General features: G+C 50.9%; 2 protein-coding genes across 2 annotated transcripts; both read left to right on the top strand.

Annotated features, from left to right (window-relative positions):
- Window positions 1-20,919: 20,919 nt before the first annotated feature.
- On the top strand, window positions 20,920-52,851 carry GDI1 (GDP dissociation inhibitor 1). The gene is made up of 11 exons (XM_072124937.1): window positions 20,920-21,077; window positions 42,823-42,930; window positions 43,065-43,164; window positions 46,625-46,759; window positions 46,904-47,102; window positions 47,301-47,432; window positions 48,494-48,593; window positions 48,707-48,878; window positions 49,063-49,207; window positions 49,400-49,454; window positions 50,204-52,851. The coding sequence occupies exons 1-11, from the start codon at window positions 21,033-21,035 to the stop codon at window positions 50,354-50,356; spliced, it is 1,344 nt and encodes a 447-aa protein (XP_071981038.1). The 5' UTR covers window positions 20,920-21,032; the 3' UTR covers window positions 50,357-52,851.
- Window positions 52,852-55,000: 2,149 nt separating this feature from the next.
- On the top strand, window positions 55,001-61,804 carry FAM50A (family with sequence similarity 50 member A). Its single transcript, XM_072124936.1, has 13 exons — window positions 55,001-55,228; window positions 55,651-55,735; window positions 56,947-57,046; window positions 57,256-57,428; window positions 57,651-57,727; window positions 58,187-58,253; window positions 58,327-58,388; window positions 59,178-59,254; window positions 60,046-60,100; window positions 60,278-60,326; window positions 60,555-60,625; window positions 61,225-61,335; window positions 61,621-61,804. The coding sequence occupies exons 1-13, from the start codon at window positions 55,118-55,120 to the stop codon at window positions 61,627-61,629; spliced, it is 1,047 nt and encodes a 348-aa protein (XP_071981037.1). The 5' UTR covers window positions 55,001-55,117; the 3' UTR covers window positions 61,630-61,804.
- The last annotated feature ends 6,551 nt before the right edge of the window (window positions 61,805-68,355 follow it).

Below are 68,355 nucleotides of genomic sequence, written 5' to 3'. Positions count from 1 at the left end.
AATATATATATAGGATGTATGTTTATGTTTATATGCTGTGTATATGGTATGTATGTATATCCTCCGTATACTGAATGTGTGTGTATTTGCTGTATGTGTGTATATTGGGGGCGAGGCAGCTGTATGTAGGTGTGTTACTGGAGAGGCATGTGTATGTAGCTGTGTTACTGGGGATGAGGCGGCTGTATGTAGCTGTGTTACTGGGGATGAGGCGGCTGTATGTAGCTGTGTTACTGGGGATGAGGCGGCTGTATGTAGCTGTGTTACTGGGGATGAGGCGGCTGTGTGTAGCTGTGTTACTGGGGGTGAGGCGGCTGTATGTAGCTGTGTTACTGGGGATGAGGCGGCTGTATGTAGCTGTGTTACTGGGGGTGAGGCGGCTGTATGTAGCTGTGTTACTGGGGATGAGGCGGCTGTATGTAGCTGTGTTACTGGGGGTGAGGCGGCTGTATGTAGCTGTGTTACTGGGGATGAGGCGGCTGTATGTAGCTGTGTTACTGGGGGTGATGCGGCTGTATGTAGCTGTGTTACTGGGGGTGAGGCGGCTGTATGTAGCTGTGTTACTGGGGATGAGGCGGCTGTATGTAGCTGTGTTACTGGAGAGGCATGTGTATGTAGCTGTGTTACTGGGGGTGATGCCGCTGTATGTAGCTGTGTTACTGGGGGTGATGCGGCTGTATGTAGCTGTGTTACTGGGGGCGAGGCGGCTGTATGTAGCTGTGTTACTGGGGGTGAGGCGGCTGTATGTAGCTGTGTTACTGGGGGTGATGCGGCTGTATGTAGCTGTGTTACTGGGGGTGATGCGGCTGTATGTAGCTGTGTTACTGGGGATGAGGCGGCTGTATGTAGCTGTGTTACTGGGGATGAGGCGGCTGTATGTAGCTGTGTTACTGGGGGTGATGCGGCTGTATGTAGCTGTGTTACTGGGGGTGATGCGGCTGTATGTAGCTGTGTTACTGGGGGTGATGCGGCTGTATGTAGCTGTGTTACTGGGGGCGTTGCGTCTGTATTTAGCTGTGTTACTGGGGGTGAGGCGGCTGTATGTAGCTGTGTTACTGGGGATGAGGCGGCTGTATGTAGCTGTGTTACTACGGATGAGGCGGCTGTATGTAGCTGTGTTACTACGGATGAGGCGGCTGTATGTAGCTGTGTTACTGGAGAGGCATGTGTATGTAGCTGTGTTACTGGGGGTGATGCCGCTGTATGTAGCTGTGTTACTGGGGGTGATGCGGCTGTATGTAGCTGTGTTACTGGGGGTGATGCGGCTGTATGTAGCTGTGTTACTGGGGATGAGGCGGCTGTATGTAGCTGTGTTACTGGGGATGAGGCGGCTGTATGTAGCTGTGTTACTGGGGGTGATGCGGCTGTATGTAGCTGTGTTACTGGGGATGAGGCGGCTGTATGTAGCTGTGTTACTGGGGGTGATGCGGCTGTATGTAGCTGTGTTACTGGGGGTGATGCGGCTGTATGTAGCTGTTACTGGGGGTGATGCGGCTGTATGTAGCTGTGTTACTGGGGGTGAGGCGGCTGTATGTAGCTGTGTTACTGGGGGCGTTGCGTCTGTATTTAGCTGTGTTACTGGGGGTGAGGCGGCTGTATGTAGCTGTGTTACTGGGGGTGAGGCGGCTGTATGTAGATGTGTTACTACGGATGAAGCGGCTGTATGTAGCTGTGTTACTGGGGATGAGGCGGCTGTATGTAGCTGTGTTACTACGGATGAGGCGGCTGTATGTAGCTGTGTTAATATGGATGAGACGGCTGTATGTAGCTGTGTTACTGGGGGTGAGGCAGCTGTATGTAGCTGTGTTACTACGGATGAGGCGGCTGTATGTAGCTGTGTTACTGGCGAGGCGGCTGTATGTAGCTGTGTTACTGGGGGTGAGGCGGCTGTATGTAGCTGAGTGACTGGGGGTGAGGCGGCTGTATGTAGCTGTGTTACTGGGGACGAGGCGGCTGTATGTAGCTGTGTTACTGGGGGCGAGGCGGCTGTATGTAGCTGTGTTACTGGGGGTGAGGCGGCTGTATGTAGCTGAGTGACTGGGGGTGAGGCGGCTGTATGTAGCTGTGTTACTGGGGGCGAGGCGGCTGTATGTAGCTGTGTTACTGGGGATGAGGCCGCTGTATGTAGCTGTGTTACTGGGGGTGAGGCGGCTGTATGTAGCGGAGTTACTGGGGGTGAGGCGGCTGTATGTAGCGGAGTTACTGGGGGTGAGGCGGCTGTATGTAGGTGTGTTACTGGAGAGGCATGTGTATATAGCTGTGTTACTGGGGGCGAGGCGGCTGTATGTAGCGGAGTTACTGGGGGTGAGGCGGCTGTATGTAGCTGTGTTACTGGGGATGAGGCCGCTGTATGTAGCTGTGTTACTGGGGGTGAGGCGGCTGTATGTAGCTGTGTTACTGGGGGTGAGGCGGCTGTATGTAGCTGTGTTACTGGGGGTGATGCGGCTGTATGTAGCTGTGTTACTGGGGGTGAGGCGGCTGTATGTAGCTGTGTTACTGGGGGATGAGGCGGCTGTATGTAGCTGTGTTACTGGGGATGAGGCGGCTGTATGTAGCTGTGTTACTGGGGACGAGGCGGCTGTATATAGATGTATTACTGGGGATCAGGCGGCTGTATGTAACTGTAATACTGGGGATCAGGTGGCTGTATGTAGCTGTAATACTGGGGATCAGGCGGCTGTATGTAGCGGTGTTACTGCGTGGATAGTGTGCAGGAAGACGTGTATGCACGCTGCACACAGTGGGGGCCTCCACCAGATTTTGCGCCCAGGGGCCCCCACCAACCTTAATCCGGCCCTGGGCGGAGGGTCCGGAGGTGGGAGCGCTGATGATTCTCCATGTGTTGGGGGCTCTAGATATTACTATGGCGGAGGGTCCGGTGGTGGGAGCGCTGATGATTCTCCATGTGTTGCGGGCTCTAGATGTCACTGGCGGAGGGTCCGGTGGTGGGAGCGCTGATGATTCTCCATGTATTGGGGGCTCTAGATGTGACTATTGCGGAGGGTCCGGAGGTGGGAGTGCTGATGATTCTCCATGTATTGGGGGCTCTAGATGTGACTATGGTGGAGGGTCCGGAGGTGGGAGCGCTGATGATTCTCCATGTGTTGGGGGCTCTAGATGTAACTGGCGGAGGGTCCGGAGGTTGGAGCGCTGATGATTCTCCATGTATTGGGGGCTCTAGATGTGACTATGGTGGAGGGTCCGGAGGTGGGAGTGCTGATGATTCTCCATGTATTGGGGGCTCTAGATGTTACTATGGTGGAGGGTCCGGAGGTGGGAGCGCTGATGATTCTCCATGTATTGGGGGCTCTAGATGTGACTATTGCGGAGGGTCCGGAGGTGGGAGTGCTGATGATTCTCCATGTATTGGGGGCTCTAGATGTGACTATGGTGGAGGGTCCGGAGGTGGGAGCGCTGATGATTCTCCATGTGTTGGGGGCTCTAGATGTAACTGGCGGAGGGTCCGGAGGTTGGAGCGCTGATGATTCTCCATGTATTGGGGGCTCTAGATGTGACTATGGTGGAGGGTCCGGAGGTGGGAGTGCTGATGATTCTCCATGTATTGGGGGCTCTAGATGTTACTATGGCGGAGGGTCCGGAGGTGGGAGCGCTGATGATTCTCCATGTGTTGGGGGCTCTAGATGTAACTGGCGGAGGGTCCGGAGGTTGGAGCGCTGATGATTCTCCATGTGTTGGGGGCTCTAGATGTTACTATGGCGGAGGGTCCGGAGGTGGGAGCGCTGATGATTCTCCATTTGTTGGGGGCTCTAGATATTACTATGGCGGAGGGTCCGGTGGTGGGAGCGCTGATGATTCTCCATGTATTGGGGGCTCTAGATGTGACTATGGTGGAGGGTCCGGAGGTGGGAGCGCTGATGATTCTCCATGTGTTGGGGGCTCTAGATGTAACTGGCGGAGGGTCCGGAGGTGGGAGCGCTGATGATTCTCCATGTATTGGGGGCTCTAGATGTGACTATGGCGGAGGGTCCGGAGGTGGGAGCGCTGATGATTCTCCATGTGTTGGGGGCTCTAGATGTTACTATGGCGGAGGGTCCGGAGGTGGGAGCGCTGATGATTCTCCATTTGTTGGGGGCTCTAGATATTACTATGGCGGAGGGTCCGGTGGTGGGAGCGCTGATGATTCTCCATGTGTTGGGGGCTCTAGAAGTTACTATGGTGGAGGGTCGGGAGGTGGGAGCGCTGATGATTCTCCATGTATTGGGGGCTCTAGATGTGACTATGGCGGAGGGTCCGGAGGTGGGAGTGCTGATGATTCTCCATGTATTGGGGGCTCTAGATGTGACTATGGCGGAGGGTCCAGAGGTGGGAGTGCTGATGATTCTCCATGTATTGGGGGCTCTAGATGTTACTATGGCGGAGGGTCCGGAGGTGGGAGCGCTGATGATTCTCCATGTATTGGGGGCTCTAGATGTTACTATGGCGGAGGGTCCGGAGGTGGGAGCGCTGATGATTCTCCATGTGTTGGGGGCTCTAGATGTCACTGGCGGAGGGTCCGGAGGTGGGAGTGCTGATGATTCTCCATGTATTGGGGGCTCTAGATGTGACTATGGCGGAGGGTCCGGAGGTGGGAGCGCTGATGATTCTCCATGTATTGGGGGCTCTAGATGTTACTATGGCGGAGGGTCCGGAGGTGGGAGCGCTGATGATTCTCCATGTATTGGGGGCTCTAGATGTTACTATGGCGGAGGGTCCGGTGGTGGGAGCGCTGATGATTCTCCATGTGTTGGGGGCTCTAGATGTTACTATGGCGGAGGGTCCGGAGGTGGGAGCGCTGATGATTCTCCATGTGTTGGGGGCTCTAGATGTTACTATGGCGGAGGGTCCGGAGGTGGGAGCGCTGATGATTCTCCATGTATTGGGGGCTCTAGATGTTACTATGGCGGAGGGTCCGGAGGTGGGAGCGCTGATGATTCTCCATGTGTTGGGGGCTCTAGATGTAACTGGCGGAGGGTCTGGAGGTGGGAGCGCTGATGATTCTCCATGTATTGGGGGCTCTAGATGTTACTATGGCGGAGGGTCCGGAGGTGGGAGCGCTGATGATTCTCCATTAGAGATGAGCGAGCACTAAAATGCTCGGGTGCTCGTTATTCGAGACGAACTTTTCCTGATGCTCGAGTGCTCGTCTCGAATAACGAACCCCATTGAAGTCAATGGGAGACTCGAGCATTTTTCAAAGGGACCATGGTTCAGGAATAAAATGTGTTATTTAATTGAAAAAGAATGTCTTCTGATAAGATAGCAGATGTATGCAAACATCTGCAATCTATTCTTCACTGTTCCGCGCGTATATTATCTCCCGACAAGTTAGCAGATGTGAAGAACAGTGAAGAATAGAATAAAAACAGTGAACACAAGATCATTTAAGTGAAAAACACAGTGAAGAATAGATTGCAGATGTTCGGCACATCTGCTTACTTGTCGGGAGATACGCTGTCCCGGGATCTGCTGCTCTTCTTCCACTGAAGTCTCCCCGATGTCTCCGTGCCGCTGCCCGATGTCTCCGTGCCGCTGCCCGATGTCTCCGTGCCGCTGCCCGATGTCTCCGTGCCGCTGCCCGATGTCTCCGTGCCGCTGCCCGATGTCTCCGTGCCCCGATGTCTCCGTGCCCCGATGTCTCCGTGCCCCTATGTCTCCGTGCCCCTATGTCTCCGTGTCGCTGCCCGATGTCTCCGTGCCGCTCCCCGGTGTCTCCGTGCCGCTCCCCGGTGTCTCTGTGCTGCTCCCCGGTGTCTCTGTCCTGCTCACCGTGTTCTTCAATGTGTTCTTCACACATATATATTGTTCTTCACATACTATTTTGTGCGCACCGTTCCGCGCGTATCTCCCGACAAGTAAGCAGATGTGCCGAACATCTGTAATCTATTCTGCACTGTGTTCTTTACTGTGTTTTTCACTTAAATGATCCTGTGTTCACTGTGTTCACTGTTTTTATTCTATTCTTCATTGTTCTTCACTGTGTTTTTTTAATTAAATGCTCGATCTCGAGCAGGGGAAATACTCGTCCGAGCAACGAGCCGTTTCGAGTACCTTAATACTCGAACGAGCATCAAGCTCGGACGAGTATACTCGCTCATCTCTATTCTCCATGTATTGGGGGCTCTAGATGTCACTATGGCGGAGGGTCCGGTGGTGGGAGCGCTGATGATTCTCCTTGTGTTGGGGGCTCTAGATGTTACTGTGGTGGAGGGTCCGGTGGTGGGAGCGCTGATGATTCTCCTTGTGTTGGGGGCTCTAGATGTTACTGTGGTGGAGGGTCCGGTGGTGGGAGCGCTGATGATTCTCCATGTATTGGGGGCTCTAGATGTCACTATGGCGGAGGGTCCGGAGGTGGGAGCGCTGATGATTCTCCATGTATTGGGGGCTCTAGATGTTACTATGGCGGAGGGTCCGGAGGTGGGAGCGCTGATGATTCTCCATGTATTGGGGGCTCTAGATGTTACTATGGCGGAGGGTCCGGTGGTGGGAGCGCTGATGATTCTCCATGTGTTGGGGGCTCTAGATGTGACTATGGCGGAGGGTCCGGAGGTGGGAGCGCTGATGATTCTCCATGTGTTGGGGGCTCTAGATGTGACTATGGCGGAGGGTCCGGAGGTGGGAGCGCTGATGATTCTCCATGTATTGGGGGCTCTAGATGTTACTATGGTGGAGGGTCCGGAGGTGGGAGCGCTGATGATTCTCCATGTATTGGGGGCTCTAGATGTTACTATGGCGGAGGGTCCGGAGGTGGGAGCGCTGATGATTCTCCATGTGTTGGGGGCTCTAGATGTTACTATGGCGGAGGGTCCGGTGGTGGGAGCGCTGATGATTCTCCATGTGTTGGGGGCTCTAGATGTGACTATGGCGGAGGGTCCGGAGGTGGGAGCGCTGATGATTCTCCATGTGTTGGGGGCTCTAGATGTGACTATGGCGGAGGGTCCGGAGGTGGGAGTGCTGATGATTCTCCATGTATTGGGGGCTCTAGATGTTACTATGGCGGAGGGTCCGGAGGTGGGAGCGCTGATGATTCTCCATGTGTTGGGGGCTCTAGATGTGACTATGGCGGAGGGTCCGGAGGTGGGAGCGCTGATGATTCTCCATGTATTGGGGGCTCTAGATGTGACTATGGCGGAGGGTCCGGAGGTTGGAGCGCTGATGATTCTCCATGTGTTGGGGGCTCTAGATGTGACTATGGCGGAGGGTCCGGAGGTGGGAGTGCTGATGATTCTCCATGTATTGGGGGCTCTAGATGTTACTATGGCGGAGGGTCCGGAGGTGGGAGCGCTGATGATTCTCCATGTGTTGGGGGCTCTAGATGTGACTATGGCGGAGGGTCCGGAGGTGGGAGTGCTGATGATTCTCCATGTATTGGGGGCTCTAGATGTCACTATGGCGGAGGGTCCGGGGTGGGAGCGCTGATGATTCTCCATTGATATCAGGGCCATCTGTTCTTGGGGGAGAGAAGACTGAATGGGATATAGAAGATGACATACGGAGTATTGACCCCTGATGGGGGTCAGTCGTAGGTTACAGTATAAATCTGAAGTCTTTATTCCAACCTCTCTGGACTGTGGCTACTATAGTGCTGACATATAACACAGCGCAGTACACAAGGCCACACCCTGCCCCCATTACTGTCATGTAGTGCAGGTAAAGCTGGTGATTTTCCCTTATACTTTGCTCCTTCTTTATACATTTAGGTTTTATTTGTCATGGTGGGAGGTAACAGCTGGACTATTGTTGTGGCCGCCATCATTCTCCTCCGGCACCAGTGATTTTTTACGATATCCCCCACCCCCCTTGTTCCCTGTGTATTCTGGGCATCTGCTGTGGTCCTGCCCCGGCCCATGTCTACTCAATGGAGACATCTATAAGTCGCCCTTATAAAGCTGAGCCAGTTAGATGTAGAATCCCTTTAAGAGACGGCACATCCTAGAAATGGAGCATAATGATCCCGGACTGAAACCTGAGCCGTCGTTATCCTTCAGCCTGTAACATGTCCCATCATTACTGCATCTGCTGCTCCGTGTGAATTGACGTCTTCGCTTTTCAGAAGATTGAACAAATACTGGAATAAGGATCCTGGGTGCGGCTGTAGTTCCAGACGTCAGATCTATGGAAGGAGAAGAAAGCCAGACGGAGTATATCCTGTAGGCGGATTATGACTGGAGACGTAATAAAGCTATAATGAGTAGAGATGAGCGAACATACTCGTCCGAGCTTGATGCTCGTTCGAGCATTAGCGTACTCGAAACTGCTCGTTGCTCGGACGAATACTTCGCCCGCTCGAGAAAATGGCATCTCCCGCCGTTTTGCTTTTTGGCTGCCAGAAACAGAGCCAATCACAAGCCAGGAGACTCTGCACTCCACCCAGCATGACGTGGTACCCTTACACGTCGATAGCAGTGGTTGGCTGGCCAGATCAGGTGACCCTGGGATAGACTAGCCGCTGCCCGCGCTGCTCGGATCATTCTGTGTCTGGATGTCGCTAGGGAGAGAGCTGCTGCTGGTCAGGGAAAGCGTTAGGGTGTTCTATTAGCTTACTGTTAGGCAGGAGTGATTCTCAAAGAACCCAACAGCCCTTTTTAGGGCTACAATAACGTTATACTTTTTTTTTTTTTTGTTTGCTTGTGGCTGGGCTTGCTGGCACTAGTAGTGCAGCTAGTACCATATTGTGAGGAATTTGCAGGGGGACTTGCTACCATTGTGTTTAGCTCTTAGTGACACGCATATCCACCTCAAACACCAAAGTGGGAAAATTTATTAGGGGTTTGATTTCAATTAGGCACAGTCTGCCAGTTTCTTTTTATTTTACTTTTATTTTTTCATAACTCAGCGTCATCTCATCAGTGTGCTTTCATACTTGGCTAGAAAATAGCCAAAGGAGAATCCAAACGGCTTACTTACGCCTACAATAGCGTTATATATATTTTATTTCTGGTTGATCTGCTGGTGGCTGTCCTTGCTGCAGTACATATACTAGCCAGTTGTGAGGAATTTGGAGTGAGACTTGCGACCGCTGTGTTTAGCGCTTAGTGACGCACATATCCATCGCAAAGACCGAAGTGGGATAATTTATTAGGGGTTGGATTTCAATTAGGCACAGTCTGCCATTTACTTTTTATTTTACGTTTATTTTTTCATAACTCAGCGTCATCTCATCTGGCATAGCAGTGTGCTTTCATAGCAATAGGATAGCATCGTTTGGTTTTAAAAACTAAAAAACACCAAATAAAAAAAAAACACGAAAAAAAAGTAAAAAAAAAATTAAAGTTATAACTCTCATTTTAAAAATGTTTAACCCGAGGGCTAGGGGTAGAGGACGAGGGCGGGGACGTGGGCGTCCAACTACTGCAGGGGTCAGAGGCCGTGGTCCTGGCCGGGGTGAGACACCACCTGCTGATGAGGGAGCAGGGGAACGCCGCAGAGCTACACTCCCTAGGTTCATGTCTGAAGTTACTGGGACTCGTGGTAGAGCACTGTTGAGGCCAGAACAGTGCGAACAGGTGATGTCGTGGATTGCCGACAATGCTTCGAGCAATTTGTCCACCAGTCAGTCTTCCACGCAGTCCACCCATGTCACCGAAATCGGCACTCCTCCAGCTCCTGCACCTCAGCCTCCTCCCCCCCAGTCTGCCCCCTCCCAGGAAAATTTGGCATTTGAACCGGCATACTCTGAGGAACTGTTTTCTGGACCCTTCCCACAGTCACAAACCACCTGTCCGGTTGCTGCTGAGCAATTTTCCGATGCCCAGGTTTTCCACCAGTCGCAGTCTGTGGGTGATGATGACCTTCTTGACGTAGTGGAAGAAGTGTGTAAAGAGGTGTCGGACGATGAGGAGACACGGTTGTCAGACAGTGGTGAAGTTGTTGTCAGGGCAGGGCAGGAAGTCCGAGGGGGGAGCAGACTGAGGGATCGGAGGATGATGAGGTGACAGACCCAAGCTGGGTTGAGAGGCCGGGTGAACACAGTGCTTCTGAGACGGAGGAGAGTCCTATAGCAGAACAGGTTGGAAGAGGCAGTGGTGGGGCCAGACGGAGAGGCAGGGCCAGAGCAGGTGCATCAGCGCCAAATGTGTCACGTAGTGAAGCTCCCGTGGCGAGGGCTAGATTTTCAGAAGTCTGGAGGTTCTTTAAGGAAACACCAGATGACCGACGGACTGTGGTGTGCAACCTTTGCCAAACCAGGCTCAGCAGGGGTTCCACCACTACTAGCTTAACTACCACCAGTATGCGCAGGCATATGAATGCTAAACACCCGAATCAGTGGCACTAAGCCCGTTCACCTCCGGCCGTGCACACCACTGCTCCTTCCCCTGTGTCAGCTGATAGTCAGCCCCCTGCCCAGGACCCTGGCACAAAAACCCCATCGTTGCCTCCACGATCCTCCACAGCATCCACCAGCGTTCAGCTCTCCATACCCCAGACGCTGGAGCGGAAAAGGAAATATAGTGCAACCCACCCGCACGCCCAAGCCCTCAATGTCCACATCTCCAGATTGCTTAGCCTGGAGATGCTGCCCTATAGGCTAGTAGAGACCGAGGCCTTTCGCAACCTCATGGCGGCGGCCGCCCCTCGGTATTCGGTCCCCAGCCGCCACTACTTTTCCCGATGTGCCGTCCCAGCCCTGCACCAGCACGTGTCAGACAACATCATCCGTGCCCTGACCAACGCCGTTTCTGACAAGGTCCACCTGACCACAGACACGTGGACGAGTGCTGCCGGGCAGGGCCACTATATATCGCTGACGGCACATTGGGTTAACTTGGTGGAGGCTGGGACCGAGTCTGACCCTGGGGCTGGTCATATACTGCTGACGCCGAGGATTGCGGGGCCTACCTCGGTCCAGGTCTCAAAGGCCTACTATGCCTCCTCCTCCTCCCACCCCTCCTCCACCTCCTCCTCCGAACTACCATCCGTGGGCATGGCGCCATCAATCGCTAGCTCTAGGCACAGCAGCAGTGCCGTCGCTAAGCGACAGCAGGCGGTGCTCAAACTGCTGAGCCTAGGCGATAAAAGGCACACCGCCCAAGAACTATTACAGGGCATCACGGCACAGACTGATCTGTGGCTGGCACCGCTGAACCTGAAGCCATGCATGGTTGTGTGTGACAACGACCGTTACCTGGTGGCGTCTCTGCAACTCGGCAGACTGACACATGTGCCATGCCTGGCCCATGTGTTAAATCTGATAGTTCAGCGTTTCCTCAAGACATACCCCAATCTGTCAGATTTGCTCACGAAGGTGCGCCGCATCTGTGCGCATTTCAGGAAGTCCAGCACAGATGCTGCCACTCTCAGGGCAGCGCAGCGCCGCCTCCAACTGCCCGCTCACCGACTGTTGTGCGACGTGCCCACGAGGTGGAATTCAACATTAACCATGTTATCCAGAGTTTACCAGCAGCGCAGAGCGATTGTAGACTGCCAGATGTCAACTTCCACCAGAACTGGTAGTCAGGTCAGTCAGCTTCCTCAAGTCTACAATGAGGAGTGGACGTGGATGTCTGATATCTGTCAGGTACTGAGTAACTTTGAGGAGTCAACACAGATGGTCAGTGGCGATGCCGCCATCATCAGCCTCACCATCCCGCTGCTTGGCCTGTTGAAAAACTCTCTGATCAGCATGAAGTCGGAAGCTTTGCGCTCGTCACAAGAGACAGGGGAAGAAGATTCCCTTGTTGATAGCCAAAGCACCCTCAGGTCTGTTTCTCAGCGCATATCAGAGGAGGTGGAGGAGGATGAGGAGGAAGAGGAGGAGAATGTTGGCGAGACAGAAGAGGGGACCATTGTTCAGTCCTTCACTGTTCAGCGTGTATGGGCAGAAGAAGAGGAGTTGGAGGAGTTGGAGGAGGAGGAAATGGACAGTCAGGCCAGTGAGGGGAGTGAATTCTTGCGCGTTGGGACTCTGGTGCATATGGCAGATTTCATGCTAGGCTGCCTATCCCGTGACCCTCGCGTTCAAAGAATTTATTCCAGCACCGATTACTGGGTGTTCACTCTCCTGGACCCACGGTACAAGCAAAATCTTTCCACTCTCATCCCTGCAGAGGAAAGGAGTGTGAGAATGCATGAATACCAGCAGGCCCTGGTGCACAAGCTGAAACAGTATTTCCCTTCTGACAGCGCTAGCGGCAGAGTGCGTAGTTCTGCGGGACAAGTAGCGAGGGAGAGTAGGCGAGCAGGCAGCTTGTCCAGCACTGGCAAGGGTACGCTTTACAAGGCTTTTGCCAGCTTTATGTCACCCCAGCAAGACACTGTCACCTGTCCCCAGTCTCGGCAGAGTAGGGCTGATCTTTACAGAAAGATGGTGAGGGAGTACGTAGCTGACCATACCATCGTCCTAAATGATCACACAGCTCCCTACAACTACTGGGTTTCAAAGCTGGACATGTGGCACGAACTGGCGCTGTACGCCTTGGAGGTTCTTGCCTGCCCTGCTGCTAGCGTCTTGTCCGAGCGGGTTTTCAGTGCAGCTGGTGGCATCATCACCGATAAGCGTACACGCCTGTCGACTGACAGCGCTGACAGGCTGACGCTTATTAAAATGAATAAAGCCTGGATTTCTCATAATTTCCAATCTCCACCAGGTGAAGGAAGCTCAACCTGAATAATTTATGCACTCCTCCTCCTCCTCATTTTCCTCCTTCTCCTCCTCTTTGTACACTAAAGCAGAGGAAACTGGCTATTTTTTGACAGGGCCCACTGGCTCTAGCTATAGTACTTTATGCATTTAATTTTTCTGGAGGGCCACCTACCCGGTCCTCTGTTTTAAACAATTTTTGGGAGTGCCACATACAGGCACTCAATCTATTCAATTTTTCTGGAGGGCCACCTACCTGCTCCTCTGGTTTGAAAACTTTTTTGGACTGCCACATACAGGCACTCAATCTATTTCATTTTTCTGGAGGGCCACCTACCTGCTCCTCTGGTTTGAAAACTTTTTTGGACTGCCACATACAGGCACTCAATCTATTTCATTTTTCTGGAGGGCCACCTACCTGCTCCTCTGGTTTGAAAACTTTTTTGGACTGCCACATACAGGCACTCAATCTATTCCATTTTTCTGGAGGGCCACCTACCTGCTCCTCTGGTTTGAAAACTTTTTTGGACTGCCACATACAGGCACTCAATCTATTTCATTTTTCTGGAGGGCCACCTACCTGCTCCTCTGGTTTGAAAACTTTTTTGGACTGCCACATACAGGCACTATCCAAATTAAATTGTCTCCATAGCAGCCTCCACACGTTGTCTCCATTGCTACCTCCAAAAGTCGTCCATATAGCTGCCTCCATACATGGTCCCCTTATCAAACGAGGTGTGTCAGGCACAAATTTGGGTTGTTTTCATGGATTCCACATCAAAGTTGTTAACTTTGTCGCCACCCTGCTGTGTTATCCACAAAATATACTGGCAAACTTTTATCATGTAGCGATATTATTTGAGCGCTTCTTGCTCACCTCCTTTGGTTCCTCTCTGCCACCCATTGGTTTGAAGCCTGAGTCCATTTGGGGTATGTCGCCATGACACTCTCCAGCCTGCCGCTGCTGCCGCTGCCTCTGCATGCCGTCCCCTATAGTGTCAGGGTCAATTATTGGATGTTTTAGATGCTATCTAGCTTCATTCTGTCACTCTGTCATGGCCATGCTGTTGCCCATAATTTTGGCATAATGGTGCGATTAGGCAGCCTCAGAGGCATCCATGCATGCTGCCCCTGCTGTTTCCTGTCCATTTCCGTGGTGTTTCCATCCTTTTCTGAGGTTCCCAGGTGTTTGGCCAAGCTTCCCTGTGCAGAGCCTTGGTCCCCTTGAAAAATGCTCGAGTCTCCCATTGACTTCAATGGGGTTCGTTATTCGAGACGAGCACTCGAGCATCGGTAAAAGTTCGTCTCGAATAACGAGTACCCGAGCATTTTAGTGCTCGCTCATCTCTAATAATGAGCCATTACCCTGGTATGAGGGCAGCGGGTCACATGTCCTCCTGCCAGTCTCACCATGACATGAGGTTTGCTTTCCTTCTATGTAGGTGGGCATCAGGGGGTATAGATGGAGGAGAGGGAATATACTGAGGGTGCGGCTCTGTCCATAGATTCTATAAGGCCATATGGATATCGTATAAAGGAAGCCCCCAATTGAGACGCCCGCTATAAACCACAATGGAGATCGAATTCAGTGACCTGACCCTCTTACACAACACACGGTGGGCATAATCTTTAGTACAGAATTTCATACAATTTGGCAGCTGATCTGCAGGCTCCACCGTATGGACGACAGCAGCGCATCCTGTATCCATCTACTATAGATCTCAGTGCAAGGACGGCACATATACAGCTGTGTGACTGCCTTAGGGTCCATTCACACAGAGGAGTTTTGGAGGAGGACTGATATCTCAAAATGCGATGCCGAGCCTCTCTTTTCGGCCAGCTAAACTAAAGCAGGCGCAGAAGAGAATAACCAAAAATACAAAGGTTATGGGGTGGATTAGAGTACAAGGACGGTTTATTAAAACTAAATTCCAATATAAAAGTACTGGACAGTACAAATCTTTATGATGAGAACTTTGTACCCCTCCTCCTGTGATGATGATAAGGGGGCGTCCAAAGTCGAAAATGGCACTTTTTTTTGCCATTTTAAAAAATATTAAAAATGTAATAAAAAGTGATCAAAATGCCGTACAGTCCTAAAAATTGTGACATTGAAAATGTCATCAAAAGTCGCAAAAAATTACACCACCCACAACTCCGTACACCTAAGTATAAAAAAGTTATTAGCGCCAGAAGATGGAAATTTAAAAAAAAAATTTGTACAGGAGGTTTTTAATTTTGTAAATTTATGAAAACATTATAAAACCTATACAAATTTGTCATCCCCGTGATCGCACCGACCCAAAGAACAAAGTAGACATGTCATTTTGGTGTATAGTTAAAGACGTAAAATCCAAGCCCCCAAGAAAACATTTCACCATTTCCGCTGCATTTGGAATTTTTTTCCTGCTTCTCAGTACATGGGATGGAATATTAAATACCATCACTATGAAGTGCAGTTTGTTACACAGAAAACAAGCCCTCACACAACTCTGTACATGGAAAAGTTATAGATTTTTGAAGGTGGGGAATGAAAAATTTAAATGAAAAAAACAAACAGTGGGGAGCATTGGGTGACATGGTACATATAGTGGGGAGGATTGGGTGACATGGTACATATAGTGGGGAGGATTGGGTGACATGGTACATATAGTGGGGAGGATTGGGTGACATGGTACATATAGTGGGGAGGATTGGGTGGCATGGTACATATAGTGGGGAGGATTGGGTGACATGGTACATATAGTGGGGAGGATTGGGTGACATGGTACATAGAGTGGGGAGGATTGGGTGGCATGGTACATATAGTGGGGAGGATTGGGCGACATGGTACATAGAGTGGGGAGGATTGGGCGACATGGTACATATAGTGGGGAGGATTGGGTGGCATGGTACATAGAGTGGGGAGGATTGGGTGACATGGTACATATAGTGGGGAGGATTGGGTGACATGGTACATAGAGTGGGGAGGATTGGGTGACATGGTACATATAGTGGGGAGGATTGGGTGACATGGTACATAGAGTGGGGAGGATTGGGTGGCATGGTACATAGAGTGGGGAGGATTGGGTGACATGGTACATAGAGTGGGGAGGATTGGGTGACATGGTACATATAGTGGGGAGGATTGGGTGACATGGTACATAGAGTGGGGAGGATTGGGTGACATGGTACATATAGTGGGGAGGATTGGGTGACATGGTACATATAGTGGGGAGGATTGGGTGACATGGTACATAGAGTGGGGAGGATTGGGTGACATGGTACATAGAGTGGGGAGGATTGGGTGTCATGGTACATAGAGTGGGGAGGATTGGGTGGCATGGTACATAGAGTGGGGAGGATTGGGTGACATGTTACATAGAGTGGGGAGGATTGGGTGGCATAGTACATAGAGTGGGGAGGATTGGGTGACATGTTACATAGAGTGGGGAGGATTGGGTGACATGGTACATAGAGTGGGGAGGATTGGGTGACATGGTACATAGAGTGGGGATGATTGGGTGACATGGTACATATAGTGGGGAGGATTGGGTGGCATGGTACATATAGTGGGGAGCATTGGGTGACATGGTACATAGAGTGGGGAGGATTGGGTGACATGGTACATATAGTGGGGAGCATTGGGTGACATGGTACATAGAGTGGGGAGGATTGGGTGACATGGTACATAGAGTGGGGAGGATTGGGTGACATGGTACATAGAGTGGGGAGGATTGGGTGACATGGTACATAGAGTGGGGAGGATTGGGTGGCATGGTACATAGAGTGCGGAGGATTGGGTGGCATGGTACATAGAGTGGGGAGGATTGGGTGACATGGTACAGATAGTGGGGAGGATTGGGTGACATGGTACATATAGTGGGGAGGATTGGGTCACATGGTACATATAGTGGGGAGGATTGGGTCACATGGTACATATAGTGGGGAGGATTGGGCGACATGGTACATAGAGTGGGGAGGATTGGGCGACATGTTACATATAGTGGGGAGGATTGGGTGACATGGTACATAGAGTGGGGAGGATTGGGTGACATGTTACATAGAGTGGGGAGGATTGGGTGGCATAGTACATAGAGTGGGGAGGATTGGGTGACATGTTACATAGAGTGGGGAGGATTGGGTGACATGGTACATAGAGTGGGGAGGATTGGGTGACATGGTACATAGAGTGGGGAGGATTGGGTGACATGGTACATATAGTGGGGAGGATTGGGTGGCATGGTACATATAGTGGGGAGCATTGGGTGACATGGTACATAGAGTGGGGAGGATTGGGTGACATGGTACATATAGTGGGGAGCATTGGGTGACATGGTACATAGAGTGGGGAGGATTGGGTGACATGGTACATAGAGTGGGGAGGATTGGGTGACATGGTACATAGAGTGGGGAGGATTGGGTGACATGGTACATAGAGTGGGGAGGATTGGGTGGCATGGTACATAGAGTGCGGAGGATTGGGTGGCATGGTACATAGAGTGGGGAGGATTGGGTGACATGGTACAGATAGTGGGGAGGATTGGGTGACATGGTACATATAGTGGGGAGGATTGGGTGACATGGTACATATAGTGGGGAGGATTGGGTGACATGGTACATAGAGTGGGGAGGATTGGGTGGCATGGTACATAGAGTGGGGAGGATTGGGTGACATGGTACATAGAGTGGGGAGGATTGGGTGACATGGTACATAGAGTGGGTAGGATTGGGTGACAAGGTTTCATAGAGTGAGGGGGATTGGGTGGCATTGTACATAGAGTGGGGAGGATTGGGTGGCATGGTACATAGAGTGCGGAGGATTGGGTGACATGGTACATAGAGTGCGGAGGATTGGGTGACAGGGTACAGAGTGCGGAGGATTGGGTGACATGGTACATAGAGTGGGGAGGATTGGGTGACATGGTACATATAGTGGGGAGGATTGGGTGACATGGTACATATAGTGGGGAGGATTGGGTGACATGGTACATAGAGTGGGGAGGATTGGGTGACATGGTACATAGAGTGGGTAAGATTGGGTGACAAGGTTTCATAGAGTGAGGAGGATTGGGTGGCATGGTACATAGAGTGGGGAAGATTGGGTGGCATGGTACATAGAGTGCGGAGGATTGGGTGACATGGTACATAGAGTGTGGAGGATTGGGTGACAGGGTACAGAGTGCGGAGGATTGGGTGACATGGTACATAGAGTGGGGAGGATTGGGTGACATGGTACATATAGTGGGGAGGATTGGGTGACATGGTACATATAGTGGGGAGGATTGGGTGACATGGTACATATAGTGGGGAGGATTGGGTGACATGGTACATAGAGTGGGGAGGATTGGGTGACATGGTACATAGAGTGGGTAAGATTGGGTGACAAGGTTTCATAGAGTGAGGAGGATTGGGTGGCATGGTACATAGAGTGGGGAGGATTGGGTGGCATGGTACATATAGTGGGGAGCATTGGCTGACATGGTACATAGAGTGGGGAGGATTGGGTGACATGGTACATAGAGTGCGGAGGATTGGGTGACAGGGTACAGAGTGCGGAGGATTGGGTGACATGGTACATAGAGTGGGGAGGATTGGGTGACATGGTACATATAGTGGGGAGGATTGGGTGACATGGTACATATAGTGGGGAGGATTGGGTGACATGGTACATATAGTGGGGAGGATTGGGTGACATGGTACATATAGTGGGGAGGATTGGGTCACATGGTACATAGAGTGGGGAGGATTGGGTGACATGGTACATAGAGTGGGGAGCATTGGCTGACATGGTACATAGAGTGGGGAGGATTGGGTGACATGGTACATAGAGTGGGGAGGATTGGGTGGCATGGTACATATAGTGGGGAGGATTGGGTGACATGGTTACATGGAGTGGGGAGGATTGGGTGACATGGTACATAGAGTGGGGAGGATTGGGTGACATGGTACATGGAGTGGGAAGGATTGGGTGGCATAGTACATAGAGTGGGGAGGATTGGGTGACATGTTACATAGAGTGGGGAGGATTGGGTGGCATAGTACATAGAGTGGGGAGGATTGGGTGACATGTTACATAGAGTGGGGAGGATTGGGTGACATGGTACATAGAGTGGGGAGGATTGGGTGACATGGTACATAGAGTGGGGAGGATTGGGTGGCATGGTACATAGAGTAGGGAGGATTGGGTGGCATTGTACATAGAGTGGGGAGGATTGGGTGGCATGGTACATAGAGTGGGGAGGATTGGGTGGCATGGTACATATAGTGAGGAGGATTGGGTGACATGGTACATAGAGTGGGGAGGATTGGGTGACAAGGTTACATAGAGTGGGGAGGATTGGGTGACATGGTACATAGAGTGGGGAGGATTGGGTGACATGGTACATAGAGTGGGGAGGATTGGGTGACATGGTACATAGAGTGGGGAGGATTGGGTGACATGGTACATAGAGTGGGAGCATTGGGTGACATTTGTACATAGAGTGGGGAGGATTGGGTGACATGGTACATAGAGTGGGGAGGATTGGGTGGCATTGTACATAGAGTGGGGAGGATTGGGTGGCATGGTACATAGAGTGGGGAGGATTTGGCGACATGGTACATAGAGTGGGGAGGATTGGGTGACATGGTACATAGAGTGGGGAGGATTGGGTGACATGGTACATATAGTGGGAAGGATTGGGTGACATGGTACATAGAGTGGGGAGGATTGGGTGGCATGGTACATAGAGTGGGGAGGATTGGGTGGCATGGTACATAGAGTGGGGAGGATTGGGTGGCATGGTACATAGAGTGGGGAGGATTGGGTGTCATGGTACATAGAGTGGGGAGGATTGGGTGGCATGGTACATAGAGTGGGGAGGATTGGGTGGCATGGTACATAGAGTGGGGAGGATTGGGTGACATGGTACATAGAGTGGGGAGGATTGGGTGGCATGGTACATAGAGTGGGGAGGATTGGGTGACATGGTACATAGAGTGGGGAGGATTGGGTGGCATGGTACATAGAGTGGGGAGGATTGGGTGGCATGGTACATAGAGTGGGGAGGATTGGGTGGCATGGTACATAGAGTGGGGAGGATTGGGTGACATGGTACATATAGTGGGGAGGATTGGGTGTTATGGTACATAGAGTGGGGAGGATTGGGTGACATGGTACATATAGTGGGGAGGATTGGGTGACATGGTACATAGAGTGGGGAGGATTGGGTGGCATGGTACATAGAGTGGGGAGGATTGGGTGACATGGTACATAGAGTGGGGAGGATTGGATGGCATGGTACATAGAGTGGGGAGGATTGGGTGGCATGGTACATAGAGTGGGGAGGATTGGGTGGCATGGTACATAGAGTGGGGAGGATTGGGTGGCATGGTACATAGAGTGGGGAGGATTGGGTGGCATGGTACATAGAGTGGGGAGGATTGGGTGGCATGGTACATAGAGTGGGGAGGATTGGGTGACATGGTACATATAGTGGGGAGGATTGGGTGTTATGGTACATATAGTGGGGAGGATTGGGTGACATGGTACATATAGTGGGGAGGATTGGGTGGCATGGTACATATAGTGGGGAGGATTGGGTGTTATGGTACATAGAGTGGGGAGGATTGGGTGACATGGTACATAGAGTGGGGAGGATTGGGTGACATGGTACATATAGTGGGGAGGATTGGGTGACATGTTACATAGAGTGGGGAGGATTGGGTGACATGGTACATAGAGTGGGGAGGATTGGGTGACATGGTACATAGAGTGGGGAGGATTGGGTGACATGGTACATAGAGTGGGGAGGATTGGGTGACATGGTACATATAGTGGGGAGGATTGGGTGGCATGGTACATATAGTGGGGATGTCAGGCATATTTTATTAGATAAAATCGTACACTTTTCCCCCGCTTGTGGACCACCAGTCAGGCTGGAGACAGATGTAGAAGTTGCTTTGTGGCTTATTTTATACATGTGTAGATGACAGGTCAGACGTCAGACTGGATGGACTGTTCCCCATGTGTGTCTCCTCCGCAGAGGTGTCTGTATATTACTGGTGTGTGTCCTGTGTGAGGCTGTGTCAGGGCTCCTGGGCCCGGGCTCCATGTTATATAACCCTCAGCCCATGGCCGGGGCCCTGACATGACAGCATCACCACAGAAGATGCAGCGCGCACTGATCCGCATCTGGAGCCGCAGCACCAAGGTCATCCACCCAGTCCATCCTCACATGACAGACCTCGCTCCTCTATAACACACTGACAGGACCCCCAGCTCCCCCGGGTTATCCCCGTTCTCCTCCCACCCCCAGCCGGCTCAGCCTCTTCCCGCCACGCCCGATACTTTCGCCGGCTCCGGAGGCTGCAGGCAGGGACTACTTGTCGTCGCGGAGGCGGATAGGGCGGTGCTGCCGCAGCCATCTTTGGTCCATTACATCTGAGGCTGCGGCTGCTGAGTTGTGTGTTGGCGGCTCCGGGCACCTGCACCATGGATGAGGAGTACGATGTCATCGTCCTGGGCACCGGCCTGACAGTGAGTATGCCCGGGGCACAGTGCCATAGGGATATATCATACAGCGCACCCCCGGGCAGTGCCCGCACAGCATACCTATATCCTAGATCCAGTGCTCATGGATCACACAGGACGGGCTGCCGCCAGTGCCACCGGGATCCTCCGTCATGTCTGACATCCAGGATGCGCGGATCCCCGGGGCCTGAGGCGGCGGCGGCCATTGTGCCCTCTCCTTGGTGCTGAACAGGTTAATTGTAACCTAAGCAGCACCCACCATGTGACACCCAGCAATCATAGGAGAGAGGAGGCAGGGGGGATCAGGATGGTATGGTACATAGAGGAGGATCAGGGTGGTATGGTACATAGAGGAGGATCAGGATGGTATGGTACATAGAGGAGGATCAGGATGGTATGGTACATAGAGGAGGATCAGGATGGTATGGTACATAGAGGAGGATCAGGATGGTATGGTACATAGAGGAGGGATCAGGATGGTATGGTACATAGAGGGGGATCAGGATGGTATGGTACATAGAGGAGGATCAGGGTGGTATGGTACATAGAGGGGGATCAGGATGGTATGGTACATAGAGGGGGATCAGGATGGTATGGTACATAGAGGGGGATCAGGATGGTATGGTACATAGAGGGGGATCAGGATGGTATGGTACATAGAGGAGGATCAGGATGGTATGGTACATAGAGGGGGATCAGGATGGTATGGTACATAGAGGAGGATCAGGATGGTATGGTACATAGAGGAGGATCAGGGTGGTATGGTACATAGAGGGGGATCAGGATGGTATGGTACATAGAGGAGGGATCAGGATGGTATGGTACATAGAGGAGGATCAGGGTGGTATGGTACATAGAGGGGGATCAGGGTGGTATGGTACATAGAGGAGGGATCAGGGTGGTATGGTACATAGAGGAGGATCAGGATGGTATGGTACATAGAGGAGGGATCAGGATGGTATGGTACATAGAGAGGGATCAGGATGGTATGGTACATAGAGGAGGGATCAGGATGGTATGGTACATACAGGGGGATCAGGATGGTATGGTACATAGAGGGGGATCAGGATGGTATGGTACATAGAGGAGGATCAGGATGGTATGGTACATAGAGGGGGATCAGGATGGTATGGTACATAGAGGGGGATCAGGATGGTATGGTACATAGAGGAGGATCAGGATGGTATGGTACATAGAGGAGGATCAGGGTGGTATGGTACATAGAGGGGGATCAGGATGGTATGGTACATAGAGGGGGGATCAGGATGGTATGGTACATAGAGGGGGATCAGGATGGTATGGTACATAGAGGAGGATCAGGATGGTATGGTACATAGAGGAGGATCAGGATGGTATGGTACATAGAGGAGGATCAGGATGGTATGGTACATAGAGGGGGGATCAGGATGGTATGGTACATAGAGGAGGGATCAGGGTGGTATGGTACATAGAGGAGGATCAGGATGGTATGGTACATAGAGGGGGATCAGGATGGTATGGTACATAGAGGGGGATCAGGATGGTATGGTACATAGAGGAGGATCAGGATGGTATGGTACATAGAGGGGGGATCAGGATGGTATGGTACATAGAGGGGGATCAGGATGGTATGGTACATAGAGGAGGATCAGGATGGTATGGTACATAGAGGAGGATCAGGATGGTATGGTACATAGAGGAGGATCAGGATGGTATGGTACATAGAGGGGGGATCAGGATGGTATGGTACATAGAGGAGGGATCAGGGTGGTATGGTACATAGAGGAGGATCAGGATGGTATGGTACATAGAGGAGGATCAGGATGGTATGGTACATAGAGGGGGGATCAGGATGGTATGGTACATAGAGGAGGGATCAGGGTGGTATGGTACATAGAGGAGGATCAGGATGGTATGGTACATAGAGGGGGATCAGGATGGTATGGTACATAGAGGGGGATCAGGATGGTATGGTACATAGAGGAGGATCAGGATGGTATGGTACATAGAGGGGGGGTCAGGGTGGTATGGTACATAGAGGAGGATCAGGGTGGTATGGTACATAGAGGAGGATCAGGATGGTATGGTACATAGAGGAGGATCAGGATGGTATGGTACATAGAGGAGGATCAGGATGGTATGGTACATAGAGGAGGGATCAGGATGGTATGGTACATAGAGGGGGATCAGGATGGTATGGTACATAGAGGGGGATCAGGATGGTATGGTACATAGAGGAGGGATCAGGATGGTATGGTACATAGAGGAGGATCAGGATGGTATGGTACATAGAGGAGGATCAGGGTGGTATGGTACATAGAGGAGGATCAGGGTGGTATGGTACATAGAGGAGGATCAGGATGGTATGGTACATAGAGGAGGATCAGGATGGTATGGTACATAGAGGAGGATCAGGATGGTATGGTACATAGAGGAGGATCAGGATGGTATGGTACATAGAGGAGGATCAGGATGGTATGGTACATAGAGGGGGATCAGGGTGGTATGGTACATAGAGGAGGATCAGGATGGTATGGTACATAGAGGAGGATCAGGATGGTATGGTACATAGAGGAGGGATCAGGATGGTATGGTACATAGAGGGGGGATCAGGATGGTATGGTACATAGAGGAGGATCAGGGTGGTATGGTACATAGAGGGGGATCAGGGTGGTATGGTACATAGAGGAGGATCAGGATGGTATGGTACATAGAGGGGGATCAGGGTGGTATGGTACATAGAGGAGGATCAGGATGGTATGGTACATAGCGGAGGATCAGGATGGTATGGTACATAGAGGAGGATCAGGGTGGTATGGTACATAGAGGAGGGATCAGGATGGTATGGTACATAGAGGAGGGATCAGGATGGTATGGTACATAGAGGGGGATCAGGGTGGTATGGTACATAGAGGAGGATCAGGATGGTATGGTACATAGAGGAGGATCAGGATGGTATGGTACATAGAGGAGGATCAGGGTGGTATGGTACATAGAGGAGGGATCAGGGTGGTATGGTACATAGAGGGGGATCAGGATGGTATGGTACATAGAGGGGGATCAGGATGGTATGGTACATAGAGGGGGATCAGGATGGTATGGTACATAGAGGAGGATCAGGATGGTATGGTACATAGAGGGGGATCAGGGTGGTATGGTACATAGAGGGGGATCAGGATGGTATGGTACATAGAGGAGGGATCAGGGTGGTATGGTACATAGAGGAGGGATCAGGATGGTATGGTACATAGAGGAGGATCAGGATGGTATGGTACATAGAGGGGGATCAGGGTGGTATGGTACATAGAGGGGGATCAGGATGGTATGGTACATAGAGGAGGGATCAGGATGGTATGGTACATAGAGGAGGGATCAGGATGGTATGGTACATAGAGGAGGATCAGGATGGTATGGTACATAGAGGGGGATCAGGGTGGTATGGTACATAGAGGGGGATCAGGATGGTATGGTACATAGAGGGGGATCAGGGTGGTATGGTACATAGAGGGGGATCAGGATGGTATGGTACATAGAGGGGGGGTCAGGATGGTATGGTACATAGAGGAGGATCAGGATGGTATGGTACATAGAGGAGGGATCAGGATGGTATGGTACATAGAGGAGGATCAGGATGGTATGGTACATAGAGGAGGATCAGGCTGGTATGGTACATAGAGGGGGATCAGGATGGTATGGTACATAGAGGGGGATCAGGGTGGTATGGTACATAGAGGGGGATCAGGATGGTATGGTACATAGAGGGGGGGTCAGGATGGTATGGTACATAGAGGGGGATCAGGATGGTATGGTACATAGAGGGGGATCAGGGTGGTATGGTACATAGAGGGGGGGTCAGGATGGTATGGTACATAGAGGGGGATCAGGATGGTATGGTACATAGAGGGGGATCAGGATGGTATGGTACATAGAGGAGGATCAGGGTGGTATGGTACATAGAGGGGGATCAGGGTGGTATGGTACATAGAGGGGGATCAGGATGGTATGGTACATAGAGGGGGATCAGGATGGTATGGTACATAGAGGGGGGATCAGGATGGTATGGTACATAGAGGGGGATCAGGATGGTATGGTACATAGAGGGGGATCAGGATGGTATGGTACATAGAGGAGGATCAGGGTGGTATGGTACATAGAGGGGGGGTCAGGGTGGTATGGTACATAGAGGGGGATCAGGATGGTATGGTACATAGAGGGGGATCAGGATGGTATGGTACATAGAGGGGGATCAGGATGGTATGGTACATAGAGGGGGATCAGGATGGTATGGTACATAGAGGGGGGATCAGGATGGTATGGTACATAGAGGAGGATCAGGATGGTATGGTACATAGAGGAGGGATCAGGATGGTATGGTACATAGAGGAGGATCAGGGTGGTATGGTACATAGAGGAGGGATCAGGATGGTATGGTACATAGAGGGGGATCAGGATGGTATGGTACATAGAGGAGGATCAGGATGGTATGGTACATAGAGGAGGATCAGGATGGTATGGTACATAGAGGGGGATCAGGATGGTATGGTACATAGAGGGGGATCAGGATGGTATGGTACATAGAGGGGGATCAGGATGGTATGGTACATAGAGGGGGATCAGGGTGGTATGGTACATAGAGAGGGATCAGGATGGTATGGTACATAGAGGAGGATCAGGATGGTATGGTACATAGAGGAGGATCAGGATGGTATGGTACATAGAGGGGGATCAGGATGGTATGGTACATAGAGGAGGATCAGGATGGTATGGTACATAGAGGAGGGATCAGGATGGTATGGTACATAGAGGGGGGATCAGGATGGTATGGTACATAGAGGAGGATCAGGATGGTATGGTACATAGAGGGGGATCAGGATGGTATGGTACATAGAGGGGGATCAGGGTGGTATGGTACATAGAGGAGGATCAGGATGGTATGGTACATAGAGGAGGATCAGGATGGTATGGTACATAGAGGGGGATCAGGATGGTATGGTACATAGAGGGGGGATCAGGATGGTATGGTACATAGAGGAGGATCAGGATGGTATGGTACATAGAGGAGGATCAGGATGGTATGGTACATAGAGGAGGGATCAGGATGGTATGGTACATAGAGGAGGATCAGGGTGGTATGGTACATAGAGGGGGGATCAGGATGGTATGGTACATAGAGGGGGATCAGGATGGTATGGTACATAGAGGAGGATCAGGATGGTATGGTACATAGAGGGGGGATCAGGGTGGTATGGTACATAGAGGGGGATCAGGATGGTATGGTACATAGAGGGGGATCAGGGTGGTATGGTACATAGAGGAGGATCAGGATGGTATGGTACATAGAGGAGGATCAGGATGGTATGGTACATAGAGGAGGATCAGGATGGTATGGTACATAGAGGAGGATCAGGATGGTATGGTACATAGAGGGGGATCAGGGTGGTATGGTACATAGAGGGGGATCAGGATGGTATGGTACATAGAGGAGGGATCAGGATGGTATGGTACATAGAGGAGGATCAGGGTGGTATGGTACATAGAGGGGGATCAGGGTGGTATGGTACATAGAGGGGGGATCAGGATGGTATGGTACATAGAGGAGGGATCAGGGTGGTATGGTACATAGAGGAGGATCAGGATGGTATGGTACATAGAGGAGGATCAGGATGGTATGGTACATAGAGGAGGATCAGGATGGTATGGTACATAGAGGGGGATCAGGATGGTATGGTACATAGAGGAGGATCAGGATGGTATGGTACATAGAGGAGGATCAGGGTGGTATGGTACATAGAGGAGGATCAGGATGGTATGGTACATAGAGGAGGATCAGGATGGTATGGTACATAGAGGAGGATCAGGGTGGTATGGTACATAGAGGAGGATCAGGATGGTATGGTACATAGAGGGGGGATCAGGATGGTATGGTACATAGAGGAGGATCAGGATGGTATGGTACATAGAGGAGGATCAGGGTGGTATGGTACATAGAGGAGGATCAGGATGGTATGGTACATAGAGGGGGGATCAGGATGGTATGGTACATAGAGGAGGATCAGGGTGGTATGGTACATAGAGGAGGATCAGGGTGGTATGGTACATAGAGGAGGATCAGGATGGTATGGTACATAGAGGAGGATCAGGATGGTATGGTACATAGAGGAGGATCAGGATGGTATGGTACATAGAGGGGGGATCAGGATGGTATGGTACATAGAGGAGGATCAGGATGGTATGGTACATAGAGGAGGATCAGGGTGGTATGGTACATAGAGGAGGATCAGGATGGTATGGTACATAGAGGGGGGATCAGGATGGTATGGTACATAGAGGAGGATCAGGATGGTATGGTACATAGAGGAGGATCAGGGTGGTATGGTACATAGAGGAGGATCAGGGTGGTATGGTACATAGAGGAGGATCAGGGTGGTATGGTACATAGAGGAGGGATCAGGATGGTATGGTACATAGAGGGGGATCAGGATGGTATGGTACATAGAGGAGGATCAGGATGGTATGGTACATAGAGGAGGATCAGGATGGTATGGTACATAGAGGAGGATCAGGATGGTATGGTACATAGAGGAGGATCAGGATGGTATGGTACATAGAGGAGGGATCAGGATGGTATGGTACATAGAGGAGGGATCAGGATGGTATGGTACATAGAGGGGGATCAGGGTGGTATGGTACATAGAGGAGGATCAGGATGGTATGGTACATAGAGGGGGATCAGGATGGTATGGTACATAGAGGGGGGATCAGGATGGTATGGTACATAGAGGGGGATCAGGATGGTATGGTACATAGAGGGGGGATCAGGATGGTATGGTACATAGAGGAGGGATCAGGATGGTATGGTACATAGAGGGGGGATCAGGATGGTATGGTACATAGAGGGGGATCAGGATGGTATGGTACATAGAGGGGGATCAGGATGGTATGGTACATAGAGGAGGATCAGGGTGGTATGGTACATAGAGGGGGATCAGGATGGTATGGTACATAGAGGAGGATCAGGATGGTATGGTACATAGAGGAGGATCAGGATGGTATGGTACATAGAGGAGGATCAGGATGGTATGGTACATAGAGGAGGATCAGGATGGTATGGTACATAGAGGAGGATCAGGATGGTATGGTACATAGAGGGGGATCAGGGTGGTATGGTACATAGAGGGGGATCAGGATGGTATGGTACATAGAGGAGGGATCAGGGTGGTATGGTACATAGAGGAGGATCAGGATGGTATGGTACATAGAGGGGGATCAGGATGGTATGGTACATAGAGGAGGGATCAGGGTGGTATGGTACATAGAGGAGGATCAGGGTGGTATGGTACATAGAGGAGGGATCAGGGTGGTATGGTACATAGAGGAGGATCAGGGTGGTATGGTACATAGAGGAGGATCAGGATGGTATGGTACATAGAGGAGGATCAGGATGGTATGGTACATAGAGGAGGATCAGGGTGGTATGGTACATAGAGGAGGGATCAGGGTGGTATGGTACATAGAGGAGGATCAGGATGGTATGGTACATAGAGGAGGATCAGGATGGTATGGTACATAGAGGGGGATCAGGATGGTATGGTACATAGAGGAGGGATCAGGATGGTATGGTACATAGAGGAGGATCAGGATGGTATGGTACATAGAGGAGGATCAGGATGGTATGGTACATAGAGGAGGATCAGGATGGTATGGTACATAGAGGGGGATCAGGGTGGTATGGTACATAGAGGAGGATCAGGATGGTATGGTACATAGAGGAGGATCAGGGTGGTATGGTACATAGAGGAGGGATCAGGATGGTATGGTACATAGAGGGGGGATCAGGATGGTATGGTACATAGAGGAGGGATCAGGGTGGTATGGTACATAGAGGGGGATCAGGGTGGTATGGTACATAGAGGAGGATCAGGATGGTATGGTACATAGAGGAGGATCAGGATGGTATGGTACATAGAGGAGGATCAGGGTGGTATGGTACATAGAGGAGGGATCAGGATGGTATGGTACATAGAGGGGGATCAGGATGGTATGGTACATAGAGGAGGATCAGGGTGGTATGGTACATAGAGGAGGATCAGGATGGTATGGTACATAGAGGAGGATCAGGATGGTATGGTACATAGAGGAGGATCAGGGTGGTATGGTACATAGAGGGGGATCAGGGTGGTATGGTACATAGAGGGGGGATCAGGATGGTATGGTACATAGAGGAGGATCAGGATGGTATGGTACATAGAGGAGGATCAGGGTGGTATGGTACATAGAGGAGGATCAGGGTGGTATGGTACATAGAGGGGGGATCAGGATGGTATGGTACATAGAGGGGGATCAGGATGGTATGGTACATAGAGGAGGATCAGGATGGTATGGTACATAGAGGGGGATCAGGGTGGTATGGTACATAGAGGAGGATCAGGATGGTATGGTACATAGAGGGGGATCAGGGTGGTATGGTACATAGAGGAGGATCAGGATGGTATGGTACATAGAGGAGGATCAGGGTGGTATGGTACATAGAGGAGGATCAGGATGGTATGGTACATAGAGGAGGATCAGGATGGTATGGTACATAGAGGAGGATCAGGGTGGTATGGTACATAGAGGGGGATCAGGATGGTATGGTACATAGAGGGGGATCAGGATGGTATGGTACATAGAGGAGGATCAGGGTGGTATGGTACATAGAGGGGGATCAGGGTGGTATGGTACATAGAGGAGGATCAGGATGGTATGGTACATAGAGGAGGGATCAGGATGGTATGGTACATAGAGGGGGGATCAGGATGGTATGGTACATAGAGGGGGATCAGGGTGGTATGGTACATAGAGGAGGATCAGGATGGTATGGTACATAGAGGGGGATCAGGGTGGTATGGTACATAGAGGGGGATCAGGGTGGTATGGTACATAGAGGGGGGATCAGGATGGTATGGTACATAGAGGAGGGATCAGGATGGTATGGTACATAGAGGGGGATCAGGATGGTATGGTACATAGAGGAGGATCAGGATGGTATGGTACATAGAGGGGGATCAGGATGGTATGGTACATAGAGGGGGATCAGGATGGTATGGTACATAGAGGGGGGATCAGGATGGTATGGTACATAGAGGGGGATCAGGATGGTATGGTACATAGAGGGGGGATCAGGATGGTATGGTACATAGAGGAGGATCAGGATGGTATGGTACATAGAGGGGGATCAGGATGGTATGGTACATAGAGGGGGATCAGGATGGTATGGTACATAGAGGAGGGATCAGGATGGTATGGTACATAGAGGAGGATCAGGATGGTATGGTACATAGAGGAGGATCAGGATGGTATGGTACATAGAGGGGGGATCAGGATGGTATGGTACATAGAGGAGGGATCAGGATGGTATGGTACATAGAGGAGGATCAGGATGGTATGGTACATAGAGGAGGATCAGGATGGTATGGTACATAGAGAGGGATCAGGATGGTATGGTACATAGAGGAGGGATCAGGATGGTATGGTACATAGAGGAGGATCAGGATGGTATGGTACATAGAGGAGGATCAGGATGGTATGGTACATAGAGGAGGATCAGGATGGTATGGTACATAGAGGGGGATCAGGATGGTATGGTACATAGAGGAGGGATCAGGGTGGTATGGTACATAGAGGGGGATCAGGGTGGTATGGTACATAGAGGAGGATCAGGATGGTATGGTACATAGAGGGGGATCAGGATGGTATGGTACATAGAGGAGGATCAGGGTGGTATGGTACATAGAGGAGGATCAGGATGGTATGGTACATAGAGGGGGATCAGGATGGTATGGTACATAGAGGAGGATCAGGGTGGTATGGTACATAGAGGGGGATCAGGATGGTATGGTACATAGAGGAGGATCAGGGTGGTATGGTACATAGAGGAGGATCAGGATGGTATGGTACATAGAGGGGGATCAGGATGGTATGGTACATAGAGGAGGATCAGGGTGGTATGGTACATAGAGGGGGATCAGGATGGTATGGTACATAGAGGAGGATCAGGATGGTATGGTACATAGAGGAGGATCAGGATGGTATGGTACATAGAGGGGGATCAGGATGGTATGGTACATAGAGGGGGATCAGGATGGTATGGTACATAGAGGAGGGATCAGGGTGGTATGGTACATAGAGGAGGATCAGGGTGGTATGGTACATAGAGGAGGATCAGGGTGGTATGGTACATAGAGGAGGATCAGGATGGTATGGTACATAGAGGGGGGATCAGGATGGTATGGTACATAGAGGAGGGATCAGGATGGTATGGTACATAGAGGAGGATCAGGATGGTATGGTACATAGAGGAGGATCAGGATGGTATGGTACATAGAGAGGGATCAGGATGGTATGGTACATAGAGGAGGGATCAGGATGGTATGGTACATAGAGGAGGATCAGGATGGTATGGTACATAGAGGAGGATCAGGATGGTATGGTACATAGAGGAGGATCAGGATGGTATGGTACATAGAGGGGGATCAGGATGGTATGGTACATAGAGGAGGGATCAGGGTGGTATGGTACATAGAGGGGGATCAGGGTGGTATGGTACATAGAGGAGGATCAGGATGGTATGGTACATAGAGGGGGATCAGGATGGTATGGTACATAGAGGAGGATCAGGGTGGTATGGTACATAGAGGAGGATCAGGATGGTATGGTACATAGAGGGGGATCAGGATGGTATGGTACATAGAGGAGGATCAGGGTGGTATGGTACATAGAGGGGGATCAGGATGGTATGGTACATAGAGGAGGATCAGGGTGGTATGGTACATAGAGGAGGATCAGGATGGTATGGTACATAGAGGGGGATCAGGATGGTATGGTACATAGAGGAGGATCAGGGTGGTATGGTACATAGAGGGGGATCAGGATGGTATGGTACATAGAGGAGGATCAGGATGGTATGGTACATAGAGGAGGATCAGGATGGTATGGTACATAGAGGGGGATCAGGATGGTATGGTACATAGAGGGGGATCAGGATGGTATGGTACATAGAGGAGGGATCAGGGTGGTATGGTACATAGAGGAGGATCAGGGTGGTATGGTACATAGAGGAGGATCAGGGTGGTATGGTACATAGAGGAGGATCAGGATGGTATGGTACATAGAGGGGGGATCAGGATGGTATGGTACATAGAGGAGGGATCAGGATGGTATGGTACATAGAGGGGGATCAGGGTGGTATGGTACATAGAGGAGGGATCAGGGTGGTATGGTACATAGAGGGGGATCAGGATGGTATGGTACATAGAGGGGGATCAGGGTGGTATGGTACATAGAGGAGGATCAGGGTGGTATGGTACATAGAGGGGGATCAGGATGGTATGGTACATAGAGGAGGATCAGGATGGTATGGTACATAGAGGGGGATCAGGGTGGTATGGTACATAGAGGGGGATCAGGATGGTATGGTACATAGAGGGGGATCAGGATGGTATGGTACATAGAGGGGGATCAGGATGGTATGGTACATAGAGGGGGATCAGGGTGGTATGGTACATAGAGGGGGGGTCAGGGTGGTATGGTACATAGAGGGGGATGGATCGGGGTGCCATGGCACATTAAGTGGGAGGGGATGAGGTGCCAGTCTGGTTGTCGGCTGCCACATGGTTAGATTACAGTAGAGATATGGGGCACAGAGGGCCCTCACCGCTCTCACACCCGGGGCTCAGGTTTCTCTGTCGGGGAGGATTACACATCCTGGAATTCCAGCTGTACACAGCAATTCATGCAAATCTGCCTGACACACTGTAACGCAGCAACCGCACTGCTAGCGATAGTCATCGACCGCTGGGGTCATGTACTGACAGGGGGACAACTATAGAAGCACAGCTACACAGTAACATGAGGATCACTATAGGGATCACACAGTAACATGGGGATCACTATAGGGATCACACAGTAACATAGGGATCACTATAGGGATCACACAGTAACATGGGGATCACTATAGGGATCACACAGTAACATGAGGATCACTATAGGGATCACACAGTAACATAGGGATCACTATAGGGATCACACAGTAACATGGGGATCACTATACGGATCACACAATAACATGGGGATCACTATAGGGATCACACAGTAACATGGGGATCACTATACGGATCACACAGTAACATGGGGATCACTATAGGGATCACACAGTAACATGGGGATCACTATAGGGATCACACAGTAACATGAGGATCACTATAGGGATCACACAGTAACATGGGGATCACTATAGGGATCACACAGTAACATGAGGATCACTATAGGGATCACACAGTAATATGAGGATCACTATAGGGATCACACAGTAACATGAGGATCACTATCGGGATCGCACAGTAACATGAGGATCACTATAGGGATCACACAGTAACATGGGGATCACTATAGGGATCACACAGTAACATGAGGATCACTATAGGGATCACACAGTAACATGAGGATCACTATAGGGATCACACAGTAACATGAGGATCACTATAGGGAATCACACAGTAACATGGGGATCACTATAGGGAATCACACAGTAACATGGGGATCACTATAGGGAATCACACAGTAACATGAGGATCACTGTAGGGATCACACAGTAATATGAGGATCACTATAGGGATCACACAGTAACATGAGGATCACTATAGGGATCACACAGTAACATGGGGATCACTATAGGGATCACACAGTAACATGGGGATCACTATAGGGATCACACAGTAACATGGGGATCACTATAGGGATCACACAGTAACATGAGGATCACTATAGGGATCACACAGTAACATGAGGATCACTATAGGGATCACACAGTAACATGGGGATCACTATTGGGATCACACAGTAACATGGGGATCACTATAGGGATCACACAGTAACATGAGGATCACTATAGGGATCACACAGTAACATGAGGATCACTATAGGGATCACACAGTAACATGAGGATCACTATAGGGATCACACAGTATCATGAGGATCACTGTAGGGATCACACAGTATCATGAGGATCACTATAGGGATCACACAGTAACATGAGGATCACTATAGGGATCACACAGTAACATAGGGATCATTTTGGGGAGTCACAAAGTTATTTGATGCTGAGTTATAATAATGGAGTTGTGGAATCCGCTCACATAAATGATAATTAATCTGTCGGTTGATATTACGAGATCAGAGATCAGTCACCCGTATTCCTGGACAATGCCTGTGACGTCTCATCATGTGACCCCAGTCATGGGAGACGCCTGGAGCCCCTCACACTGCGCGGTGCAGGGATAATTTATTTTTTCTATATTTTTGGTGTAACCTAATCTCTTCAGCTTCTAATACTGCGGTTACAGCCCTTGTATACAATCCTTGCCTCCAGTATACAGCCCCTCCCCCAGTATACAGCCCCTCCCCCAGTATACAGCCCCTGCCCCCAGTATACAGCCCCTGCCCCCAGTATACAGCCCCTGCCCCCAGTATACAGCCCCTCCCCCAGTATACAGCCCCTCCCCCAGTATACAGCCCCTCCCCCAGTATACAGCCCCTCCCCCAGTATACAGCCCCTGCCCCCAGTATACAGCCCCTGCCCCCAGTATACAGCCCCTGCCCCCAGTATACAGCCCCTGCCCCCAGTATACAGCCCCTCCCCCAGTATACAGCCCCTGCCCCCAGTATACAGCCCCTGCCCCCAGTATACAGCCCCTGCCCCCAGTATACAGCCCCTCCCCCAGTATACAGCCCCTCCCCCAGTATACAGCCCCTCCCCCAGTATACAGCCCCTGCCCCCATTATACAGCCCCTGCCCCCATTATACAGCCCCTGCCCCCAGTATACAGCCCCTGCCCCCAGTATACAGCCCCTGCCCCCAGTATACAGCCCCTCCCCCAGTATACAGCCCCTCCCCCCAGTATACAGCCCCTCCCCCAGTATACAGCCCCTGCCCCCAGTATACAGCCCCTCCCCCAGTATACAGCCCCTCCCCCAGTATACAGCCCCTGCCCCCATTATACAGCCCCTGCCCCCATTATACAGCCCCTGCCCCCAGTATACAGCCCCTCCCCCCAGTATACAGCCCCTCCCCCCAGTATACAGCCCCTCCCCCAGTATACAGCCCCTCCCCCCAGTATACAGCCGCTCCCCCAGTATACAGCCCCTCCCCCCAGTATACAGCCCCTCCCCCCAGTATACAGCCCCTCCCCCAGTATACAGCCCCCTGCCCCCAGTATACAGCCCCCTGCCCCCAGTATACAGCCCCTGCCCCCAGTATACAGCCCCTGCCCCCAGTATACAGCCCCTCCCCCAGTATACAGCCCCTCCCCCAGTATACAGCCCCTGCCCCCAGTATACAGCCCCTGCCCCCAGTATACAGCCCCTCCCCCCAGTATACAGCCGCTCCCCCAGTATACAGCCCCTCCCCCCAGTATACAGCCTCTCCCCCCCAGTATACAGCCCCTCCCCCAGTATACAGCCCCTCCCCCAGTATACAGCCCCTGCCCCCATTATACAGCCCCTGCCCCCATTATACAGCCCCTGCCCCCAGTATACAGCCCCTCCCCCAGTATACAGCCCCTCCCACAGTATACAGCCCCTCCCCCCAGTATACAGCCCCTGCCCCCAGTATACAGCCCCTGCCCCCATTATACAGCCCCTGCCCCCATTATACAGCCCCTGCCCCCATTATACAGCCCCTGCCCCCATTATACAGCCCCTGCCCCCAGTATACAGCCCCTCCCCCCAGTATACAGCCCCTCCCCCAGTATACAGCCCCTCCCCCAGTATACAGCCCCTCCCCCCAGTATACAGCCGCTCCCCCAGTATACAGCCCCTCCCCCCAGTATACAGCCCCTCCCCCAGTATACAGCCCCCTGCCCCCAGTATACAGCCCCCTGCCCCCAGTATACAGCCCCTGCCCCCAGTATACAGCCCCTGCTCCCAGTATACAGCCCCTGCCCCCAGTATACAGCCCCTGCCCCCAGTATACAGCCCCTTCCCCAGTATACAGACCCTGCCCCCAGTATACAGCCCCTGCCCCCATTATACAGCCCCTGCCCCCAGTATACAGCCCCTCCCCCCAGTATACAGCCCCTCCCCCCAGTATACAGCCCCTCCCCCCAGTATACAGCCCCTGCCCCCAGTATACAGCCCCTGCCCCCAGTATACAGCCCCTCCCCCAGTATACAGCCCCTCCCCCAGTATACAGCCCCTCCCCCAATATACAGCCCCTCCCCCAGTATACAGCCCCTGCCCCCAGTATACAGCCCCTGCCCCCATTATACAGCCCCTGCCCCCAGTATACAGCCCCTGCCCCCAGTATACAGCCCCTGCCCCCAGTATACAGCCCCTCCCCCAGTATACAGCCCCTCCCCCAGTATACAGCCCCTCCCCCAGTATACAGCCCCTGCCCCCATTATACAGCCCCTGCCCCCAGTATACAGCCCCTGCCCCCAGTATACAGCCCCTGCCCCCAGTATACAGCCCCTCCCCCAGTATACAGCCCCTCCCCCAGTATACAGCCCCTCCCCCAGTATACAGCCCCTCCCCCAGTATACAGCCCCTCCCCCAGTATACAGCCCCTGCCCCCATTATACAGCCCCTGCCCCCATTATACAGCCCCTGCCCCCAGTATACAGCCCCTGCCCCCAGTATACAGCCCCTCCCCCAGTATACAGCCCCTGCCCCCAGTATACAGCCCCTCCCCCCAGTATACAGCCCCTGCCCCCAGTATACAGCCCCTCCCCCAGTATACAGCCCCTGCCCCCAGTATACAGCCCCTCCCCCAGTATACAGCCCCTCCCCCAGTATACAGCCCCTGCCCCCATTATACAGCCCCTGCCCCCATTATACAGCCCCTGCCCCCATTATACAGCCCCTGCCCCCAGTATACAGCCCCTGCCCCCAGTATACAGCCCCTGCCCCCAGTATACAGCCCCTCCCCCCAGTATACAGCCCCTCCCCCAGTATACAGCCCCTCCCCCCAGTATACAGCCCCTCCCCCAGTATACAGCCCCTCCCCCAGTATACAGCCCCTCCCCCAGTATACAGCCCCTCCCCCAGTATACAGCCCCTCCCCCAGTATACAGCCCCTCCCCCAGTATACAGCCCCTGCCCCCATTATACAGCCCCTGCCCCCAGTATACAGCCCCTGCCCCCAGTATACAGCCCCTCCCCCAGTATACAGCCCCTCCCCCAGTATACAGCCCCTCCCCCAGTATACAGCCCCTCCCCCCAGTATACAGCCGCTCCCCCAGTATACAGCCCCTCCCCCCAGTATACAGCCCCTCCCCCCAGTATACAGCCCCCTGCCCCCAGTATACAGCCCCTGCCCCCAGTATACAGCCCCTGCTCCCAGTATACAGCCCCTGCCCCCAGTATACAGCCCCTTCCCCAGTATACAGACCCTGCCCCCAGTATACAACCCCTGCCCCCATTATACAGCCCCTGCCCCCAGTATACAGCCCCTGCCCCCAGTATACAGCCCCTCCCCCCAGTATACAGCCCCTCCCCCCAGTATACAGCCCCTGCCCCCAGTATACAGCCCCTCCCCCCAGTATACAGCCCCTCCCCCAGTATACAGCCCCTCCCCCAGTATACAGCCCCTCCCCCAGTATACAGCCCCTGCCCCCATTATACAGCCCCTGCCCCCATTATACAGCCCCTCCCCCAGTATACAGCCCCTCCCCCAGTATACAGCCCCTCCCCCAGTATACAGCCCCTGCCCCCATTATACAGCCCCTCCCCCAGTATACAGCCCCTGCCCCCATTATACAGCCCCTGCCCCCATTATACAGCCCCTCCCCCCAGTATACAGCCCCTCCCCCCAGTATACAGCCCCTGCCCCCAGTATACAGCCCCTGCCCCCAGTATACAGCCCCTCCCCCAGTATACAGCCCCTCCCCCAGTATACAGCCCCTCCCCCAGTATACAGCCCCTCCCCCAGTATACAGCCCCTCCCCCAGTATACAGCCCCTCCCCCAGTATACAGCCCCTGCCCCCAGTATACAGCCCCTGCCCCCAGTATACAGCCCCTGCCCCCAGTATACAGCCCCTGCCCCCAGTATACAGCCCCTGCCCCCAGTATACAGCCCCTGCCCCCAGTATACAGCCCCTCCCCCCAGTATACAGCCCCTCCCCCCAGTATACAGCCCCTCCCCCAGTATACAGCCCCTCCCCCAGTATACAGCCCCTCCCCCCAGTATACAGCCCCTGCCCCCAGTATACAGCCCCTGCCCCCAGTATACAGCCCCTCCCCCAGTATACAGCCCCTCCCCCAGTATACAGCCCCTGCCCCCAGTATACAGCCCCTGCCCCCAGTATACAGCCCCTGCCCCCAGTATACAGCCCCTCCCCCAGTATACAGCCCCTGCCCCCAGTATACAGCCCCTCCCCCAGTATACAGCCCCTCCCCCAGTATACAGCCCCTCCCCCAGTATACAGCCCCTGCCCCCATTATACAGCCCCTGCCCCCATTATACAGCCCCTGCCCCCAGTATACAGCCCCTCCCCCCAGTATACAGCCCCTCCCCCCAGTATACAGCCCCTCCCCCAGTATACAGCCCCTCCCCCCAGTATACAGCCGCTCCCCCAGTATACAGCCCCTCCCCCCAGTATACAGCCCCTCCCCCAGTATACAGCCCCCTGCCCCCAGTATACAGCCCCCTGCCCCCAGTATACAGCCCCCTGCCCCCAGTATACAGCCCCTGCCCCCAGTATACAGCCCCTGCCCCCAGTATACAGCCCCTGCCCCCAGTATACAGCCCCTCCCCCAGTATACAGCCCCTGCCCCCATTATACAGCCCCTGCCCCCATTATACAGCCCCTGCCCCCAGTATACAGCCCCTGCCCCCAGTATACAGCCCCTGCCCCCAGTATACAGCCCCTGCCCCCAGTATACAGCCCCTCCCCCATTATACAGCCCCTGCCCCAGTATACAGCCCCTCCCCCCCATATACAGCCCCTCCCCCCAGTATACAGCCCCTCCCCCCAGTATACAGCCCCTCCCCCCAGTATACAGCCCCTCCCCCAGTATACAGCCCCTCCCCCCAGTATACAGCCCCTCCCCCCAGTATACAGCCCCTCCCCCCAGTATACAGCCGCTCCCCCAGTATACAGCCCCTCCCCCCAGTATACAGCCCCTCCCCCAGTATACAGCCCCCTGCCCCCAGTATACAGCCCCCTGCCCCCAGTATACAGCCCCTGCCCCCAGTATACAGCCCCTGCCCCCAGTATACAGCCCCTCCCCCAGTATACAGCCCCTCCCCCAGTATACAGCCCCTCCCCCAGTATACAGCCCCTCCCCCAGTATACAGCCCCTGCCCCCATTATACAGCCCCTGCCCCCATTATACAGCCCCTGCCCCCAGTATACAGCCCCTGCCCCCAGTATACAGCCCCTCCCCCAGTATACAGCCCCTCCCCCAGTATACAGCCCCTCCCCCAGTATACAGCCCCTCCCCCAGTATACAGCCCCTGCCCCCATTATACAGCCCCTGCCCCCAGTATACAGCCCCTGCCCCCAGTATACAGCCCCTCCCCCAGTATACAGCCCCTCCCCCCAGTATACAGCCCCTGCCCCCAGTATACAGCCCCTCCCCCAGTATACAGCCCCTGCCCCCAGTATACAGCCCCTCCCCCAGTATACAGCCCCTCCCCCAGTATACAGCCCCTGCCCCCATTATACAGCCCCTGCCCCCATTATACAGCCCCTGCCCCCAGTATACAGCCCCTCCCCCCAGTATACAGCCCCTCCCCCAGTATACAGCCCCTCCCCCAGTATACAGCCCCTCCCCCCAGTATACAGCCCCTCCCCCAGTATACAGCCCCTCCCCCAGTATACAGCCCCTCCCCCAGTATACAGCCCCTCCCCCAGTATACAGCCCCTCCCCCAGTATACAGCCCTTGCCCCCATTATACAGCCCCTCCCCCATTATACAGCCCCTGCCCCCATTATACAGCCCCTCCCCCATTATACAGCCCCTGCCCCCAGTATACAGCCCCTGCCCCCAGTATACAGCCCCTCCCCCAGTATACAGCCCCTCCCCCAGTATACAGCCCCTCCCCCAGTATACAGCCCCTCCCCCAGTATACAGCCCCTCCCCCCAGTATACAGCCCCTCCCCCCAGTATACAGCCGCTCCCCCAGTATACAGCCCCTCCCCCCAGTATACAGCCCCTCCCCCCAGTATACAGCCCCCTGCCCCCAGTATACAGCCCCTGCCCCCAGTATACAGCCCCTGCTCCCAGTATACAGCCCCTGCCCCCAGTATACAGCCCCTTCCCCAGTATACAGACCCTGCCCCCAGTATACAGACCCTGCCCCCATTATACAGCCCCTGCCCCCAGTATACAGCCCCTCCCCCCAGTATACAGCCCCTCCCCCCAGTATACAGCCCCTGCCCCCAGTATACAGCCCCTCCCCCCAGTATACAGCCCCTCCCCCAGTATACAGCCCCTCCCCCAGTATACAGCCCCTGCCCCCATTATACAGCCCCTGCCCCCATTATACAGCCCCTGCCCCCAGTATACAGCCCCTCCCCCATTATACAGCCCCTGCCCCCATTATACAGCCCCTGCCCCCATTATACAGCCCCTCCCCCAGTATACAGCCCCTCCCCCAGTATACAGCCCCTCCCCCAGTATACAGCCCCTGCCCCCATTATACAGCCCCTCCCCCAGTATACAGCCCCTGCCCCCATTATACAGCCCCTGCCCCCATTATACAGCCCCTCCCCCCAGTATACAGCCCCTCCCCCCAGTATACAGCCCCTGCCCCCAGTATACAGCCCCTCCCCCCAGTATACAGCCCCTCCCCCAGTATACAGCCCCTCCCCCAGTATACAGCCCCTCCCCCAGTATACAGCCCCTGCCCCCATTATACAGCCCCTGCCCCCATTATACAGCCCCTGCCCCCATTATACAGCCCCTGCCCCCATTATACAGCCCCTCCCCCAGTATACAGCCCCTCCCCCAGTATACAGCCCCTCCCCCAGTATACAGCCCCTGCCCCCATTATACAGCCCCTCCCCCAGTATACAGCCCCTGCCCCCATTATACAGCCCCTGCCCCCATTATACAGCCCCTCCCCCCAGTATACAGCCCCTCCCCCCAGTATACAGCCCCTGCCCCCAGTATACAGCCCCTGCCCCCAGTATACAGCCCCTCCCCCAGTATACAGCCCCTCCCCCAGTATACAGCCCCTCCCCCAGTATACAGCCCCTCCCCCAGTATACAGCCCCTCCCCCCAGTATACAGCCCCTGCCCCCAGTATACAGCCCCTCCCCCAGTATACAGCCCCTGCCCCCAGTATACAGCCCCTCCCCCAGTATACAGCCCCTCCCCCAGTATACAGCCCCTGCCCCCATTATACAGCCCCTGCCCCCATTATACAGCCCCTGCCCCCATTATACAGCCCCTGCCCCCAGTATACAGCCCCTGCCCCCAGTATACAGCCCCTCCCCCCAGTATACAGCCCCTCCCCCAGTATACAGCCCCTCCCCCAGTATACAGCCCCTCCCCCCAGTATACAGCCCCTCCCCCAGTATACAGCCCCTCCCCCAGTATACAGCCCCTCCCCCAGTATACAGCCCCTCCCCCAGTATACAGCCCCTCCCCCAGTATACAGCCCCTCCCCCAGTATACAGCCCCTGCCCCCATTATACAGCCCCTGCCCCCATTATACAGCCCCTGCCCCCAGTATACAGCCCCTCCCCCAGTATACAGCCCCTCCCCCAGTATACAGCCCCTCCCCCAGTATACAGCCCCTCCCCCCAGTATACAGCCGCTCCCCCAGTATACAGCCCCTCCCCCCAGTATACAGCCCCTGCCCCCAGTATACAGCCCCTCCCCCAGTATACAGCCCCTCCCCCAGTATACAGCCCCTCCCCCAGTATACAGCCCCTGCCCCCATTATACAGCCCCTGCCCCCATTATACAGCCCCTGCCCCCAGTATACAGCCCCTCCCCCCAGTATACAGCCCCTCCCCCCAGTATACAGCCCCTCCCCCAGTATACAGCCTTTCCCCCCAGTATACAGCCGCTCCCCCAGTATACAGCCCCTCCCCCCAGTATACAGCCCCTCCCCCAGTATACAGCCCCTCCCCCAGTATACAGCCCCCTGCCCCCAGTATACAGCCCCTGCCCCCAGTATACAGCCCCTGCCCCCAGTATACAGCCCCTGCCCCCAGTATACAGCCCCTCCCCCAGTATACAGCCCCTGCCCCCATTATACAGCCCCTGCCCCCATTATACAGCCCCTGCCCCCAGTATACAGCCCCTGCCCCCAGTATACAGCCCCTGCCCCCAGTATACAGCCCCTGCCCCCATTATACAGCCCCTGCCCCCATTATACAGCCCCTGCCCCAGTATACAGCCCCTGCCCCCATTATACAGCCCCTGCCCCCATTATACAGCCCCTGCCCCAGTATACAGCCCCTCCCCCCCATATACAGCCCCTCCCCCCAGTATACAGCCCCTGCCCCCAGTATACAGCCCCTGCCCCCAGTATACAGCCCCTCCCCCCCATATACAGCCCCTCCCCCAGTATACAGCCCCTCCCCCAGTATACAGCCGCTCCCCCAGTATACAGCCCCTCCCCCTATATACAGCCCCTCCCCCCAGTATACAGCCCCTCCCCCCAGTATACAGCCCTCCCCCCAGTATACAGCCCCTCCCCCCCAGTATACAGCCCCTCCCCCCAGTATACAGCCTTGTATACTCCTCATTACTCACCTTCTCCATCCTTCCTCTCTCTAGGAATGTATTTTGTCCGGGATCATGTCAGTAAATGGAAAGAAAGTTTTGCATATGGACAGGAACCCGTACTATGGCGGAGAGAGCTCGTCTATCACCCCTCTGGAAGAGGTACAGTCCGGGGTCATAGTGTCATTGGGGGTCTGTGGGTTATCCATCTCATGGCGCCGCCTCTGCTGTACATAGTGGTGATACATGATCTTTCTGCGGATTCTCCCATAACACAATCCGTCTTATTTCTGCAGCTCTACAAAAGGTTTGAAATCGCCGATGGTCCTGCGGAGAGCATGGGGAGGGGACGTGACTGGAACGTGGACCTGATCCCCAAATTTCTTATGGCCAATGGTAAGTGTGATAGGGTCTGCCCTTCTCAGAGGTGACATTGTACTGATAAGCTGCACAGGGTGGATATGATATTGCAGCTCAGCCAAATCCACATGGATACATATAAGCTGCAGTACCCATGGCAGACACAGGCCACGGTGGCGCTGTCTTATGCAGCTCAGGACATAACACCGGACTGGGATATCCTCATCCACAATGCAGCGTTGCACAGTACTACGTCTTAAAACAAGGTTATGAAACTCCGAGGATTATGAGATTTCTGCAACGAAAAAAACAGGAAGCCGAATTGTGGAGCATGAAGAGGAAATCCCTAGATTGCAGCTGTGTATCCGCTGTACGGAGCAGCTGAGAGGTCACTAATGTCTCCCCCGACCCCTGTATGGGCAGCGCATGGCAGACGCACTGATCCTGTGTGATGCTGATCTGTAGCTGCTACTATAAGGAGTGCGGATGTAAATGGCGCATTTGCTATTTATGAAATAGGATTCATATTTTTTATGAATGTGGCCAAATTTTTATTACTTGAAGGTTAGAAGAACATGATGGCAGTCAGTCCATGAATCAGGAACCAATGCTCAGGCCAGGATTTATAGTGCAAGGGGCACAGCACCTCCACCCCTGTAACCAAACAGGGGCAGGTCACCGAAGGACAGCGACATGGGACAAAGACATGAGATCACCCGTGTAGAAGACTAACCAAAGAGAAGGGAGGGTTGGTCCACATAGGTGCAACCCTTCTCCGTGCACAGGGCAGGTCACCTGCAGACATATGTGCTGGTTGCTGGGGGTCCCAGTGATCAGACACTTGCCCTCTATACAAGTGTCTGTAGTGGGAAGACTCCTGTAAGGATTGTGTGCAGCTGCTTCCTGCCTGTACATAAGCTGCATCCTCTCCCCGGCCTCTAATCACAGAGTAGGAAGAGACAGAAGAAAAATATGGAAAGAGAAAAGCTACACTCCGGGTAACACTCTGGGTGACGCTCTGGGTAACGCTCTGGGTGACGCTCTGGGTGACGCTCTGGGTAACACTCTGGGTAACACTCTGGGTAACACTCTGGGTAACACTCTGGGTGACACTCTGGGTGACACTCTGGGTAACACTCTGGGTAACACTCTGGGTGACGCTCTGGGTAACGCTCTGGGTGACGCTCTGGGTAACACTCTGGGTAACACTCTGGGTAACACTCTGGGTGACGCTCTGGGTAACACTCTGGGTAACACTCTGGGTAACACTCTGGGTGACGCTCTGGGTAACGCTCTGGGTGACGCTCTGGGTAACGCTCTGGGTGACGCTCTGGGTAACGCTCTGGGTGATGCTCTGGGTAACGCTCTGGGTGATGCTCTGGGTAACGCTCTGGGTGACGCTCTGGGTGATGCTCTGGGTGACGCTCTGGGTGACGCTCTGGGTGACGCTCTGGGTAACGCTCTGGGTGACGCTCTGGGTGACGCCGTGTAATAAATAAGATCTGATCTCAAGGTAATGAGCTAAGGGTCGTCTCCTGGATAGTAGACACAAGGAGTAGACAGGAGCAGAGTAATGAGTAGGGACATGACCAAGAGAAGAAGAACAAGGACCAGCGGAGTCTGATATCATCCACTAGTACTGGATACCTGGTGATCATCAAAAGTGTCAATTTTCCAGATGAGAAGTCATCGCTGGCGACTGGTTCCCCATTAAGTCCTGAGATCTCACATCGGCAGAGGTGAGGGTTACCTGCTCCTCCTCAGACCTCGCACTGCACAGTGATCAGTGGTCCCGGGTCAGGACTAGTTATCACACCGGGTGTCATCATGTATATATATACACTCTCCGGCCACTTTATTAGGTACACCATGATAGTAACGGGTTGGACCCCCTTTTGCCTTCAGAACTGCCTCAATTCTTCGTGGCATAGATACAACAAGGTGCTGGAAGCTCCTCAGAGATTTTGCTCCATATTGACATGATGGCATCACACAGTTGCCGCAGATTTGTCGGCTGCACATCCATGATGCGAATCTCCCGTTCCACCACATCCCAAAGATGCTCTATTGGATTGAGATCTGGTGACTGTGGAGGCCATTTGTGTCCAGTGACCTCATTGTCATGTTCCAGAAACCAGTCTAAGATGATTCCAGCTTTATGACATGGTGCATTATCCTGCTGAAAGTAGCCATCAGATGTTACAGGGTACATTGTGCTCATAAAGGGATGGACATGGTCAGCAACAATACTCAGGTAGGCTGTGGCGTTGTACCAAGGGGCCCAAAGAGTGCCAAGAAAATATTCCCCACACCATGACACCACCACCACCAGCCTGAACCGCTGATACAAGGCAGGATGGATCCATGACACCACCACCACCAGCCTGAACCGTTGATACAAGGCAGGATGGATCCATGCTTTCATGTTGTTGACGCCAAATTCTGACCCTACCATCCGAATGTCGCAGCAGAAATCGAGACTCATCAGACCAGGCAACGTTTTTCCAATCTTCTACTGTCCAATTTTGATGAGCTTGTGCAAATTGTAGCCTCAGTTTCCTGTTCTTAGCTGAAAGGAGTGGCACCCGGTGTGGTCTTCTGCTGCTGTAGCCCATCTGCCTCAAAGTTGGACGTACTGTGCGTTCAGAGATGCTCTTCTGCCTACCTTGGTTGTAACGGGTGGCGATTTGAGTCACTGTTGCCTTTCTATCAGCTCGAACCAGTCTGCCCATTCTCCTCTGACCTCTGGCATCAACAAGGCATTTCCGCCCACAGAACTGCCGCTCACTGGATGTTTTTTCTTTTTCGGACCATTCTCTGTAAACCCTAGAGATGGTTGTGCGTGAAAATCCCAGTAGATCAGCAGTTTCTGAAATACTCAGACCAGCCCTTCTGGCACCAACAACCATGCCACGTTCAAAGGCACTCAAATCACCTTTCTTCCCCATACTGATGCTCGGGAGAACTGCAGGAGATTGTCTTGACCATGTCTACATGCCTAAATGCACTGAGTTGCCGCCATGTGATTGGCTGATTAGAAATTAAGTGTTAACGAGCAGTTGGACAGGTGTACCTAATAAAGTGGCCGGTGAGTGTATATATAGTAGAAACACATAGAATGGACACCTGTCTCCTCGCCCTGTACACGTCTCCTGTGTTTGCTCACACTGATATGTCAATACTACAGAACTGGTGTGACATGTACTAAGCAGGTGGAGTGGCTGTTACTGCTGCAGTGATAATAATAAAGTGCAGAACTCCACCTGGATACATGGGGGGGGGGGCACACGGGGTAGTAGGGTCTCTCTGCATTGTCCCTGACTTATTGTGGGGTCACTGCACTTCAGGACTTGTTGTATTTGGGGTTGTCCTCCAGATCACAGTAGGACATGTTTGCATTGAAGTACAGGGGTTGTATATGATGCCTAATCCTTTATTGTCTCCCTATGATAATGTAATGGCTTGTCTGCAGTAACCCTTTCCTGTCTCTCCGCAGGTCAGCTGGTGAAGATGCTGCTCTACACTGAGGTCACTCGCTACCTGGACTTCAAAGTCGTCGAAGGAAGTTTTGTGTACAAAGGAGGCAAAATCTACAAAGTCCCATCAACCGAGACCGAGGCCCTGGCCTCCAGTAAGTAAACACCAGGACAGGACCTGCGCGTTATGTGTCATGTCCTGTCTGTTCTACTGTCATAGGAACCTGTGGACTAGTGTATGATACCTACAGCTCCTCCTATGTCAGACTGTAATCTCATACTTGTATATTTGTTTGCAGATCTCATGGGGATGTTCGAGAAACGTCGCTTCCGTAAGTTTTTGGTCTTTGTGGCTAATTTTGATGAGAATGACTCCAAGACCTTTGAAGGAGTAGATCCAAAAAGCACGAACATGCGAGATGTGTACAAGAAATTTGACTTGGGGCAGGACGTCATCGATTTCACCGGCCACGCCCTGGCGCTGTACAGAACTGACGAGTAAGTGGAATAGTCTGTACATGCTCCGTACATGGAGGAATCACTATGGACCTGTATTACTCCATGACATCGGGGAGTTCTTGAGAATCAGATTCTCTATTAGCGCCGTCATATACAATAGTTTGGGTTCAGGACCCAGAGGGTTGAAGTGTATACATTTCAGAGTATAAGCTTGATCTAAGTATTTTCCATTCTTAGTTATTTGGATCAGCCATGTCTGGAAACCATCAATCGTATCAAACTCTACAGCGAGTCCCTGGCCAGATACGGAAAGAGCCCCTATCTGTACCCTCTGTATGGACTGGGGGAACTGCCGCAAGGATTCGCCAGGTGAGAAAATCCTAAAGTTATTTGTTTTAGAAACTTTTCCACTTGCAATTTTTTTCTACGCTGCAATGTTTGAGCTGCAAGGTTGTGAATACAGATCCCATCTGACCAAAAAACAAGTGAGTAACATTAAATAATTTAGAGACATTGGGGCTCATTTACATACCCAGTCCAGTCGCGATCCAGCAATTCGGCGCAAATCGGAAATCGTTGGGAATCGCGCGATTCGGACCCTTAGTAAATGATCCCCATTGGGCCACATTTATCAAAACTAGTGCAATCTGTACTATTTGCAGTTTGCGGAAGATTCCGTCTTTATGAATCTGGCGCCCCCGGCATTGCTCCTGCAGAATGCACTTTTTTTTTTTTGGTGCACTTTCTTCCTGCTGCAGAATTGAGTGGCACGTCAGTAATAAATGTGGCAAATCTCCGACTAAGCAGTAACAGCCCCTTTACGTGCACATTTTTTCTGTCTTGTCGGACACAGAGCAGCCGCGACACAAAACTGATGCAGATACTTCATAAATACATGTATAAGCAGTTTGTTTTCAGTGCAAACTCAGACAGAAAACACTTTAATAAATGTGGTCCCTTGTGTCAGACGAAACCATCTGAGATGCAGAAATACCATGTATGGACCAGTGACGTGATTTCCATGATGACCTTGGGTCCCCATTGCTACTACATTGGGAATTCCTACAGGACTCTGGTATTGAACCGTTATAACCTTTCCAGTATCAAAAAAGTATAGAAGTACCAATGGATCCTGCATCTGTACTTCCTAACAAGAAGTTACTGAGGAGTAAAGTTTTATAGAATGTCTATGGAGAAGGGAGCGCTGCAGGGAGTCACAGCTGCTGGGTGTCCATCCAGACTTACAAGTCGCTTACCTCTCGTCTTCATCTTCATATGCACACACTGGACTTCTTATATCTACAAAATATGTGGAATATCAATTCACTTTTTAATTGTCCTGTTTCTTTCGTTATGGGGTTTTTAAGGTTTTGTTCCAGTCTTGTAGTTGAATGATATTGATGCCCGGCACTTCCCTATCTCCTGTACAGGCTCAGTGCTATCTATGGGGGGACGTACATGTTAAACAAGTGTGTGGATGAAATAGTCATGGAGAAAGGAAAAGTTGTTGGAGTAAAGTCAGAGGGCGAGGTAAGTTCTTATGTAATATCAGGTAGATGTGCGGGCTGGTATGTGGGGCGGGTAGGATTCCGGACAATGGTGGTCACTGCTACCAAGCACTTCATGTTCTGTTTCCTACTAAGGTGGCACGTTGTAAGCAGCTGATCTGTGACCCCAGCTATGTTCCTGACCGGGTCCGCAAGGCTGGACAGGTGATCCGGGTCATCTGCATCCTGAGCCATCCCATCAAGAACACCAATGATGCCAACTCTTGCCAAATTATCATTCCACAGAATCAGGTCAACAGGAAGTCAGGTGAGCTGAGGATGTCATGTAACATGGCCGATCACTGGCATGGAGGAATCTGGGGATGTTATTTGGAAGACTTCAGTAAAAACGTGTTAACCTGCCGGCGCTGGATCCATCTTTTTCCTTTATACATTGTTATACGTAACATGACAAGCAGTGATCTTAACCCTGTGTACATCTGCCCCTATAGATATTTACGTCTGCATGATCTCATATGCCCACAACGTGGCGGCACAAGGAAAGTACATCGCTATCGTCAGCACCACAGTAGAGACGGCTGAGCCGGAGAAGGAGATTGAGCCGGCGCTGGAGCTCTTGGAGCCTATAGATCAGAAGTAAGGACACTACATGGCTTAGTCAATGGCTGGATCATATGGGGAAAACGCATTTATTCTGAAAGTAAACTCCTAAATTTGTCATAGTACATGTGAATGTACCCTAAAGAGAGAATGGCGGGACTGTTCTTTGTAGCTTTTGAGGGAGTGTATGTAATATTATCTGACTACATTTACTATTTCTTATTACAGGTTTGTTGCTATCAGTGATTTGTATGAGTCAACTGAAGACGGCTCAGAAAGTCAGGTAAGTGCCTGCTACAAGAATGGTCCGAGGCTGGTGGCACACGAACATGCTGAGTTCATGGAAACGTAAACCTATGTTGGTCAGATGCCATTGTACAACCACAGTTCATTGTGAAATATGATGCCAGGAGCCCCTGCTTGGTGGCCAAACTAAAGTTATTATAATTACTGCTGCTATTCAGCCAACAGGCCAGGACTCGCTCTATTATATTTCACTGTGATACAAGCACTCCTGTTCCCTGCACTGTACTCGGTCTATGGAATCCAACCTCCAGATGGCACAGTCTCCATGGACTGGACATGGTCGTCTACGGGGGAGATCAGGAGGGTCATATTTCAGAGTATACAGCACGATTCCAGTGGACTGGATTGGTATAAAAAAATGGGCTTGGGCTTTAGAATCTGTAGCATGTTCATCATTGCTGCAAATTACAGGGGAAGATGAAGCATCAAAATGTTAATTTGCATATTAATATAATGAATTTTTCTCTGCATCCAGGCCACAAATTTCCTCACATGTCACCAAGGGGTCTTCAGATCTTATAAGGAATAATCTTAACTATTGCACATGTGAATTGGGACCTTCAGCATTGATATACAGTGTACACAGCACCAGTGTAGCTCTGAAACCCCATCACATTGGAGCACCCATACACCCACGGTCCAGGGGACATGCATCACGTGGCTGGGGGGTGCGCTCAGGGATTTTACGTTGCTCATATCATCAGTATTACGTTCTCTCTATAACAGGTCTTCTGCTCCCGCTCCTACGATGCCACCACACACTTCGAGACCACGTGCAACGACATCAAAGATATCTACAAGCGAATGACTGGAACAGACTTTGATTTCGAGAACATGAAGCGCAAGCAGAACGACGTTTACGGGGAAGAAGACCAGTGAATGGGGGGATGGGTGCGCTGGATCGGGGGTGGGGGGGTTAGCAGTAAGGTACAACTGATAAATAACTAGGGTTTTGTGGAAAGGAGGAAGGTTTAGACAAGCATGTCAGGGGAATCATGTCTTGTAAAACAGCTGGAAATGGAAGAGGCAATGTAAGGGTGGGAACAAATAGCTAAAGCTTCCATATTCCCTTTTATCCTCATGATTCCAGGTTAACTTTTTAAGTCTTGGGCTAACACTGGTGGAGCTCAACTCTACAGAGTGCGGTGCGGTCCGGCATCTCAGCCAGGCCCCACAGTCCTTGTCGAAACGTTTACATTGCTAGTGCATCTTCACCCGAACATTCCCACGTAGTGTCACAAGCCAAAATGTATGACAGATGCAGGTCCCATAGGTCACACATATTCTTCCCACAGTAGTGGGGGTCCATTATACACATATATCATAAGGCTCAGTACTCGGGGATAACAGTTTCAATGATTCCAGAGGTGAAAGCTGGAACTCTACAGGGAAAATGAATCTCCAGATCTCGGTCCTACTGCCAGGGACTAAGACATCTTGTAGCGTGCCTTCAGGAGAGACTCCTCCAGAACATTGGGTAGAGTAGTAAGTGTCTAGAGCCCCTTAAACGGGAGGTCCCTTAGCAAAATTTAGTCTCTGCTTGTTTGCAATTGTACATTCCGGAGCCCATGTTGTAGCCGCTATAAGGTAGGTCCTTAGGGTTCACATTGGGGGGGGGGATTTCATATCGAGCTTCTCCGTACCATCAGGTTGTAGATGTCACAATCCGTCGCTGCTCCGTCATTGCTTAACGTTGTCCTTCATCCCCCAGTGTTTCTCTAACAAGTGGCTTAAAAAGTTACACTAAATTTATTATCTTCCTAATTTATTTAACTTATTAATGGCCGGGTCACAAGCCATGCTTATTACACGGAGAGTCATGAGAAGTGCGCTCAAATAACAATCGCTTCGGATTACTATGAGCATTTCTCCTCCTTCATGGGGAGAATAATTGGGGTCCGCTCACATTTCTATGACGCAGCACCACATACAGAGCTACACTACATACAGCGCTGCACTCAAGTATGGCGTCTTTTATTCACGTGTATTTCCTGTCGCTAGTAAGGGCAATGTAAAGAATAAATCCATTCCAGCCATGGGACATGGGAGAGGTCAGATCCATCTGTCTGGTGACCCTGGGCCAGAATCATCCTTACATGGGTCTGTCAGCGTATGCTCCGAGTACCCCACCCCCATCCAGTCGTAACACTAAACAGTTAAAGGTCCTTGTCTTCAATCATGAATATTATATAATGGAATATTTGATAATCATGTATGGAAGTAACATATGGGGTACACGGTAAGAAAAAGCTGGAGAAGAGCCCTCCCCGAGTGTTGTGGTGAAGGGGGGTCATCACAGACGATGGATCATGTCCCACAGGGGGTTTCAGTGTAAACTATGTCACCTATATTGTGTTCACTGTAGACTTTGGATCTTGTCCCTTGTCGGTGTAGAGTGTGCACCTCATCTCCTGTGGTGGTCACTGTATGAAATGGACCCTGTGTCTGGTGGTGGTTACATGACATTATGAACCCTGTGTCTGATCACATGACATCATTGACCCAATGTCTGATGGTGGTCATGTGACATCACGGACCATGTGTCTGGTGGTGGTCATGTGACATCATGGACCATGTTTCTGGTGGTGGTCATGTGACATCATGGACCATGTTTCTGGTGGTGGTCATGTGACATCATGGACCCTGTGTCTGGTGGTGGTCATGTGACATCATGGACCCTGTGTCTGGTGGTGGTCATGTGACATCGCGGACCATGTGTCTGGTGGTGGTCATGTGACATCATGGACCCTGTGTCTGATCACATGACATCATTGACCCTGTGGTGGTGGTCATGTGACATCACTGACCCTGTGTCTGGTGGTGGTCACATGACATCATTGACCCTTTGTCTGGTGGTGGTCACATGACATTATTGACCCTTTGTCTGGTGGTGGTCATGTGACATCACGGACCCTGTGTCTGGTGGTAGTCATGTGACATCATGGACCCTGTGTCTGGTGGTGGTCACATGACATCATTGACCCTTTGTCTGGTGGTGGTCATGTGACATCACGGACCCGGTGTCTTATCGGTCATATGACATGATGGACCCTGTGGGTGGTGGTGGTCACATGACATGACAGACCCTGTGGGTGGTGATGGGCTCCATCAGGTACAAGGTTTATGTTCTATGGTGACCACCACACAGACTGTGGTTCCTTCTGGTGTGGTGGGCTTCTTCCAGATACGACTTCCTCCCCTCTGCTGTCTGTACTATTTCATTTGAACCTTTGGTTCTCCTCTTTGATCTCTATTTATCGGCTTTTTTGCATTGTCTGCCCCCTCCCTCTATAAAATACAGATCTTCTCACTAGTAGATATTATTAATTTACTGTGTTTGACATAAACAATATCAATTAAAAATGTTGTGGAAATGTCTGTGTCCTGTGCTTCCTTTTTTTTTTTTAAATAATGAGAGTTTTATTGATATTTTTGACAACGCGTTTCAACAGTATATCGGTGTCTTCATCAGGTCAGAGACTGCAGGAGGGGAGGGTCCTGCAGGAGGGGTGGCAGAGGTAGCCGGGGTCCTGGAGTCTGAGTGTCGGCACCGCAATATTTGTCCTTTTCTCACGCTTGCATCTTTTTTATTTTTGCGGGCGCAGCTTTGGAATCCTGACACTTTTTTCCTGCTCTTTTTTGGCTCATACTCAAATTCAGAGGAATGTGTGCACCCAAAGGGGCACGGGAGAGGATGAGGGGGTGAGCGCTGCTGACCCCCTGCCCCTCTCCATAGTGATGCATGGCGCCGTCTTCCGGTGAAAGATAAGACATGACCCATCTTTCTCCCAGGTGCCGTGTGCCCATTGCCGGCCTCTGGGGGACGTATATCTGACATATAAACGTCGACCCTATATACGTCCCCCAACAGCCGTCTGAATGCAGCCTTAGGCTACATTCACACTACAGTATGGGGGACGTATATGCGGCCGATATACGTCCCCCATACACTTCTATGGGCTCACGGCCCTGTACGGGAGCGGTACGGTGCAGCACACGTGCGGCACTGTACCGCTCCGTAGCCCGGGGAAAAATAGGACATGTCCTATCTTTCCCCGTATTACGGCGCCGTGCGCCATTACTTCCTATGGTGAAGGGCGGGGGTGAGCTGCCATGTGCCCGCCGTGCTACGGTGCGGCGGGCTCACGGCAGTGTGGATTCAGCCTTAGAGTAGCAAAAAACTGGTCTAGGGAGTTTTCTTTCACCATTATGAATGTGGAGACAGTTCTAAACCTTTTCGGTCTTGCGTCAATTCATTAACCTCTTGCTCCACAATCTAAGTCTTAGTCTCTTCCTATTATCAGGATATTATATACCAATACATTATAGGTACAGATTTTGCATTGGGGACTTGTAACCAATGTTTAGATATCTGACTGCTGTGATCACAGAAATCTGGCGAATGGTTTGTCTGTACCGGACAGATTCACACTGGGATATTCAGGAATACCTGTCACCTCTCCATATGACCAACCTCCTATCCAGACCGGAGCTTCAGTTCCATCTTATACATTGCAATGTAATACCACACATGGCCACTATGTAGTGCTTGACATTGGGGCACATTTACTTCCACTAATCCGGAATGTCCGACGAGGATTCGGAGCTGCCGTGATTCACTAAGATCGTGCGTCCAATTTCCTGCATGTGTCGCTTCCCCGCTGAGGTCCGCCGGAGTTCACCTTCTTCTTCCCGGTGCATGCGAGTGCTTGGCTTGCGACACAATTTGATTTTTAAATTCCGTGGTTTGTCCGAATCAGTCGGGTTGTCCGATGGCCACGCCCCCAATTTGTGTCGCGTGAAAGCCGGCGCTGATGCGCTATAATCCAATCACATGCGCCAAAAACCCAGGGCAATTCAGTGCAAAACCGAAAAATGTGGGAAACCCGACGGAAATGCGTCCAACGGACCCTTAGTTAATGTGCCCCACTGCATTTGCTAAAGAGTGAAGATCCAGCAGGATTTATCATCAAAATTAAAGTCAAAGCAAAGCTGTTCAGCGTATTCCTTCCACAGCTGGTGGCGTATGTGACCCCCTCATACACACGCACACTTGGCTCGGCTGAAGTTTGGCAGATGTTGACCCTCCTTGAGAGCGGGAGGTGGGGGACCCTTCACCACCTTGGGAGGAGACATGGGGTCCCACACTCACATATAGGTGGCGGTTCAGACTACTTAAATGTGTACAATTCTACTAAACAGAATATAGACCCTATAGAGGCTTCTATGGAGGTGCCATTATTTGGGGACTGAGATTAGTTAGTGTGACATATTGTTGTAGTCCAGTGATGTAGTTTTCAGGTACAGGATTGGAGTTTGCTTAATCATGTTCTGATATAACCCAACTAATTCTACACAAAGATTTTGCTTTAAGTGTAAAACAAGGCAGCACAGGTTTGGCCATTGCTGTGGAACTACAAGTCTCATCATGGTGATAAAGCATCTTTAGCCTACAGTTGGTCTACCACAAAATGGCGCCCGTTATGCGGACAGTTCCAGGCAGCGAGTCTTTCCCTCTAGTTCCCGCGCTGGGCGGCGCTGGCTGATGACGTCAGCTGTTTCCAGAAGCTCCGGGCTGTAGTGTAGCAGCGGTTCGTTGTGGTCGTGGTCTGCGGTATCGGTGGAGCTCACTGTGTGAACATGGCGCAATACAAGGGGGCGGCCAGCGAGGCCGGGAGAGCCATGCAGCTGATGAAGAAACGGGAGAAGCAACGGGAACAACTGGAGCAGATGAAGCAGAAGATCGCGGAGGTGAGGCCATGCTGGGGGTTGTAGTTCACACACAGCTGCAGCACCTCAGTTTGCTGTCAGTGACTGGAAGCATTCAGGTGACGAAACCTATTCCAGACTAAGGCGCTGTTCACACCTGACTGTGACTAACGCTGAAATAGAGCGCTGCGGATGTGACTGTAGCCGTAGCCTGTTCACAGCTGAGGTTTCTGTACAGTGTCTCTGCAGTAAACACAGGATGTTGCCCAAAGCTCCAGGCCTGTACCCTGTGCAGGACCCCCGACCCCCCCAGAATGTCATCCGTCATGTAGTCCGAGCGACTCCTCCATTATAGACGAATATTACCAGTACACATGTCCCCTGCACAGGGTTATAGTTCTGATATTAGGAAACCTCTCTATAAATAATACAATCATTTCCTTTATTAATCTTTTCTCTTACAGGAGAATGTGGTTAAAGCAAATATTAACAAGAAATTCTCTGCACATTATGACGCGGTGGAGGCCGAGCTCAAGTCCAGCACCGTGGGTGAGTATAGAGCAGCAATGGCAGTACCCCAGGACATCATGGAAGAGCTGATGTTACTGGGATAGACTGTGGCCTCTCCAGCACCCATGGGTGATTATAGAGCAGGACTGTTAGTACACCAGGACATCATGGAGGAGCTGATGTTACTGGGATAGACTGTGGCCTCTCCAGCACCCATGGGTGATTATAGAGCAGGACGGTCAGTACACCAGGACATCATGGAGGAGCTGATGTTACTGGGATAGACCACGGCCTCTCCAACACCCATGGGTGATTATAGAGCAGGACTGTCAGTACACCAGGACATCATGGAGGAGCTGATGTTACTGGATAGACCACAGCCAGTCCAGCACCCATGGGTGAGTATAGAGCAGGACTGGCAGTACTTCAGGGCATCATGGAGAAGCTGATGATACTTGGTTAGACGGCAGACATGAAGAACTTATACAATGTTACGATCCATACCACACTGTGATGTGATCCAGAATCTCCCACGTAAGTCTGATTTCCTACCCGTTCGTTCTGGGGGTCATCTGCATTATGTATAAAACAATTCCTTTAAAGGAAACCTACCACTTGAAGTGGCAGGTATAAGAGGGAACTACCAAGCACCAGCTCACCCTGAGTTCCCACTTTTTAAACTGTATGGCCGAAGCTGCTTCGGCGCAGGGAGGTACACGCTCGGCGCACCATGCGCGCGACCGTGGCCGCAGCTCTCCTTCACTTCCTATGTAGCCGCGTGCACGGTCGCGCGCATGGTGCGCCGAGCGCGTACCTCCGTGCGCCGAAGCAGCTTCGGCCATACAGTTTAAAAAGTGTTTTAAACCGCGATACTGCGGTTTAAAACGCTAACAAAAATAAGCTCCGGCACCAGCTCACCCTGAGCTGGTGCTCGGTATTTCCTTCTTATACCTGCCACTACAAGTGGTAGGTTTCCTTTAATCCAATGCTCTCAGACTGTGACAGCTCAGCTGCTGCAAACTAAAACTCCCAGAATGCCCCTGCAGCTGGAGATCCCCAGGTTCAGAGACCACACACTTATATTGGACTCTCTACCCCCACAGATGAGATGTATACATTAGTTGTTAACAGAATATCTCATCATCCAGCGACTCTCCCATAGATACCGGATTACAGAATGGTTCAGTGTTTTCTAATTGTTCCACTCGGAGTGAAGCTCGGATCACAGATGTTGTGTTTGTGTCTTGCAGGTTTGGTGACGCTTAATGACATGAAAGCTAAACAGGAGGCGCTGGTGAAGGAGAGGGAGAAGCAGCTGGCCAAGAAGGAGCAATTCAAGGATCTCCAGCTGTAAGGAGAGCGCATGGTGGTGGCTATTTATTCCCTTAATCTGGCATCTGACAGTCCAGCACAGAGCTGATATTTACTATGACATATTAATGGTCAAAACCAGGAGGATGTTTTATGGATAATCCGACATCTCTCATCTCCGATTATAGTCCCTGCCATCATCACTGCTCTTCTGGATGTTCTGATCATTTGTGGTTCCTTCCTCACAGGAAGCTGGAAAAACAGAGGGAACGAGAGCGGAAGAAAGAGCAGAAGAGGAAGATCGCCAGCTTGTCCTTCAATGTTGATGACGATGAGGAAGACGAGGATGATGATGATGAGGAGGAAGAGGATGAAGATGATGATGAAGGTGATATGGATGAGGATGAGCTTGAAAAGGAGGGTAAGTGCAAATATATGAGCATGATATAAGTACAGCATAGCCCCTATATCCCAGGTACCCGGAAATCTGATAATCCAACACTTGTTATTGTAAATATGTCAGGTATAGAATAAAGTGATCATCTGGCACTTACTATGATGTGGAATTACAGGGAATAAAGTATTTTCTTTAAAATCTTTTTCCACTCCATATGATGATTTTTTGCTTCATTTTTTCTTCCAGTGCTTCCCAAGAAGAAGAAGAAGCTGGGAAAGAACCCCGATGTAGACACCAGCTTCCTGCCGGACAGGGATCGCGAGGTAGAGTGCTGCTCCATCTCTTGTGATGACTTAAAAGGGGTTTTTTTCTTGTTTTTATTTAAAGGGCATCTCCCACCAGGATGAAGGACTGAATGTAAATGAGCATGAGGGGCTCCAGGCTCCCTAGGTGTAAATGGAGTCTGGAGCCCCTCAAACTCATTTGCATACAGTCTTGCATCCTGGGGGTAGTTGCCCTTTAAGGCAGGTATTCCCTATTTAATGGACATTGATTTAAATGTCTCATCACTGGGGACAAGCTCTATTCAATATACTTCACCCAGAAAGTGTGCATGTGATTTACAGATCAGCAGGGATCTCATCCACACACTGCAGTCTCTTGACTCAGCAGATTCCAGGATTCCCCTTGAAGTTTCCAATATAGAGATATACACCATAAGTTCTGTTACATGACAACATGCAGGATGCATCAGCTTCATGGTTCTCTACTCTCATTATCAGGAAGAAGAGAACCGGCTGCGAGAGGAGCTCAGACAGGAGTGGGAGCGCAAGCAAGAAAAGATCAAGAGTAAGTGTGCACATGGAGGGTGATGGATGACGTGATGGCTATACATGCAGCCACTGACCCCTTCTCTCCGCAGGTGAGGAGATAGAGATCACATTCAGCTACTGGGATGGATCAGGACATCGCAGAACGGTGAAGGTAAGAGACCACCATCCCCTATAACAGTATCCTGGCCATGCACACAGATTCTCTGTCCAGCCAAGTGTGCATGTTGTTTCATTGGGTATAGAGGAATAACTAGTTATCAGTAATCTCTGATTACCTATTATGAGAACAAAGGATTGGGCATCTTAAAATCCAACATGACCGTCCCTGACCATCCCATGACCACAAAATGTGCTGGTTGTGATTCTGGACAACCCAATACACAAACGGAGGCCGGTTCTGTTGAAATAGTTGGGGCTAATATCGATATGTTATATGGCGAACTTTATATTTTTTGTAAGTTAATATTTTTTTTGGAAAATTTCTACTGGTTGTTGGTGGATGAGATTCTTTGCCATATTTGAAATCCAAGTAACCTCCCAGCAGAGGGTTTGTTACAGTTGATGTCAGTCTCATTTATCAAAACTGTCTAGTTGATCAAGGCAACCAATCAGGGCTCAGCTTCTATTTTATATACTGCTGTGTTAAAATGAAAGCTGAGCTCTGATTGGTTGTTATGAGCAACTAGAACGGTTTTGCTCTCGGACACTTTTGCTGAATTTTCCCCAAATGTCTCAGATTGGACTGGAAACAACAGTAACATTCACAGGTGAGAAGTTCAGGTTTTCAGTATCTGGAAATAACAGACATTTTCCAGTGACTGACAGCAAGCAGAGGTGTTGAAAAATAATGATTGGGCTGAAATGCAAACGCTTATACTAAAGTTTGAGAAGAAATTTGCTACAGAAAGTTCTACTGTATTAACTGTTTGTATCATTGTAGATGAAGAAAGGGAACACCATGCAGCAGTTCCTCCAGAAAGCCCTGGAGATCCTGCGGAAGGACTTCAGCGAGCTCAGGTGAGGGGTCATACGTCACAGGTTACTTGTCTCGTGACCTAGAAACTGTCTATATAGGAGCGAGCAGAGATTCTGCCTTCCTCGTGTGGAGCTCCAGAAGTCTCTGAGATGCTGGGAGTTGGAGTTTCACATCAGTTAAAGGAGTTGGCCAGGATATTAGGTAATTTACTAATATACATCTATTAATAGTTCTCCTCCGCTTTCTTGATATGTCAAGCAAATCCTCCTGTCATTTACCTCATCAGCCAGAGATTTCTGTCCATAAAATGGTCGCAGTCGGGGGTCTAATCTGATATCTAACTGTCCATGAGCAATCGCCCTGCCAGGACCTTATAATAGTATTCATGAATATAAGATCAAGGTAGTGGCAGGGCAATTGTACATGGACAGATCACACAACCCTCCATCTGTAGCCATTTTATGGACAGGAATGTCTGGCTGCTTAGGTAAGAGACAGAAGGTTTCACTTTTTTTCTTCATTAATAGAACATGCGGTGAAGTGGGCAACCCCTTTAAGGAGCCGTAGACTTGAGGCTACTGTTGACCAGCAGAGGTCGGCACACACCTAGCGGTTTTATGCCGTTACGGTGCCCCACATGCCCCCATCTGATGCCCCCAGGATAGTATGGGCGTCCTTACAACGCTGCATGTTATGTTGCATGATCCGGTATCTGCATGGGCGTCGTACAGCTCAACACCTGATGTAGTCTGTGATTGTGTCCCATAATGGTCACTTAAGCCAGAGGGGGACCTGATACCCCATTCCTATGTAACACGTGGTCCTCCTCCAGGTCGGCGGGTGTGGAGCAGCTCATGTACATCAAGGAAGATCTCATCATCCCACATGTGAGTATATTGCCTCTTCCGCTGGGTATATTGGTTTATATATCCCATTATATCAGAAATATTGATTTCATTAACCCTTTCACTCCAGATGTGTAATGGTTTGGGAGGGATGCTGCAGTGCCCCCCTTGCTTCTAGTCCTGTCTTACGTTTTCCGCTTTCTTCCTCTATCCACCCAGCATCACAGTTTTTATGATTTTATTGTGACGAAGGCGAGAGGTAAAAGTGGTGAGTACTGAATATGGTCTTTCTTCTTATACTTTCGTTTCTGTCTGGTCTTGTAGATGGTTGGATGTTGTGGGGCTGCGCTTTGTCCATACCCCAGGAGGGTCCGTGCTGCTGTGTCATGTCACTTCTCTCCTTTAACTTCTCAGCCCTTTGTTACTACTTGTCTCATGTGCCCACCATGTTAGCCCCTGTCTCGCCCGCATATAACTGGCTTCTATTCTTCCGCAGGACCTCTGTTTAACTTTGATGTGCATGAAGACGTCCGCCTGCTGAGTGATGCCACCGTGGAGAAGGATGAGGTGAGCGGTTATTACACCAGAGGTCCCCAACCGCCGGTCCGCGGACCAGGACCGGGCCGTTGGAGTTTATCAGCTAGCTCCGTGGCCCTGTGCCTGGTCAGAGCTCACTCTGTGTGGATTTATAATGTTTTCTGCCATAGCCGTGACAGCTCGCAGCTCCCGGCAGAGAACATTATGCAGGACGGGGTGGGGCGGGGGGTGGGTGGGTGCAGGAAAACAAGCCCAGTGCTCCCACTGATTCAGGGAAATAAGCCTGGTGCTCCCACTCATTCTGAACCTATGGTAAGTTGAATCACATTCTCATTATAAATGTCATAATTATATGATAAGTATGCACTAAGCTCCACCCCTCCATAACCCCACCCCATATGACCAAATCCCCGCCCCCACCGGGCCATGGGAAACTGGTCTAGCTTAAAGCCTGGTGCAAAAAAGGTTGGGGACCTCTGGATTACACCATGTAAAGTGATGGCATGTTATACCCCCTACTTATTGGGGCAGATGTAGTATATGCCATGACCTTACAAGATAGGAAGCGCCTAGGAGCATTATTATGTTCAGGGTCAGGGGACACCTCCTCCATTGTTCTCTCCTTTCAGTCTCACGCAGGGAAGGTCGTCCTCCGTAGCTGGTACGAGAAGAACAAGCACATCTTTCCAGCAAGTAGATGGGAGCCCTACGATCCAGAGAAGAAGTGGGATAAGTACACGGTAAGTACACCCCATCCTCCCACCATAACCTCAGCATTGCTGTATGCTGCTCCCGAGCGTTCTGGATTGCTGCCAGTGAATGGAAACCTGCGTTACTTGGATACAGAGACAGAAAATGTCCTTATCATGTCTGCTTGAAACAAGCTCATGGCTAGGCACAAGAAGAAATACAGGACCGGTTTCTATTCACTGATTGCAAGCAGAGAAAAAAAGAAAAACTTGGACACTTTACACTGAACATTCCATTGTCAGATGCTCACATTCTTCTCTACTTATTCCCTCCAGATCCGGTGATTGCCCACAAGGATGACCTGTATTGTTCCATCGCTACTCTGCATGTAACAAGCTTCCTGATTGGACAGAAGTGTTACTTTGTGTTCTTATGGGATCATGTACATATTGTTGTAATTACCGTGATGTTTTCTATGTGTGGACAGGGCACAGAATAAATCCTCTACTGTGTTCTCCATCCTGTGTCCTGTTTAATTTATCGGCTGCTTCAGTGTCTGCCCAGAAACCATTTACTGTATAGTCATCTTATTAACCCCTTATTAACATCTCTGAATGTCCTATTGCGGGAGGGGGAGTATTAATAGGGCTCATGAGGGAATCCAAATGTTGGGGGACGCATGGGTGCTGCCCTCTGGGAGCGACGATCGGTTGCCAAGACCCCAGGCCTGTCTTTAGGCAGCATATGTAATAGTCTGTGAGTAACAGTAATTCCCATATACTACAATACAGCAGTGTTGCAGTATATGGTGGGAGTGATCAGGCCCCCTGGGGTTCAGGTACACTTGGGGGGTCTAAAAATACAGTAAAGAAAATTTACAAAAAACTAAGTTCAAATCACCCGCCTGATAAATGTAAAAAGTAAAATCATTAACATGTGGGGTATTGCTGCATCCAAAAATACCCAATCTATCAAAATATAAAAACGGTTATTCCGGGTAATGAAACCCATAATGGAAAATAGTGTCCAAATGTCAGAATCGCCATTTTTTGGCCATTTTGCATCACATAAAATTTAGAACATTAAGTGATTAAACGGTTGTACACTCCACAAAATGATAACAATGAAAATGTTACCTCGTTGCGCAAAAAATGACACATTACACAGCTCCGTGCCCCAAAGGATGAAAAAGTTATTGGCGTCAGAACTGGGCAAAATTAATGTTTTTTTTTAAATTTGATTTCATTTTTTGTAATCTATTAAAACATAATAAAACCTCTATCAATTTGGTATCGCTGTGATCACACCAAACCAAAGAATACAATTTAAAGTGTCATTTGGAGCGCACAGTGCAAGTTGTAAAAACGGAGAGGATGGGGCACATTTACTAAGGGTCCTAATCGCGTTTTTCCATCGGGTCCTCCGATTTTACCGTTTTGCGCCAAATTGCCCCGGGTTTTTGGCGCACGCAATCGGATTGTGTCACATTGGCGCCGGCTTGCATGCGACGGAAATCGGGGGGCGTGGCCGTCAGAAAACCCGACGGATACGAAAAAATAACGTTATTTAAAAAAAATAAAAAGTGTCGCTTGACACACACTTACATGCACCAGGAATAGGATGGTGAACTTCGGCAGACCTCGGCACAGCAGCGACACCTGGTGGAAATCGGGCGCACGACCTTAGTAAATTGTCGGAAGACCCAAATCCTCGTCTGAGAACTGGTATGCGGCAGAACCGAGTAAGTAAATGACCCCCAATGAAGCAAATGTGTTTTGTCGTCAATTTCCCCACATCTAGTATTTATTTCCAGCTTTCCAGTACACAGCATGGAATGATAAATACCGTCACTAGGAAGAACAAATAAACCCTGTACACGGAAAAATAAAGTTTTGGATTTTTAAAGGGGTTATCAAAGATTAATAAATAACTTAGTGCCGGCTTTTTAAAAATACTAAAAGTCTACTCCCCTCCTTCGGTGCTGCTGATGTCCCACGCCGTGGTCCGTCTCATCCGTGCCCCTGTTTGTTTACATTGGCGCACAGGCAGCTTCCGGCCGGCTGTCCACTCCCAACCGACACCATATCCCAGCGTCCTACATTGCTGTGAGATGGGGACGGATGGGAGTGGCCGGCCGGAAGCTGCCTGTGCGCCCCTGTAAACAAACAGGCAAGCATAGGACTGACCACGGCGCAGGACATCAGCAGCACCGGAGGAGGTGAGTACACGTTTATTATTTTTAAAAAGCTCGGACCTAAGTTATTCATTGATCTCTGATAACCCCTTTAAAGATGGGGGACAAAAAATTGGGATACAAAAATGAAAAAGGGCGGTTGTGTTAAAGAAAATCTATTATTTGTTCATGCATTAAGAAGCAAACCTACCTCAAGACTGCTGTAGCTGCACTGATGCAGAAACATATCTTGTTTTATCCGTGAGTTGAGTGGTTTTGCTGAAAAAACTACAGGCAGTCCCTGGGTTACATACAAGATCGGCTACATAGGTTTGTTCTTAAGTAGAATTTGGATGTAAGTCGAAACTGTATATTTTATAATTGTAGTTCCAGACCAAATTTTTTGCCCCAGTGACAATTGGAGTTTTAATTTTTTTTCCCGTAATTGGACCAGGGATTATCAATAAAGCCTCATTACAGTATAGTAAAGCATCCAGAGACCTTCACCAGATGTTACAGTGTGCAGAGGGGTCTGTCTTTAACTAGGGGTCATCTGTAAATCGGGTGTCCTTAAGTAGGGGATTATAATTTAATATAATTTTTTTGCAAACCCTGTTTATTTTACAATAAAGCTTACAGAATATTGGGGATATATTTCTTGCGATTTCCATCAGTTTTCGGTCAGCGCTGGGAAAAAAAATGTGAATAAAAATGCAGAACGCAACAATAATCGTCCGCGGAGAGCGAGGTGTGTGAATAACTGGTTGCAGCGCTGAGTGTGGCCAGCAGGTGGCGGGCGCGCTCCTGGCTGGGGCTGTGTTGGGAGCGCTGCTCACTGTGTATGATAGATTCATGCTGGGATTATCCTGGGATTTCTGATGAGTAATAAAGCGATTGTTTTGGCTCAATATGTCTCTATTTTTCCACTTCTCCAGATGCCTGTCTCTACTCCCGGGCAGTTCCAGCCTCGCTCGCACCCATTTCCTTCTGCTCTGATTAAACACAGAAAAATATGCTAATAATAACATTCGGAGATGTATTTGTGTATCTCTGCCGGCTTATCACTGCTAAAGACATCTCATCTCATTACAGGGAAGGGCTGCGGCCCACTGACCGGCGATCTAGGGTGGCTGATAACAGAGAATAACGCCCAAGTCAAGGTATGCATAATGTAACTATTGGGGTAGATACACACACTGTTACACCTGATATACTAAGGGGACCCCCATATTCTTGTGACCAGGAGTCCTCCGCAATCAGTCACTACTTTCCCCCCAATCTGCTCATTATAGATCTAGAACTTCTGAGGGTTTGCTACAGTGTATCCTCCTGCTGGTATTTTCATCCTTCACTGATACATTGTAACAAATATTAAGAGTCCAGTGACTTAAAATCTCTGAAAATCCTTAATGTTTTCTCAGTCCTAAGGAATCATTGATTGAGGTCATCGCCGGCCCCCGCTGGGAGCTGAACCCGTGTCCCCTGACAGCCCCTTTCTTACACCCTTTCAGGTCAGCACCCTTAAGCAGTGACCTAATTCTTCCCTGTGACTTTCATCAGGGGGCGGTATTATTGTTTCCTTGAACACCAGGGCCTCAGCCGTAACTCATCGGGGACCAGGTTGGGTCATCCGCTGTACCAGGAGTCAAAGGGAGTCATTATATGTCTGTGACGAGACCACACAGCGCGCTCGTACATGTGACATGAGAGCGGAGGCCATAGACTAACTCGTATTAGTCATCTACATGTTATGTACTGATCAGCAAAGTGTCTGTATTATTGTGATGTTCCTCTGTTATTCCTCCTGGAAATGTACGACAAAAATTGATAACACTTGTCAAATGGGAGTGACCATAAGCGGGAACGCCCAGTTGTCATTATATTAAATTCCAGGGAGAATATCAGAGGAACAGTCCAAGCAATATGCCCTGGCTTAGCTGTTTCATAGGGGTTACACTTCTTTACTATGTCAGATGGTGACAGGTCCACCCCAAAGGGGTTTTCTTCTGGGTTTAGGCTATTGTATTAGTGAATATAGTGAATTTTATATAGTGTATAGTATATAGAGAATTATGCTTTAATAGATGGATCTCTGTAGCAGTAACATAATGATCAGAGGGGTCGTCATCATCTGACCCCAGGGTATGCAGACGGTGCATCCCAGGGGGAAGATGGGCCAGGGGTCTATGGATCCCTTCAGGTATAGGGAAGCTACATGTTAACACTTACATCTCCATGTGAAGGGTCTCTGGAGAGTCGGCATTATAAGCCCTGGATTAGTCACACTTATGTATGTAAAGGTCTCTGGAGATTACAATCTGGCTGATAACAGCGAGTTATAGCTGGTACAACACATAGAGATTGTGCATGGCTGGAAAATGTGATTTGTGCTGGAAATCTTCCGCCTTGCCCTGCAGTGCCCGAGTTCCCTACTAAATCCCAAACCATAGGATTCTGTGACCCCCTGATGTATACAGGGGCAGGGGTCAGTGGGGTCAGAGGTGGAAGACGTTAACGTTATAATAAATATTTTTCAAAATTCTAATTTCAGTAAGTGACAAATTGCTGATCGGTGGCCTCATCCCTGGAGGTTGCGGTTTCATACATTTCTGCACCCACATAAGGGCTCAGCGCAGCTTAGTCAGCCTGGGCGGCCGAGGCGTCTGGAGCACATGACCCGGCACAATGCAGCAGGGAGGGGCCCCGGCTATATGTTAGAGCCGTCCATTGTCCACCATCTCTCATTGCGCCTGGGGCAGAGTATGTGACCCTATAGGGTGGCTGCTCACAGACAGAGGCTCCATTCTCCTGCGGCTCTGCAACAAAAATACCCCCCATTTAATTGAAAGGAGGGGGGGGTCACTGCTACCTAGACGGGTCTCTGCTGACGCACTGCATGGATTACACAGCCCAAAAAGCGAAAGTGCAAACCGCAGTGGTCTATGAGAACACAACTCCCAGCATGCCCTGACAGCCACAGGTATGCTGGGAGTTGTAGTCTCATTAAAAAAATTCAACACTTGTCTATTTCTGGCAATCCGGTGACCATCATTACAATTGGGTTATGGTATTCCCCTTCTTATGTTCATTGGGGGTCCCAGCAGTCAGACCCTCACTGATCAGACACTTACCCCATAGCGGATAATGTGTTGTACCCTAGAAGACTCCTCTATATACAGGATGTGGGTCTGATCCCTGGATATGGTCCATGCTCCCTATGAGGTTTAGGGATCGGGCATGGAGGTCAGGGGGGCAGATGTTTCCCCGTTCTCCCAATTGTGGGGGGGGGGGGGTCCCCTAACAGATCGGACAGGTATCCCATATCCTAAGGATAGAGAAAAAATTTAATTCCCCTCTAAGATGACCTAATGCTAGTGATTGCGGTCTTGGGGTAGCACCAAATTGGGGTGTTATGTCACGTGATGTGGTATTTGGGCTCTATCTATAGGGGGCGCTGCACTCACGCATGGGGTAGGAATCATCTCTTGCTATACTATAGTCCATGTAGGACCTGTAGGAGTCAGGACCTGCCTGTGACCACTATGGCTGCCCCCATAACTATGATTAACCACTTGTATGCCATATGCCCCTGATTATTTGGGGACAGCGGTGAGCGCTACGTGCCCGGCCCGACAGCCGTAAACACTTGTGTAATTTATATAGTCAGACAATCGGCGGTAACAATGGCGGGGGAAGTGACAATGTAAATAGAGATGTATTGATTCCCGGGCCGGGGGCTGGTGATAATCTCACATTGTTTCATTGACTCGGGCACTGGGAAAGGATATCGCCGCGGCGTTACCTTGTATAAAGCGCAGTATTTTTAGCCTTTGCCATTTCCTCTCCATGTGTTTGTGTATTAGATGTTGGCTGGTAGCGGCCCGGGCTCAGGGCAGTCACAATGTGATTACCTCTCCTCCCCCCAGATCTGATGTCACCTTCCCCCATCTCCCTGACATAATGCATGCAGACTCCTCACCCAGCTTTCCCAGACACCAGCAGGCGTGACCCTGGAGAGATGTGTAACATACCGCTGTGGATGTTAGTAACAGCAGGACTGTGAAATATGGATTTATATTCCAGGTGCATGTGAGGTCACAGCAGTGTGAGGACACTTGGAGAGGCTACTATTAAAGTCTATATTTCATAGTTCTGCAACAACTACACATCTCCCCAAGGATAATACCTAACACTGGCTGCACAGAGCATAGCAGTGTGAGGACAGGCTCCCAATTGCACTTGGAGAAGTTATAATCCTGGAATATCAATCCATATAGTCCACAGTCCTGCTGCTACTAACAGCATACACAAAGGTCTGATTACACATCTCCCCAGAGATAACACCTAACACTGGCTGCACAGAGCACAGCAGTGTGAGGACAGGCTCCCATTGCACTTGGAGAAGTTACAATCTTGGAATATCAATCCATATAGTCCACAGTCCTGCTGCTACTAACAGCATACACAAAGGTCTGATTACACATCTCCAGGGACTATACCTAACACTGGCTGCACAGAGCACAGTAGTGTGAGGACACACATGGCGGATCTTTGCCCCCCACATATGCCATAAGAGAAGATTTAGGACACCCCCATAAATGGGCGCCTCTTCGTGAATATAGACATCTTACATGTAACGTGCGTGCGCCTTTAGTTACTCCGAGAGACTAAACGCTGCACAATCCATGACGGTGGTCGATGGAATTTGGCGATTAAAATCGATGAGGCCGCGCAACGAGCGAGCGGCGCAGGAGGCCCCCATGTCTCCTGGTCACAATGCATCATGACACGCCCGGGACACGCATCATAATGAGATTTCTCTGCTCCAGGAACATGGCGGACACAATGTTAAGTGATTGGAGCTGCGCTGATAGGATTACGGTCGTGTACGGATGAT

Source organism: Engystomops pustulosus, chromosome 9, assembly GCF_040894005.1.
Source record: "Engystomops pustulosus chromosome 9, aEngPut4.maternal, whole genome shotgun sequence".
NCBI classification, from domain to species: Eukaryota; Metazoa; Chordata; class Amphibia; order Anura; family Leptodactylidae; genus Engystomops; species Engystomops pustulosus.
Note: the sequence above shows the minus strand (reverse complement) of the source record. Positions and strands in the feature narration are given on the sequence as shown.

Coding starts and splice junctions, on each gene's coding strand:
- GDI1 (XM_072124937.1), top strand. CDS start 21,033: ATGGATGAGGAGTACGATGTCATCGTCCTGGGCACCGGCCTGACA. Junction 43,165..46,624: donor CAAATTTCTTATGGCCAATG/GTAAGTGTGATA, acceptor GTCTCTCCGCAG/GTCAGCTGGTGAAGATGCTG. Junction 48,594..48,706: donor GAGTAAAGTCAGAGGGCGAG/GTAAGTTCTTAT, acceptor TTTCCTACTAAG/GTGGCACGTTGTAAGCAGCT.
- FAM50A (XM_072124936.1), top strand. CDS start 55,118: ATGGCGCAATACAAGGGGGCGGCCAGCGAGGCCGGGAGAGCCATGCAG. Junction 55,736..56,946: donor GCTCAAGTCCAGCACCGTGG/GTGAGTATAGAG, acceptor TGTGTCTTGCAG/GTTTGGTGACGCTTAATGAC. Junction 59,255..60,045: donor AAGGACTTCAGCGAGCTCAG/GTGAGGGGTCAT, acceptor GTCCTCCTCCAG/GTCGGCGGGTGTGGAGCAGC.